The 72,089-nt window shown below is 35.7% G+C and overlaps 2 protein-coding genes across 2 annotated transcripts; both read right to left on the bottom strand.

Annotated features, from left to right (window-relative positions):
• Positions 1-16,160: 16,160 nt before the first annotated feature.
• On the bottom strand, positions 16,161-21,918 carry LOC142354333 (uncharacterized). Its single transcript, XM_075406605.1, has 2 exons — positions 21,398-21,918; positions 16,161-16,916 (listed from the first exon to the last, which is right to left on the bottom strand). Exons 1-2 carry the CDS (start codon positions 21,812-21,814, stop codon positions 16,659-16,661), a joined length of 675 nt encoding a protein of 224 aa, XP_075262720.1. The 5' UTR covers positions 21,815-21,918; the 3' UTR covers positions 16,161-16,658.
• A 3,514-nt stretch (positions 21,919-25,432) lies between these two features.
• Positions 25,433-40,554, bottom strand: LOC142353965 (threonylcarbamoyladenosine tRNA methylthiotransferase-like). Its single transcript, XM_075406203.1, has 4 exons — positions 40,149-40,554; positions 35,169-35,325; positions 27,425-27,654; positions 25,433-26,381 (listed from the first exon to the last, which is right to left on the bottom strand). Exons 1-4 carry the CDS (start codon positions 40,512-40,514, stop codon positions 25,452-25,454), a joined length of 1,683 nt encoding a protein of 560 aa, XP_075262318.1. The 5' UTR covers positions 40,515-40,554; the 3' UTR covers positions 25,433-25,451.
• Positions 40,555-72,089: the final 31,535 nt, after the last annotated feature.

The raw sequence follows: 72,089 nt of genomic DNA, 5'->3' as shown, positions 1-72,089 counted from the left end.
GTATCTTGGCGTTTTTCTTGAAGCAAAATTATCCTTCATCACACATCGATTTTAAACTATTCAAAATAGGTAAGCAATGCGGCTTCGTCGCAATATTTAGATCTTATGTTCCCTGTTAACAACTTCCAAACTATTATCGAAGCAAGATCAATCCGATCATACAGAACGCAATTTTAGTATATGGATGTTGTAGTTAATCATCTTTAACGCCAATACAAATTTCCCAGACAAAAATTGGAAACTGATTTATTTCAGAAAAATAGGAGATCATTCTGATGATAATTTCCGCCAAAAACCTCTTAACTGTGTACGAATTTCACATCTATGAATTACTCAAAATTTTGCCAAGATCAATCAACGACCATCAGTGCAAAACTTTAAATAATTTACTTCTCTCTGAAGAAGAAAAGCCGACAAGACGGTCAGTCAGATCTTCTTCAAGAACCTCTGTTAAAGAGAAATTGAAAGGAAAACAGTTTCCTACCGCAAACTGTACAACATACTTGGGATAAGCGACATTCTCACAAGTGTTCTTAATAAGGCAAATATCCTGAAAATAAAAAAGTTCTCTCAGATCTTAAAAGCCTTTTCGATACGAAGTGAGGAATTGGTTTCTCACATCTTTAAGGAAGCCTGTTTGAAACAAAATGAGGAATCGGTAAAACATATTTGATCTGTAGCATTTCCTTTTTAGTCCTTGCTTGCACGCTAATGTAACCCCATAAGCCCTGATTCGAGCCAGAAATTGAACCCTCTAGCTTTTCTTGTTTCAAAAAGGACGGTTTTTCTAAATTTATGATAAATGAATTCCGTAAAAGAAATTCGAAAAATTTTCTCATCACCGGGTTGAAACTAAATGAAATGTTACGATATCAAATTATGACATCGGAATGGAAAAGGGGAGAAAGGGGGTTTTTATTTTCTTTATTATTTTATTTCAGAATCAAGTTAAAAATATGTTCATCTTTAACACGGGACAGATACTAGGAGGATCTATACGGCCGTTTGTCTATCCTCTCCCTAATTGTAGTACTTGTATTAAAATTCAAATTGATGCTATTTTTGGAAGCGGAGAACTTAATTCTTTCTTTCTTTCCTATTTACTAAAAAAAAGGTTAAGATCAATGAAAAAAGCGATAGCCTGCTTTTTGTTATACATTTGACGATAGGTATGAAAAGAGCAAAAAACCACAACAAATAAAACTTTTCTCATCATAAAATTCCACCGACTCCTCAAACTTCTATGGCTACCACAGGAAAACGTTTTAGCCGAAACTCTTGCTTAACCTAACCTATTCAGATACTTTTTTATTTAAACTTCAGGTAAAATACTCTGTGATAAAATATTCACGTTGATAAAGTAGTTAGAAATCATAAGATTTCATACAAATAAAACCTTATGGTCATTTTCTCTTTACATTTTGTAACGCACTAAATTTTAGAGTGCTTCTTATGGACTTGGAGTGCTAATGTTAAGAGTAATTACCGAACAAAATCCTTATTTTCAAGGAATTATAATGGCTGTCGCATTATGTGACTTTATTCGATACAATAGCAATACATTTAGCTAGTAAAAGCCTTCATTTGAGCTGTTCGAACGCGTGTTTTATCAACTAGTTGCCTGTTAATTAAGTTATTAACTGCTTTTTTGCAATTATTAATTGCAATTTCCAGTTTTCGTACGTTTCTTGAGGTCGTTCGAGTTTACATACATTTCCGTATTAGCACCTACTTTATCAGTATAATTACTTCACCAAGTACATGACTTCTCTTTACAGTATTTACCAAGTTCATTTATTAAAAATTCATTTTATACAAACTCATTTTCATCGAAGTTGACAATACAGACCAAATATGGCATTGAGAACTATTTAAATATGAACCAATTTATAGTAAAAATTTAGGGATATTCAGAGCATTATTTAAGGAAAACATAACGTAACTATGAGGCACGAAATAGGGGCGTGACACATTCCACTTTAAAACTTTCGAGGACACAGAATTTTCAAGATTAGGAACTCTGCATTGGACAATAGCGTGAATTGAATTCTTGGAAACTTGAAAAATGACGTTTCTTAAGAATAATTGTAGGCCTGCAAAACTGCACATTGCACTTCATGAGGCTTGGCTCAACATTTTTTATGAAGTGGGGTGAAAAGATAATCCACTGTCCATATTTATTCCCAGATACTGAAGTTTTCACCTGTCTGACCGATAAGTTTCATTTCTTCACTTTAATTGCCTAACTTAAATTTTCCAAATTCGTTGTTACACGTCTCCGACAGAAGTTTCAATCACAGTATCATCAATGTATAGGGCTATATTGCTTCCGTGATCTAAAGAGGTTCCGTCTATTTGCATTTTGATTGTCACAGAAGAGTCGAAAATGAAGTTGAGGTTAAGCATTGAATAAAGAACGCGTTGAAATTAAAAGAAAGTAGGGTAAGAGATCGCTTTTGTGAGTTTTGAGCAGAAAGAGGAAAAAACGATGCAAAAACTTACATAAACCGAGCCTTGAAGAACAAATATATCAAAAAGACCACTGCTGTACTTATTGATAACTTTTACAGTTGGAACCAAATGCCTAGAACTATTTAGGTGGAAATTATATAGATTCAGAATAGACATCAGCGCCCGTAATTCACACATATCTTTAAAAACACTCTATGATCTACTGTATCTAATGCCTTTTTAAACTCCACAAAACCAAAAATTGATGGAATTAATCTATCAGAAGATTTAGCAATAATTTCTAATCAAATAAAACAACAGAGTGCTCCGATCACTTCTGAAACCAAACTATGTTTTGACAGAAGATGGAACAAGTTTTTCTGTAGAAACTTTTCAACTCTTATTCGAATGCTGGTTAGTAATGAAATGCCTGGTAAACGGACGGATATTTCTTTTTGATTAACCAAAGGTCACATTTCAATTGAGAAGGTTAGAGAATATACCTTTTGTCAATGTTCTTTACAACAAATGAGGCTTTTTCATTACCCTATTAACTTTAGTCATAACAGCCCTAACTGTATTAACTGGCAGCGGCAACTATTAAATCAAAAGCTTATTCCTCATTAGTTTTTATGAGAGCCTTTGGCATTCTCAGCGTTCGTTCTCATGAAAAACTTTCGCTAAAATTTGCATAGTTTCTTTAAAACAGCTGTAAAAGAGTTGTTGAATTCAGTGACTTTGCGTAAAGCTAAAGTGAGACTCTCTGCCTTTCAGATGGAAACTTCAAAAAGTCTGCTTGGTTATACATGCTCCTGTAACCAATTTGTCTCGAGAGGAAACTTTTGTTTTTTCTGCGTGAGCTGATGGTTGCAGCATTTCGGTCTCGTCATCAACCTTCCTGCACATGCGTCTATAGAAGCATACAATATATGCAAAAAATCCAATAGACACATTTTATTACAATGAAAAATTACTTCAACATAAGGAAAAAAACTTCGGAACAGTCCTCGTACGGATTCTTGAGTCATATCGCAAAAGACATATTTAACCACCTCGGTACGAAAACGCACAAGCTTTCCACGAATACTGTTCTATAACAGTTGCCCAGCTAAGTAAAGACCTGAACATGACAAACCATCTAAAATTTGCAAGAGCTGAACAAATACTGGCTTTTTGAAACAATGGTTAACGAATTAACGGAAACCTTTGAGAAAATAGACAACAAATATTCTACTGACGAGAAACTGTTAAATGTTTTGAATACTGATTCTGCAAGTGTTACTTTTCCTATTTGTGCCGTCTTTTCAATCATTCCATTCAACTTTGTGTCTGCCTTGAATCATTATCACAAGCAATTCTTATCCCAGATTACAAAGAACGCTCCAAAATAGAAGAGAGTAACTGCCGCCCAATATCACTGTTAAAATTATGTAGCAAACGCTATGAGCGAATAATGTACAGGATATTTTTATTTTGAAAATTTCAATTGGATTTCAAAACAGTACGGAATTAAAAGTAAACATAATACGATTGAGACTCTTTTAGAATTGACAAAGAATAAAATTAAACACGCATTCCAGTAGCTTCAATTTTTTCATGGATCACAAACAGGCTTTTAATACAAATAATCAATCTCTGTTAATGGAAAAGCTCAAAAGATACGGCAAAAACGGGAACACTCATCATTTGAATGTAAAAGATTTAAAGAACTATTGAGAAACGAATTTCTTCAAGCTGTAAACGTATCAATTGTGGTGTTCCACAGGGATCAACTTGAGGAACTCTGATCTTCTTCATCTATATAAATGATGTTCCATTATGCCGCAAAAGTTTTGTATCACCGTTTGCTGATGATACAAATAATTGTGCCATTGGAAGCTCAAATGCAAAAATCACCAAGAAGCAAAATTTTTTTTGAGTGATTGGCGAAATGCCAAAAGAAACTAGTTTTTAACGACAACAAAACCTATCAGTTGAAATTCAAACCACAAATAGCAGCATAAACTTGCTTTAAATTACGCCCATAACAACCATTAACAAAGAAGTGTGTAAATACCTAGGGATCTTGGTAAGTTGTCATTTGAGTATCAAATTGCATTTGTAAGGTCCAAGCTAGGAAAGTAAAGTTAAACAATGTGAAAACCGAGACACCGTGCACCTAGAAACAACTGCTTCCATACTACTAACAAAGAGGCTCGTTAAGGTGCGTTTGCAAATGATGTTCCGACACGAGCTCATCTACATTGACTTAATTGTCAAACAAATGAAGAGATAGTCAAAATTAGATGTTTGAGTCTAAAGAAATTGCTACACACCCAAAAAACTAATTGCATTAAACAATGCCATGCCTCATTAGAGCAGTCAAAAGATCTACCATAAGAAAAATAGACTAACAAGAGAAAAGAAAAAACAAAACTTTTTACGACAAGAAGTCAACATCTAAATTTAAAAGCACCTAGTAAAAACGCCAAATTACTAACAGACAAACTGCTAACTACACAAATTCACTTTTCCTCCATTACAAAGCAGATGGGACTTTTCTTTAATGAGACTAGGTAACAAGTTGATAAAAAGAAATAATGAGGCGAACCAATCGAAACATTTTAAACCAAACAAATTCAAACGTCCTAAAAACCGGTAGCTTTTAACAAAACAATTCTAGACGAAAACGTCATTAGGAAACCAATAGGACCTGTCGTTGGTTAGATTAAGCCATTAAAACGGACTAAATGTGCCGAAAAACAAAAAAAATACAAACAATTTGCGAAAAAAATTAGGTAATTAAAACCATTAGCTTTTATGCGAATATGATCATTTCTTCGGTTGTTACACATACTAAATATGTTCAAATTAAATCAAAAGGTTAAATATGATCATCTGTGCCTGATTTGAAAATCATTGGGATATGTTATTACGCGATTTGCTAAAAGAAGACGAAAGAAACACAAATATAGACCACTCCCAAAATAATTATGGAAACGCATATTGTCCAACGAACAAAACAACAGTTACGAGATAACATCAAAAAACACGTAAAAGTTTGAATTACAAGGAAGCGGATGGGACCTCTCAATTATGAGAATGAGTTACAAGTTGACAAAAAGGACAAAATTTGAAATTTTCCAATAAAAAATTGATAACTACCAGAAATTTTAAGACCTTTAGCTATACATTGACCATTAGCTATACATTGACCTTTAGCTATACATTGACTGCATTGAATACATTGATTCAATCCTCAATTGGAAGCTTATGAGAATTCTCAGCTTTTAGAAAAATTTTACTACTACAAAGAATAAAAAACAGGCAAAAACAGCAAATTCAAAAAAAAAATGAGAGAAAAGAGTCGAAGCTATTAAAATGAAAGATTCAGTAAACACTTTTTTATTTTCAATTAAGTGTATAACAGCAATGGAATTTTTATTGTAAAAAAAACGACTTAAAAACAACAAATATGAACAAGTATAACAAAACCAGGAAATTTTTGAGAAAAATCGTAGTATCAAAGCCATTAAATTCAATAGCTTTCAACAGATTTCAATAAATACGAGTTGGGAAGGCAATAATATCTTTCAGTCATAAGACATAAGAATAAGTCTTATGACTATAAAAACCACATCAAATACAGGCAAAAACAAAAATTCACTACATAAGTGCGAGAAGTGTGGAATCCATTAAAACCATAAACTTTATTCTATAGTTTTTGTCTATGATCAATTGGACTCTTTCCCTAAGCCAATGGGAGCTGCCAATTTTAGGATAACATGATAAGATTTCAAAAGGAACCAAAAATATGAAAATCAAACAATTAAAAATTGTGAAAACTCATGGCATCGAAGTCATAAAACCAATAGTTGGAAGATAAAACCGCCAACCAATTTATTTTTGGTTACAGCAGAAAAAAGTGTTCCTGTCTTTATTGAGACTGACTTAAAAGTACACAGAAATAAGTTTACGATCGGTTGATGTTAAAAATTTCAGAAAAAGATTTTTGAAGTCTTAACAGCAATTAGCTCTGCACTCAAAGCACCAGATTCGTTTAGTTGATGCGCAAAAAGAAACCTGTTTCAATTTCAGTTAACGAGACTTCCACACGACTATAAAAAATTTTAAAATCTTAAAAAGTATATCAAAATTTTATTAAAAATTTTGGAAACTCAAGAGTCGAAGCCATAAAAAAAACTTCATCGGTTCCTTCAAAACGATTTATTTGTTCATTGCGCATCATTTGGCAGTAAATGAGGTTTGCCCTTAACGGAACCTTGATAAGAAAAGTGACTGGTCTGTAAATGACTTGAAAAAAATGAATAGGTTTTTAAAAAACAGCTCGCAAATAAAATTCATTTTTTAAAATATTAAAATTCCCTATCACACCATAACTAGCCTTTTTATTGCCTTTCGTCTAAAAGGAACGCATTGTTTGATTTTGTAGCTTAAAATGTAATTTTGACTGAATATTTTAATAGAAAAAATCTTAATTTGAACAAAAATTCCACAAAAAGTGAAAATCATGCCAAATATCACGTGTTCACACAAAAATTAAACCTCGACAACTCCTCGAAAAAACCGATATTCAAAAAAATCTTTTTAAGTTTGAAATTCACGCTGTAAGAGCTTTTTAATGATATCACTGACATTTCTCTACGATGAATATATCGGTCGGCCAAAACTTTCTGAACAAAAAAAAACCATTTGAGTATATAGTTCCTTCCCCACATGTGGGGTCGGAACAATCAATCATTGAGCCTATCATTCAATATGGTATAATTGTATGCGGCTGTTGTAACTATACCTCACTGCTTGCAATTTCAATTATGCAGAAAATCCTCAAGTATATTTATTTTCGCAAAAGACGTGATTCCTCTGATGACTTATTTATTGAAAATGGTATCCTCGATGTATTTGAACTTCACCTCTACGAGCTGTTTAACTTTTCAATGGAATCAGTAAATAATTTACATAGATTCTCTGATAATCTTTTAAAAAATCATTACATTTCTCTCACAAAATGAAAAGCTCCTCTGTTATTAGATTGCAACAATGAGTTCGTAAAGTATATTTTTGATTACTAATTTCTTCTTTCTTTCTTACTTTTTTTTCAGATTTCTCCATTATTTTAAGGGGTTGTAGCAAAAGAAAACTAAATTTTTATTTACAAATTTATCATAAAAGAAACTTTTTACATAAAACAAATTTATTACAAGAGGAAACAGGTTTTCGCGATTAACGCCATTCTTTGATTTACTATTTCGATTGTGTGGTTCTGTACTTGACTCAAATCAGTCGGATAAAGTGAATAATGTTCATTCACCTCTGCCTTATGAGCTGTGCTGTTTAGTCTTTTAATCTAAACTTGTAAAAAATGCATCTACTAACGTTCTTGATCTTCTGATTTCACGAGGATGATATCATTTGCTAATATTATACGAGAAACACAGAAAATTTTCTGATGTACGTAAAATGTACAAAAAACGTACGTTATTATAAGAAACTCACAAGACACAAAAAATTAACTTTTAGATTTCTCCAAACACAAATAGAAACACCTCCATTGCTTTTTTTCTTTGCTTCATCTAACTAATTGATGAACCTTCATTTGAGATCTTTGAAGCAAAATTTTTTTTCAACGAGGTTTCTTTCAGGCAAATTTCGGTAAAATTTCAGTCAAAATCGGTTTTGCTTTGAACAACTAAATTTAAATTGTTAGCTCATCGAATATTTTCCTCAGTGAACGAAAATTCGACAGCCTCAAAACCCCTTTAGCTATATCTGGACAAATTGTCAATCACAACCGTTCTAAGGAAAATTTAGAAATGAGTAATGTATGTCTATTCCTGAATTACATCAATTCAGGTACTTAACTTGCACGTTATCATAAAATACTCGTGAGAGACTAAAACATTTCAAACTATAAGATCGCTGCATACAAGAATAGCAACGAATCCACAACTTTTCTTTTCAAGTCCTCATCCTTAATTTGTTAGATTTTCGGAGCACACTTGATAGATATTTGAAAAAAAGCGTAACTCAGCAATAAAGAATCCAGCCTTGCATGAATTGCCTCTAACGTATTCTTTTCAGCAAATAAAAAAGAACACTGACGTGAACAAAAACGCATAAAATATTCGGAACCTTTGTTTCCCAATGTTCGAGTTCACAGAACTGCTTTTCTCATTGATTCTCTAGTTTTAAGCTTGAGAATATCACTCTTGGACTTTATTTGTGTCTCCGTAAGTCTGGAAGAAGAAAGTAAGTCTGGAACTTTTTCATTTCATCACCATGCTTGAACAAATTAAAGCATTTTTTGCAGTTACAATGGTTTGCATAACCTAATGAGAGGATGGGACTACTCATTGCTGTTTTTATATACTATTCTAAGGGTGAAAATAACAATTACCCTAGCCGAACTTCGACAATTATCTTACAAGATTCATGCTAATGACCTTTGTCTTGGAATATCTTTCAGACAGTTAACGTGCAAGAATCTTGCACAAAGACGGTTATCTTGTAAGATTCTGTTAAGAGGGCGGGGGAAGGGGGTACTACATTTACAATACCCCATGTTAAGAGTGTAAAATGTCAACTACAGAAGGTCATATAACTGGGTGAATTAGTAGTGGAGGAAACACTTCCCTAAATTAGTTCTTTGAATTGACTCTTGTCTGAATTCTGGTCCAAAATCAGGTTCCAAAATTTCTCTCCTTTGAAAGGCCCAAGCAACGTCCCTAAGTGAAAACAAACCCAACAAATAACACCTCTCAGCAATAAAAGGATGCACCTTGTAATCCGCAAGCAATAAAGAAGAAAATATTTCAAAATGAAAAGCAGGAGCCATAAATGATTCCAAACCAACATCGATAAATTTGGTCATATCGGAGAAAGATATTTCGTCGATATTGCGAAATCGAACAACTTCGACGCTTTTGTAAAAAATATTTGAATAATTTTTCAGAACTTTTAGAAGACATTCTATTTCATTGAAGTCAGCTATCTCGATCTGATAACATTTCCAATTCATCTGATTATTCAACAAGCACAGGAAATTTTCCGATAAACACCTAGGATCATCACAATAAAGCCAAGATCTAAGATCTCCACGTGTCGGCCATATTCGAACAAATTCATTTTTTCCATCAGATTCGACAATGATAGGAAACTTGAGCTTCGACCGGTTCGCGATATCCTGAAATCTAGAACACGTCGATCGAAAATTAGCAAAATTTTGAAAATTATCATTTACAGAAACATTTCCAAGCAGACATTGGCATATCCGTTCCAACGGGTAATCGGGCAAATCTAGAATATTTCGGGTCTTTCTAAGACGTCTCGACCTGCGGCTGAGCGAATATTCATTCAAGCGATGAAATAACCCGCTTAAAGCATTCATCTAAAAATGCTTTTCGCATTGATATCCAGCACATCAATTGATTTACAGTTCTGAAGCTGACTAAATGAATACTAGTATTGCAGAACCAGAAAATAACTGAAATAGAAATCATGCCAAGCTTATCGATTCTTCGTGAAAGTATGCAAACGATTCATTGATCATGCTTGCAGTTAAAAGGATTCAAACGATCATGCTTGCAGTTAACTTCTCAATGACACTTCAAGGAAAGCAAATCGAACAATGGAAAAACGAAGAAGCTTCATATGTTCTTCAATTCACAAGTAACACAATTATTAAATTAACATAGAGCCTACAAAAAACAGTGAGTATTATTGTTTGGATTTTAAGGTGTTTCTATTAATAAAAAGAATAAAAGAAAAAATCTAAGCATCTTACTTGATTTGCACAGAACACTACACTTGCGGACGACTGTCAATATAGTAATTACAGTTAAATATTTGTTATAACAACTCGAGAAAAGCATTTCGATTTTTTTAATTGTGCCAAAATGTATCCTCAAATGTGCATTTGAACAGTAACTTTACTTTTCAAGTTTATAAATAATTTACCTCAAGTACGTCAACATTTCAATAAAGTTCTATCTCTTCATACAAAAATTTTGCTGGCTACTAGGAGCTCAAGCGTGAACGTTATAAACTTAATCTAAGCTATTGCTTATCAAGTATTTTTGAGAGTTAAATATCCATCAACTGGTACACACCAGAATAGAATCCTCAGTGAACTCATCGGGTTTTTTGCCGAAACTGATGTATCGTTCTGTAGTCAGTCATATTGAATAGATAATTCAATAATTCAGTCAGAAACAAGGCATATTAACAAAGTTACGAGATTGCGTTCCACGTAAAAAACTAATTAACAAATACAGAACAATACAAGGAGGCCCGGTAATGTGCGTACGCACATAATGTTCCGACCCCGCTCATCCACATTCTTAACTTAATTGGCTACCAAATGACGAAGAGGTCAAAAACATAGATATCGTCCAATAAACAACCAATGGAACAATAATGCCACGCCAGAGGGCCGATGACAGTTTTTGATTATAGAACTACTAAAAAGGACCATTAAAAAACAAGAAACAAAAATTATTTACGACCACAACTCGATGTCTACAATAAAAAAAAATTATAACAAAATCAAATTCGCGTCAGATAAAATCTAAACAAAACAGTTTAATCTATACTTTATTAGAAAAAATATGGGACCGGTTCTCAATGCAACTGGTTAACAGGTCGACAAAAAGTGAAAAAATAGCAAAGAGGTGCAAAACTAAAAAAAATACGTTTCTATTTTTGAAACAATTAACTTCACAGTTATTATGTCATTAGATATCACCTGAAATCACTGAAATTTTCATTTATATCTCCATAGGAAGCAATTGAGGCATACCAGAATCCAATCTTCAATTGCGCAAAATTTTAAAGCCAATGGGACTTACGAATTTTTTTATAAACCGAAAAGAAGACAAAAAAAACTCTAAAATGTACAAATATATAAAAATCTCAAACATTTTATGAAGTCTTGTAGTAAAAGTAGTAAAAAGCCAACTAACGAAAGTTTGAAGCTATAACTGTTAGCAGGGTTAATTAATAGCTCAATGCAAACGAGTTGAGATCTGTGTTTACAAAGAATCAACTACAATTTGACCAAAAAACTATTTTAAAAAATGACAAAGCTCAAAAACCCAAATATGTTTTGGAAACAATTATTTCCAAAAGTCATAACAGATTTAAGATTTCAACAAAAAGCTATGGATTAGGTTGCAACACCTCAGAAAGCCAATTGGGCCTATTAATAACGAGACCACGCCACGACCCCACAAAATAACAAATACATAACAAACACACACAGAAGCCAAAACTTCAATCAATTTTACGACACCACACTATTCAAGGCACTATACTTATAAGATGTTACCCGCAAGAACTGTAAATTATCCCTTTCTCCTCATCCTAACATCAACCAGCCTTCCCTATATAAGAACAACGTAGACACAACAAAAAGAAACCCGAAAATGGAACAGTATAAATCTTGAAAACTTTTTTTTTGAAAACAAATGGTCGAAGCAATCAGTCACAACGTATAACAAAGCGCAATAAGTGGATGAATCATCAAACGTAATTCAGACTAATAATCAGTGAGATTGAGTTACATGGTGACCAAATTGAAGGCAAAAAAAGACAGTTGAAAAAAAAATGTTTTAAAAAATTTAATTTGAAAGTCATTAAAACAAACAGCTATAAACTGAAATCTTTATCTAGGTGGAGTTATAGCTCCTGGGGAAGCAATTGAGACCTATAGTTATTGGTTATATGGCGGAAAACAACAAAAGGAAAAACAAACAGAAAAAACATCAAAAAATCCACAAAATTTTGAGAGACAACTTGGTCTCAGCCCAAGAAGCATAAACTTTTCAACAAAAACAAATAATATTTACAAATACGCATTTTTCAACGCTGTTCAAAATTTCCTACCATGCTTTCTTTCAGTTAGATTTGCCAACAACGTGATAATTCGAGAAGGAAATGAAATGGACTCATAAAATGCAATTATGCTCAAAAATGAAAAAAAAATTTTGAAAACGCGTAGTATCGAAACAAGGTTAACATAAATTGAAAAAAAACCGTTTCCAACAATAATGTATTACTCAAACGGAATTTTGTATTTGCCTGTTTTTACTAAGGCTGCTCCCGAAATTGAGAGAAATGAGATAAAGTAATGGCAAAGTTCAAAAATTCACCGATCTCTTCTTAAAAAAAATAAATTCCAAGTCATAAGAGACTTTAGATAACAACTAAAAGAATTCTCTAGGTTCATCTATACCTCTTAAAAAATTAACTGCATCTTTGAGTGGGGAAACTAAGTCATTGGGCTACAAAAAGTATAACAAACGAAAGCAAAACTCAAGCAGTCTGTAAAATTTTTACGAAAACAATTGGTCAAAGCCATGAAAACCATGAGCTTAACTCATAAACCATATTATAATTTCGTTGGACATCTTTTTTGCAAATAATATGTGTCATTAAATGAGCCCTGATTTGAGATTCTTGTCAGTAATTTACGTAAAAACATTTACATAGCGGAAATGCTTTGAAAAAAAGGTCGCGCCCCATTTAAATCTAAAAAATTTTTTATCGTAAGGATCCACGGTGAGATCAAGATCAGCCCAGATAATGCTGCACGTCTAACAAAACAATCAATTGTTCAAATAATTGCGAAATAGATCAATTTTTAAACAAAATTTTCAGTTTGTCAAAAAATAATGCTTTTTTGTAATTATCGAGTATAAATTTGCAAAAAACTTGCAAAACTATGATCAAGAAGACTCATAAAGCCAGCGGAATTACAACTAGCTCCTTTCTGAGCTGAAGAAGATTACGACCGCAGTCTTAAGGTGTCTACTTCCAGCAAATTTAAAGCATGTGGGCTAAAAAATAAATGTGGTCCTATTTTTTCTCAAAAAAAGTCGATTTTTGAAAAATTTAGCATAAATTGTAGCCAAAAAACTCGGATCGAACTATTCGACAACTCTCCTATTTCCTAGGAGATAAAATTGATAACACTACGATTAATTTTTTAACATAATTTAGCAAAATTAACAAAAATATGGTAAAAATACCGAAAATGTGAATAAAAACAGTTGAATTTCGTCTAGTATTCACAAAATTTAAAACTCGATAACTCCCTATAAACGGCGAAAATTGAAAAAATCTTTTTAATTCCACGTTCTACGCTGGACGGGCTGTCTAATGATACCACTCACAACTCTGCGATAATTATATCAATCGGCCAAAATTGTCTGAAGAAAAAAAAACCCATTTGAGTATATAGTTCCTCTCTCCCCACTAAAATGGGGGTCGGAACAACAACCAAAAAAACTGGCTTAAATTTTTGTCCCTCGTTTCACTAAACGCTCGTCATGGACATCAGTGTCAAGCTAACAAAACATCTTAAAAACAATCTTCTTCAAAAAAAGCAGACGCCTATCAAGACTTTAGTTGTGCAAAAGGGTAATTTGAATTCAATTATGAGCTTTTAAAACTTGTGTTTAGAATTCAAACAACATAGAAATTATTCAGAACTCAATCTTACCTCACAACTTACCTAACTCACTTTTTAACTCACAACACAGTGAAAGTTTTCTTAGTCCACTCTCTAAGTTTTAAATGACAGGGCAGTGCAGAAAAAGTTTTCAGTGTCATCTACATGAGAAACCGAGATAAAAATATCATATAAACGTAAACTCTTATTTAACGATCTTTCCATCAAACAAATACAGGCACTTAATATTCAAAATAATTGAATAAAACTCATCAGCAACATCTATCAGCAATTCAATGATAATTACTTAGTAATACAGATCACTCAAACAGTGAGTTTACTTAAGATCACTTTATGACAAAAATAATCCAGAAAACCGGATAGATAATTGAACTCATTTTTTGGGTGACATCCTGTTGACGGAACCTCCAACATCACAATACTAATACTGTTCAAGCATTACGCAGTTTTAAGGCATTAACTGTTGGAATTTTCAAACGCATATGGCAGTTTTAATATCTGTGCGAAATTTTGAATCCAGCAAAAAAATAGATTGGAAATAATTCCCAATAGTCGGGTAATTTTCCTTACCAAAAATCCAACGAAGAGGAACTTAGTTTTTCATTGCCAATAGTGCACATGTAGAATTTTTACACCTATGGGGAGCAGGAGCAGTTCCCAACCAACTATGTAAGACAAAGCGAATATCTCAAATCCTTTTTACATAAACAAGCATACAAAAACATAACACTTAAACATAAATATCAGCCAATTGCTCAGCAATCCTCCAAACAACCAGAAAAATTGATAAATTCATGCACCACAACCTTGAAACAAACGCAAAACTCCTGCATTTTCTTCAAATCAAAAATATCGAAGGTGGGAACTGAAGGTCCAGAGTAAAAAGGAGAAACAAAAAGGAGAAAGTCCAGGAGAAACAAATTACTTGTTTGTCTTTCTCTCATAAAATTCTATGTTTGCTTGTTATTTCGTAAGTTGCATACACCTACAATCCTTGCTATTTCTATTTTTAAAGGTCAATTAAAAGAAAGCCCCTTTCCTAAAGTGGTTGTCGGTCAACTCAGGGGCGGCAATTCGACTCCTATATACATTTCAACTGTCTCAGACGCCTATTAAAAAAGAAAAAATACCTTTTAGAAAAAAAATCAAAACAAAACATTTGTAAATAGTTGTTTTTCAAAAATTCGTGCCTTCTGTTTTCATTATTAACATTCTCACTACCCAATTTGAACTTCAATTTTGGAATGATAAGAGAAATTTATGAGGCATCTAAAGCTTAGAACTCTAGATGCGTCCAAAAACGCCAGATCTATAACAATATTACTCCATTTAAAAACAAACTCCATCAAGCAGGAAAAAACGCAACGCAGCGTTCAAAATATATTATTAAAAATACGTTTTCTAAAATATCAAAACTTTCAACCAATTCCAAAAGAAGCCAATTCCAAAAGAAGCGCTGCAAAAGGACAGTTTGAAAAATTTAATACAAACATTTAATCATGGTCAATGGGGATTAATAACTATTTGGCAAAAAAAATCCTAAATCAAGCCGAAAGACAAAACATACCCGGCAGATTGCCGGAAAATAGCCGCCGTTTATTCCCATAACTCTATTGGGATTGAAAGAAAAGAAAATATCAACAAAAATTGATTTTTGTATAAAAACATTTTTAAGTGCGATTTATTTTGATGTCATTTCCGTACTTAATTGAGCATACTCCTGTCTCTCAGTGATAGACTACAGGGTCTAGTATCAATACCAATAAGCATTCTAGATAGTAACTAAAACTTATGAGAACAAAGTTCAAGTACCGGGCATCTAAAAATGGGCTTTATGGGTTTATCCCGTTTCTATTTCTGACTTTGATTTTTTTATACTGACTCTCTTAATTTTGAATTGCTTTGCTGAGCAGCTGCTGTTTAAAAGGACTGAGCAGAATGACAGAAGAGTGAAACTAGCCTAGAGAAGTCAAAAATATTTCACGCAAAATGTCGAAAAAGCGGCAAAATGGGTAAAGCGAAAAAAAGTTCGACGAAGTAAAAAAAATAGGAGCGCTATAATAGCCGGCTGAGAAGATGAGGGCGGCTATTAAAAACTGAACCAACACAAAATTTAACACAGTTCTTTGACATCTTGTTTACAAAGTGTTATCTGCCAAATGATAAAATTTACCCACCATGCAATTTGGGGGATCACTGCTTGCTTAAACGAACTTGTTTGAGCTGACGCAGGCTGATATTTTGTCAATGCAGTTTCCCATTTTAAAATTTCACAATTCAAGTGGTGATAGTAAAACCTCTCTTACACTATTATTAGTTATGATTATAATTCATTATCAGAAATTCGAAGTACGTGCTTAACTATAGCACTAATATATCATAAATTGTACCTTTTATATATCTTAAATATTAATAAGTGTATTACTTAAGAAAACTTTGGTTTCACTATATTCCCAGATGTACGAACTCAAACAAAAGTTTAGCAAAAACTCCCTATTGAACAGGACAACCGAACTTGACACGACAGCGAAACTGAATACATTTATAAGTCGACATATGATTATGCTCTGCTTTCAACAATTTCAACAGATGATTTTGAACATTAAACCAAACACTTTGGTACAAAACTGGCTGCCAAATTCCAGTTCTTATAATTTAATGACCAAATAAGTCAGTTTTGCATAGTATTTTTAATTTGCAAAGAGCAAATAAGGTAAGAGAACGATTTTTTTTTATTTCACAATCCCAAATGATTGTTTATTAAATTAATGTCAGCTTCCATTCTAGCAATCTTCAGGTTCATTGTTTCTACATTTCCTCGGTTGCCTTCGACATCAGCAATGAGATCAGGCATTTCTTTAGCTGAGCAGTTGCTCTCAATTTCTCGGAACTCCTCAACTGCATCCTCTATAGCATCTGACGCAGCGACAACTGTGATATTCGTTGACTCAATATTCGATGCTATTTCGAGCAGACGTTTATTTGATAGGTCAAGCTTAAAACATACAAAATTTGAAAACCTTTAAATTTTTAATTTTTCTGATCTTTGATGACAATTTATCAGCTGAACAGCCTATTCAAGAGTCAAAATTTCAGTTGCTAATCTCAGTTGCTATCAGGCAAATATTGAGCAAATTTTCAATAACCGCTTCATAAATTGTTGCTCAATGATTATCAGTTGAACTAGCCGTAGTTTGGCCTTAAAGATCTTCATTAAACTTGAATAGACTATCGATCGTGTAAGACAAGAATTCATTTAAATGATAGACTTAAAAATAAGTAATTTTCTCCCTAAAACTGTCACTGGAGTCCGTGAACAAGAGAAATCATCATTTATAACAAAAATTTACTTATCAGGAATAAATTATTATATATTAAAATCAAAAATCCAATTGAGGCTCTTCGTATGCGCTCTCAAAAAATATGATTTAAACGTTTCAATGAGGTATTTTACCCCTTTGATTAATAAGAAGTTCACACAATCAGCTAAAAGCTATGTTTGCTGTTCAACATTCTGAACAAAGCAGAAAGGGCAACTTATGCTAACTCTCAACAATTTAATTCAGATGTCAAAGTTCTGCTCAAAATTCAGGCTAGCAGCAAAATACGTGAACTTTGCACGTTCCCAAAGAACTTGTATTTGTTTTTTAAGCTCCATTAAACCATTCAACTTTCGGGATGGGCAATTCCGCAGGAAAGGTCCGATTTTTACAAGAAGACCATAAGAGCTTCGCAGGTGAACAACAAACCCTTATTCCATTTTAATTTTGAATGGTAATATAGGTCTACGATAGTTTGAGGAAACTTCCACCTGAAAAAATGATGGCAATATTGACTAAAAGCGACAAATCTAATCTGCAAAGGGTATTCAAATCATAACAAACTCGGCAGATTGCCGGAAAAGAGCAACCAATGGTTAACATTACCTCGATTGGAATTAAAAGAGGAAAAATGAAAATTGAATTGTACAAAATACTTTTAAAGTGCAAACTAATTTGATGTCATTCCGTAATTTTCTAAAAGATACTCGCTTTTCTTAATGAGGAGATACAGGGGCTAGTAGCAAAACCAATAGGTATTAGAGATGGAACCTAAGACCTATAAGGACAAAGTTCAAGTACCGGACGTCTAAAGTTGGTCTTCATGGGTTTCTAAGAAATTTTGTTTAATTTAGATTGCTTCGCCGAGCAAGTGCTGTTGAAAAGCACTTTAAGTAGAATGGTTGAAGAACAAAACTAGCCTAGAGAAGTCAAAGAGATTTTACGTGAAATGTTGAGCAAGTTCTGACTTACAGTAAAGCGAACTTTTATTCGACGAAGTGAAAACATAGCAGGACAAGTTCTGACACAACAAAGAGGATTTCTTAACTAAACGAAAGGCTAGACCTAGAATAGACATTGAACGGATTGACGACAATTCGATCACAAAATTGAAAAAAAAAAGAATTGTTGAAAATTGCCGCATGTGGACAAAAATCTCAATCAAAAGAGCGAAAATTTTTCTTCAAACACCGTTTTCTCACTTTACTTTGCAATTGGAGTGAAAATCACGGCTCAAAAAACCACTGGCTTTTTCACTCCACTTCCTTTAGTGACGTCACCACAGTCATTTCTCCACTTTCGATTCAAAAATCATCGTCTGTACAAATTTTTTACTAAAAGACAGCGCCCACAATAAAATTGAAATTCTTTGAACTGCAAAAAGGTAGCAGGACAAGTTCTGACCAATTATTCCGAGGACATTCAATGACTTGACCTAGAATGTACATTGAATGGATTGCAAAAACCACTTAGAAACCAAAGCCGATAAAAAATAGAGAAAACAAATCAAAATCAAATTGCCGCATATGTGAAAACAAAATTCAATAAATTGAAAAAAGCAACTCATATTCAAATTGCACACATTCACGCCGCAAACCACTCGCTCTCTCGCTCCACTTAAAAAACCTGACCCGACTTAAAGTAGATTTTCATTTTCAACCCCCGCCAAGCACTCAATAGATAAAAGAAGGGTACTTATTCATTTACAAATAATTTTCGAACACTAATAGAGGGTAAATGACATGAGACAGGCCAAAAATGATATCTGGAAAGATATCTGACAAAAATTTCTTTACAAAATGCGCCATCGAGACCACTATTGGCAAAAACAAATATAGATGAAGACAACAGAACGGGTACGGCAAGAAAAATAAAATAAGAAACCCGTCAAAAACAGTTAAATGCTACCTCCCGGAAACGTTTCGCCCAACCCTAGATAAATTCGTTTGCTCGATTAGTAAACTACCGAATGCCAGTCAGAAAAACGATAATCAACCATCAAAGAGGCAAAAACGAAAAACAGGAAAGATAACAAATTTATAACATAGCTGGCAGATTGCCAGAAAATAGCCGCAATAGATTCGTAGATCGGCAGTCTAAAAAAACAGTAAAAAAGACAGACCGAGAAAATTCGTCTTTTCATTGAAGGCTGATCTGTTATATTTTGATTTAAGATCTGTATAAGTTATTGCTGCCTATTGGCTGATCTCAAATAACCTTCATTTAGAGTGACACACACCCATTTGACCTTATCTCTTTGAATTAAAGTAAATAAAAGTCAATTACAAAGTGAGGAAGTCATTTTTGAGAGTGAGGTAAGTCAAATGTGGCCAAAAATTTAATCACGCGCATGAACAAAAAAACTCGCTCCACTAAGAGCGAAAAATGACGTCACACATGCAATTCAGTTGAAAATTCATGAACGAATGAACAAAAAGTGGCTGTGACGTCATATGGTCGTAACAAAAATCATGACAACGAAATAAAAAAAACCAAGAGAAGGCCAATAATAGCCCCAGCTATCGCTGTGCGGCTATTAATAACTTATTTTTGTTTAAAAATTGTCATTCGTAACCCTGAATCGCTATCCCTAACAGCAGTACCAATAGTATAGCTCTAGATTAAATACTAAACAAGAACAGCTAATGCGAAAAGCTTAAATTCGGAGAAAATGGCAAAATACGTAAACTAAGACGAACATGGGTCAAAATTTGATTAAAATTATTCAATTTTCTTGAACAAACACAAATCAAAATTATAATCTCTTTATTCAAAAGATCGCATAAACCACTAAAGCGACTGTGTTCAACCAATAAAACCCAACAGATGGCACAACAAATGAAGTTTACAAGATTTTACAATAAAAAATAAGAAGAAAGCGTCCAAGTGCAAAATGGCAAAAATAGCGCCTAAGTCAATTATTTTTGTCAGATGTCCAAAAATTCTTAAAAAAAACACTAATACTATTATGGGCAACGAACAGAGACAAACACCTTTATCCCACAAATTGACTAAAGACTAAAAACTGCTTAGAAAAAAAACAAACCTGATTTTAAAAATCATCTCTCCCATAGCTCAGAACTTCTGCGCACCTAATTATCTCGCACTCTCAGATGCTTGAACAAAAACCACTCTAAACTCTCCCTGCTTGACTCTCGTTCAGCAGATAAACGTAAAAACTTCAGAACTTCTTTTCACGTGCTGCATTTGACTTCTAAAACCTATCTTCTAAAAACAGAAGTCACCGATTAAAGAAAATCGCCATTCCTGCTCTTCGAGTCTGAAAACAGCGCCCCAAAAAAATTCTTTGATTTGTAGAAAAAAGACTGCTAAAATAGCCGTCTTAGAAAATGAGGGCGACTATTAACATGAAACAAAATGCAGAAGTCAAAATTGAAATGATTTTCAAATGTTAAATTGAGTCATTTATATCAGACAGTCTGTCTCAAACTGCCTCAAATTGATATCAAAAAGTTATATACAAACGGAATGCTGTCAATTAACCCAAATTATCGGAAAAGTTATTGACATCTCCAGGAAAAGTAGAGGTCCTAGAGGAACACCAAGGTCAACAATGAAGTTAACTTTCAGTACCTCAAACCCCACCCAATCATGTAATCAAAAGCTAAGTGTTTTGTTGCCCCAACTGTCAATGGTTTTACTATTAATATCTATCAATGTGAAAAAATTTCCGATCTTTTAAATTTTTAGAAGTTTAAAGGGAACCTCGTTGAACGTGAAAACCACGAGCCCAAAGTATAATCTCTAAACATTTTTGCAACAGTATTTTCCTATCAAGGAATAACTTTGATATCGTAACAAAAAAATAAACTGCAACCTTTTTTTTCCTTGTCTCTCATCAGTTAAAAATAAAAGCCGCGGGAAAAGTCAAAAGGTACTCATTTGTTATGGTTACACCCAATGCTGAAGATCTGATGGGAACTTATAGTTGCATCTGAATATCAAAATTTTTAAAGGTTTTTGACAGGATTGACGATGAGGTTCAATCTCAGTATTTCGAACCATTTTTAGCATTTTTCTATGCAGAAATGAAAGTCTTCAAAATCCAAATATCCAAAACCAGAATTATTGAATATTATTGAAAAACTGATTAATATTATTGATATTTGACCATGACAAAATGAACTGCACTCACTTGAGAGAAAAGACGTGAGTTCTCACAGTCTTTCAATTGAGATCCCTGTTCACTAATTTCGATTCTCAGCTGTTCGATTTCTTTCCTTAACGAGTGGATATCTGAATTTCGAAAGGTAACAATCACGCCAAAGACAACTGACTGAATTACAAACCCCGTAAGGCAAACCACCGACAATCCAACCATTACAGAAAAATTCCAAGATATCAATAACTTCCCATTATTCGTAGAGCTTTTTCCATCCAGAACCTTCTCTTCTGTAAGAGACCGGTCCTCTAATTGGGTCATGTACTGAACAGTTTGATTCGCAACAGTGATTTCATCGGGGCTGTTAACATTAGTGTTGATCGGATTAATATTTACATCATACTTGTGCGTTGAATAATAATTGTTCACATCGTCTGAATTACCAGCCATGTTAAAAAACTGTCAATTGTGTAGAAAACAACAAAGGTAATGTAAGAAGCAAACTTTCAAGTTCTGTTTTCTATTTGAAAACCGAATTTAAAGCCAAAATTTTACAATAGTTATTCTTCAAAGCATGCAAGTTTTTTCTGCAACTTTATAAATTGTTCATTCTGAACGAAATACCGCAAAGCGAAAGCTCAAACAGCATAAAATCTTCAACAAACATACCCGGCAGATTGCCGGAAAATAGCCACCGCTGATTCACATAACTAAGATTGGGATTGAAAGAAGAGAAAAAAAACTAGTGAAAAAAGGTTTTTTGTACAAACAATTTTTAAGTCCGAACTATTTTGATGTCATTTTGGAGCTGAACATACTCCTGTTGCATAGTGAGACAACACAGGGCTAGCATCATTACTAATAAGCATTAGAGATGGTAACTAAGACTTATAAGAACCAAGTTCGAGAAACGGGCATCTAAATCTGGGCTCTATGGGTTTCTATTTCTGATTTCGTTTTTTGATACTGACTGTGTTCATTTTGAATTGCTTTGCTGAAATCTTCAACGGTAACTGAAATACTGCACCATCACAGGCCTCTAAATGCATGACTAGGGAAATCAGTACGTATCTTTAAGCAAATACTTCAAAATATTATTATTGCTGTTCTAAAGAATTGCGGTGGCTCAATAAAATAGCTATTAGGTATCGGACAATAGGTTCAAAACTGTTCTTTTGATTCTTCATTACTCATCCTGATCAATTTACTACGGACAGCGAAATTGACTAGAAATCTGACAGCAAGCAGAAACAGCTGAATTAATTCAATTTAAATTTTTTAACATACATAAACAGCAATGGCGCCGATATTGAAATCACGGAGCCTGTTACAAATATCATTTGATAAAGACTTCTCCAATTGTGCATTTTGGCAGAAAAATTATATATCAATTGCGAAATTTTCGCACGCATCATAGACAAGTCTTTACCCACTACTTCACAGGTGAAATTTGAGTCCATAATTTTTCCATGCATGCTGAATTTGGAGCTGTCGATAATTTTCACAGTAACCCATTTACCCATAACTCCATCAACCATAGGAATTAAAACTTGTTCGTAATTTTTATTGTGTCCGATATAATGTTTCTTGTCAAATGAAACGTCGGTTACTAAAATATCGTAAATTTTACCCTTTCGACCTTTATAAGGATGGTAGGATTTAAACATTGCACTCATAGCTGCCGTTCTTTTCTTGATAGATTGGCCGGGAATTTGCCTCATAAAAGCCGCCGGCGTTCCTGGTCGAGGAAAAAACTGGTTGATAAAAACTGTCGGAAATTGATACGTCTTCAGCAAATCGAGCGATTCCTGGAAATCTTCATCGGTTTCCGTTGGAAAACCACAAATAAAATCCGTTGCTATGGTAACACCGGGAACTTTTTCATTGAGAAAATCAACAATTTCACAGAAATCTTCCCGACAATATTCGCGTTTCATGTCAGTCAAAACAGCATCGCTTCCACTTTGGACCGGAACATGCAGGAATCCGTACACGTTCTTGTGATTCAGAATCTGGGCTATTTCGTCCAGGTACCTACGCATGTAGGGTGGGTTAGTCATTCCAACTCTGATCATGCAATCAGAAGGAGTGACGTCAATTAGTCTCCAAAGAAGCTCGGGTAAATTTGACCCAGTGTCCAATCCATAAGCACCTGTGTCTTCACTTGTGATCCAGAGCTCTTTACATCCCTAAAATTGCGCGAAATTGTCTTTAAAAAATCACATTCAGGATACTTCCTCAGCACTTGAATTAATATGTGGACGCATTTCTTTAGACTGACCAGCTTGGTAAAAGTTAGACTCTTTCACCATAACTTGTAAGAGGGGACCATCCAATAATCAATTCACCGATTATTTCATAATTTAAAGCACTGATAAATTATTTTTCAAGTTTTTCATGAAAAAATAGCTTATCACCCTACTCTTAAAAACCATATACATTCACGTAAATACAACCAAATAAAAATTGTGCATACAGTAACCTTACCAGCAATCAGAATTGAAGCTCGAAATGGAGCTAGAGAGAAGCTCAAAAAATTGGCTAAAGATAAAACCTTGAAAATAACAACGCAAAAAATTCATCAAACCTTTCTTCAAAAATTTTACTTCAGAGGAATAAAATACAAATGCTGAAGATCTGATGGGAACTTATAGTTGCATCTGAATATCAAAATTTTTAAAGGTTTTTGACAGGATTGACGATGAGGTTCAATCTCAGTATTTCGAACCATTTTTAGCATTTTTCTATGCAGAAATGAAAGTCTTCAAAATCCAAATATCCAAAACCAGAATTATTGAATATTATTGAAAAACTGATTAATATTATTGATATTTGACCATGACAAAATGAACTGCACTCACTTGAGAGAAAAGACGTGAGTTCTCACAGTCTTTCAATTGAGATCCCTGTTCACTAATTTCGATTCTCAGCTGTTCGATTTCTTTCCTTAACGAGTGGATATCTGAATTTCGAAAGGTAACAATCACGCCAAAGACAACTGACTGAATTACAAACCCCGTAAGGCAAACCACCGACAATCCAACCATTACAGAAAAATTCCAAGATATCAATAACTTCCCATTATTCGTAGAGCTTTTTCCATCCAGAACCTTCTCTTCTGTAAGAGACCGGTCCTCTAATTGGGTCATGTACTGAACAGTTTGATTCGCAACAGTGATTTCATCGGGGCTGTTAACATTAGTGTTGATCGGATTAATATTTACATCATACTTGTGCGTTGAATAATAATTGTTCACATCGTCTGAATTACCAGCCATTGTAAAAAACTGTCAATTGTGTAGAAAACAACAAAGGTAATGTAAGAAGCAAACTTTCAAGTTCTGTTTTCTATTTGAAAACCGAATTTAAAGCCAAAATTTTACAATAGTTATTCTTCAAAGCATGCAAGTTTTTTCTGCAACTTTATAAATTGTTCATTCTGAACGAAATACCGCAAAGCGAAAGCTCAAACAGCATAAAATCTTCAACAAACATACCCGGCAGATTGCCGGAAAATAGCCACCGCTGATTCACATAACTAAGATTGGGATTGAAAGAAGAGAAAAAAAACTAGTGAAAAAAGGTTTTTTGTACAAACAATTTTTAAGTCCGAACTATTTTGATGTCATTTTGGAGCTGAACATACTCCTGTTGCATAGTGAGACAACACAGGGCTAGCATCATTACTAATAAGCATTAGAGATGGTAACTAAGACTTATAAGAACCAAGTTCGAGAAACGGGCATCTAAATCTGGGCTCTATGGGTTTCTATTTCTGATTTCGTTTTTTGATACTGACTGTGTTCATTTTGAATTGCTTTGCTGAAATCTTCAACGGTAACTGAAATACTGCACCATCACAGGCCTCTAAATGCATGACTAGGGAAATCAGTACGTATCTTTAAGCAAATACTTCAAAATATTATTATTGCTGTTCTAAAGAATTGCGGTGGCTCAATAAAATAGCTATTAGGTATCGGACAATAGGTTCAAAACTGTTCTTTTGATTCTTCATTACTCATCCTGATCAATTTACTACGGACAGCGAAATTGACTAGAAATCTGACAGCAAGCAGAAACAGCTGAATTAATTCAATTTAAATTTTTTAACATACATAAACAGCAATGGCGCCGATATTGAAATCACGGAGCCTGTTACAAATATCATTTGATAAAGACTTCTCCAATTGTGCATTTTGGCAGAAAAATTATATATCAATTGCGAAATTTTCGCACGCATCATAGACAAGTCTTTACCCACTACTTCACAGGTGAAATTTGAGTCCATAATTTTTCCATGCATGCTGAATTTGGAGCTGTCGATAATTTTCACAGTAACCCATTTACCCATAACTCCATCAACCATAGGAATTAAAACTTGTTCGTAATTTTTATTGTGTCCGATATAATGTTTCTTGTCAAATGAAACGTCGGTTACTAAAATATCGTAAATTTTACCCTTTCGACCTTTATAAGGATGGTAGGATTTAAACATTGCACTCATAGCTGCCGTTCTTTTCTTGATAGATTGGCCGGGAATTTGCCTCATAAAAGCCGCCGGCGTTCCTGGTCGAGGAAAAAACTGGTTGATAAAAACTGTCGGAAATTGATACGTCTTCAGCAAATCGAGCGATTCCTGGAAATCTTCATCGGTTTCCGTTGGAAAACCACAAATAAAATCCGTTGCTATGGTAACACCGGGAACTTTTTCATTGAGAAAATCAACAATTTCACAGAAATCTTCCCGACAATATTCGCGTTTCATGTCAGTCAAAACAGCATCGCTTCCACTTTGGACCGGAACATGCAGGAATCCGTACACGTTCTTGTGATTCAGAATCTGGGCTATTTCGTCCAGGTACCTACGCATGTAGGGTGGGTTAGTCATTCCAACTCTGATCATGCAATCAGAAGGAGTGACGTCAATTAGTCTCCAAAGAAGCTCGGGTAAATTTGACCCAGTGTCCAATCCATAAGCACCTGTGTCTTCACTTGTGATCCAGAGCTCTTTACATCCCTAAAATTGCGCGAAATTGTCTTTAAAAAATCACATTCAGGATACTTCCTCAGCACTTGAATTAATATGTGGACGCATTTCTTTAGACTGACCAGCTTGGTAAAAGTTAGACTCTTTCACCATAACTTGTAAGAGGGGACCATCCAATAATCAATTCACCGATTATTTCATAATTTAAAGCACTGATAAATTATTTTTCAAGTTTTTCATGAAAAAATAGCTTATCACCCTACTCTTAAAAACCATATACATTCACGTAAATACAACCAAATAAAAATTGTGCATACAGTAACCTTACCAGCAATCAGAATTGAAGCTCGAAATGGAGCTAGAGAGAAGCTCAAAAAATTGGCTAAAGATAAAACCTTGAAAATAACAACGCAAAAAATTCATCAAACCTTTCTTCAAAAATTTTACTTCAGAGGAATAAAATACAACTGTCAATCAATTTATACATAAAACATAGACGCTCCTCTATAATCTCCTCAATACTCTCCTTACTTAGATCATGACCAACTCATTAACAACCACCTCCCACTTTGAGAAAACCAGACCTAACATATTTAGTTGTCATAATATTGTGAACTTGAATTAGCATTAACTTTAAATATTTGAAATCTTGGGTCGAATTAGGGTAAAACGACGTATGCATTGCTCGCAAACGATAGGCGGGGGAAACTTATTTTTATAGGGGTCTAGCTTAGAAATGTTTGTGCAAAAATAAAGCACCACTAGGGGTCCGAGCCACTGACCTCCCAGTCGGCAGTCTGACATCTTAACCACGCGGCTACAATGGCTTCGCATTCCTTTCGCTCACAATCGCTTTTAACAACAAACATTAATTGCGAACGAGAGCAACTTAGATTACTCAAAAATAACAAAAGTGTGAAAAGGTCACACAAGAAGTCTAAGAATGTTCGAAAACAAAGGGCAAAAGTGGTCAAGCAAAAATTTTGCATAAAAAAACACACCTTTACAAAAATTGCCTCAAACTTCATTCGATCGCAATTAATAAAACAGTACTTAAACTTCTATATTTCTACCTGGTCAACAAAACTGCTTCTGGCTCTCTCTACTAACTCTTCCACAGGATAACTTCCCAGATCTCCCCTCGCATGTTTGGTTTTGCAGTACGTGCAACGATTCAAGCAGCCAGTGTTGATGGCCAGAATTTCAACCAAGGGATTCTTTCTGATCTTCGGCAGATCCAATCTAGCACCACCTTGTTTCTTTCCATTCGTCTTTTTGGTACCCAACAATTGCACAGTATGACCTAAGATTACATAGTGTATTGTCACCACAGAAAATGGGAAAATACGGGAACTATAGGCGGGGATTTGGGAAGTAAACAGCTTATGCATAGAGGCGTGCCTTCGGTGTTTACAAAATAAATACTTTCTCATCAGTTTCGGCGCATGACCGAACATAGTTTTCAGAGAATATACTGAAAACTTCAATTTAGTCAATTACTTTGAAATCATTTCATAGAAAAGCACGTGGAAAAACACTTGCTCAATGCAAACTATGTTATTACCGCGCATTTGTCTAAGTTTTTTGCTCTCACTCAAAAAATCACGATTCTCGTTTAACTGATATTTGTTTTGGTAGGGAAATAATAAATAGTTTTGTTACGTCACCTGTTACTGAAAAAGAAGTCTCAGCTTCTATTAGATCACTGAAAAACAAAACATCGTCTGGTCATGATGGCATTAGTAACAAAATTGTAAAAATTTCCATCTCAGTCATTTCACATCTACTAACAAAATTGTTTAATCAAAGTAATAACCTTGGTAACTCTCCTTCGGAATGGAAATTGGTAAAAATAAAACCGTTGTTCAAAAATGGCTCAAAGACTGACCCGAGTTGTTACCGACCCATCAGTCTCTTAAGCTCGTTGTCGAAAGTGTTTGAAAAAATTTTTATTTAATAGGGATGATGCATTTCAATAAAAAGTTAAAAAATAATCAATGAAAACCAATTTGGATTTCAACAAGGAAAACCGTGCAAAAACGCTTTGATCTCTTTTACTGAATTTTTAGGGTAGACCAAAGTTTAAAAAGTTTAGCATGTTTCGTTGATCTAAAAAATCATTTGATATCATATGCCATAAAACAATGAGTAAAAAACACGAAAGTACGGTTTCCGAGGGAAATTTTGAACTTAATGAAGAGTTTTCTAGAGAATCGCCACCAGTACCTTGAATACAATAATTCTGTCTCACAAAAATTGAAATTAAACTAGGGCGTTCCGCAAGGGTCAGTCTTGGGTCCACTATTTTTCCGGTTATACATTAATGATCCCCCGAAAGTTTGTAAGTCAAACAAAACTAGTCTGTTTGCAGATGATACTACAATTTACTCTGCTGGAAAGTAGAAAACTAGTTTTTTCTATAATGAAGTTAAGGAAACAGAGATGGTTTGAAAAGCATAGGTTGACAATTAAAGACAAAAAATGCAGCCTAATAGATTTCGGAAAACGTGAATACTCGAACAAAGATTTTCTAGGTAAAAATGTACAAAATGTAAACGAAGTTACGTACTTAGGCATCATTATTGACCACAAACTGAATTATAAATCTCATGTCGGAAAAATAGGGAATCAGATGAGCAAGTTTTGCGGAGTTTTGTACAAAGCAAGATGCTACTTTACAAAAAATCAATAACTACTTTTCTATGAGAGCTATGCCAAGTCTGTAATATCTTATGGTCTTATTGTTTATGGTTGTACAACTAAAAAAAACCTGAAGGAAATTTTCAATCTGCAAAAAAAAAGAATTTTTCGAGCAATTTTTTTAAAACGGAAAATTGATTCCGTTCAATCAATAATGAGCAAACTTAAGTTGCTCAACATATTTGAACTGTATGTATAAGAAATTTTTCTTACAGAGAACTTTTTTGCAACTGGCAGACAAATCTGTTCATAAATTTCTTAATAAGAAAGAACTTCTTGCTAGACGAGTAACTCGGAATACAACTAAAGGAATTTTACCAAGCATACGATATCATAAAGAAACGGGAAAAAACTCTGTACAACGACAGCTCAGATTGGCTCATAATTATGCCGCTGAAAACAATCTAATCCCAGAAAATATAGCTAAAATGAACCGCCATCAGTTGAATTTTTTGACAAAAAAATTCACTTCCATATACGTTTTTGAAAATCAAAACTTAACAGATATGTTTTTTGACATGCGTTAGGTCTCCTCCAATATACTTCTGGGCTACCCACTCAATGAGATATAAGTCTCTTTGGGTTGCCCGCCAGGCAGTAACATCTATTATTTTACATATTTAAATTGTTGTTCTGGTTAAATTCAAATTCAAACAAAAACTGCGTGTGTGCGTGCATGCATCAGCGCCATATTAAACTTTATGGACCTTTAAATAAGATGGAACACTAGATTCTAGTCCAACTCGGGTCTTGCATTCATCGCCCCGGCGCAAGTTACCTCATGTCAGGGCACTAAATCCCTCGGTCGACTAAGATTTATGCTTTAACTAAAAATAGTGAGCAAAATAATAAGTACATGAAGTGGATCTATGAGAATACACATTCAAAATAATAATGTTCATATAATAAACATCACCAAATAATGCCGGAAGAACTGCTCTCAAACGACTAGCGAACGTACACGCTAGCTTAAGCTTAAAGCCTACCTTCAATGGGCTAGGAGGGCAAAGAACTGCCATTCACTACATGAATTTATGTTTCTTCAGCAGATTCGGTGAATCGTATACTTAGAGACTAATAAGGGTTTTAGAGATGTGTTCAGCGAACTAATGCGCTAGGGCTTTAGCCGTTTATTCCGTTTCTAAAGACCAGAAGTGACAAAAATTGTTGATCAGAGAACAAATTAGTAATTTTACTTGAGAGCAATTAATTTTCGACCTGCATAATGAGATAAAAAATTTGAGTCCTCACTGACTAGTAGTAGCCACAGATTGTAATTTGGTCCATAACTCCCCTAATTTCACTTTTGGTCCCAGAATTAGCCGTACCCAAATTTAGATGACCAAACAAGGAGGCTCGGTAATGTGCGTTCGCACATAAAGTTCCGACCCAGCTCATCCACATTTTTGGGATAATTGTCTACCAAATGAGGAACAGAATGGAAAGCCCCAAAAATTCATGTAGTTTTTCAAAAAAAAATGTTGAGGTAAGTCAGAACTCAAGCGTGAAAATCGTGATTTATGTAAAACGAAAAACGCGAAATAAAAAACATTGCAGGACAATTCCTGACGTACAATTCAAAGAATTCTCATTGACTAAACAAAAAACTAGACCTAGAATGGACTATGAGTGAATTGGGAAAACAATTTCTAAAAAAATCAGAACAAAAATAACAAACATGAACCGACTAATGTCGGAAGAACTGCTCTTGAACGACAGGCGAGTGGGACAAAATTTGATTCGAACCACTGAACTCCCGATCCATAACCAGATGCACTGCCCACTCGGCTATCAAGCCCAACTTTTTGTTTTGCTGCAACCGATTTCATATTAGCAACAAGCTTTAATTCGGATTGAGAGCAACAGAGATAACTCAAAAATGAAGAACGAAAGCGTGAAAAAGTCACTTGAGAAGTCAAAGAATGTTCTAGAAGAAAAACACAAAATGGTCGAGCAAAAAATTTGCATAAAAAAGACCAACACTTTTACAATAATTGCTATCAACTTCGTTCAAGAGCAATTAAAAACAGAAAATCAATTTCAAAATGCCGCATGTGAACAAAAAAGAACTACCGAGCAATGAACCTTTGGTTCAAACGAAAAAACTAGGCCTAGAATGAACTATGAATGGATTGGGAAACCATTTAGAAAAAAATCCAATCCAAAAAATCGGAAAAAAATAGTGAAAATCTAAGTGAAATTACCGCATGTGAACAAAAAAACACCAGCGAGAAAGCAAATGTTGGTTTAAACAACGTTTTCTCACTCTACTTTAGAATTAGAGCCAAAACATTTCACCCCGCAAAACCACTCGCTTTTTCGCTCCACTTCCTGTTTCGGCGTGACCAAAATCACCACTCCAATTTGACTTTAAAAATCATGAAAATGTGTGAACAGATCTTAAAAAAAGACAGCGCCCCAATACAATTCAAATTCCTTGAATTGTAAAAAACAGCGGGACAAGTCCTGACCTACAATTCAAAAAATTTTCACTGAATAAACAAAAAAATAGATCTAGAGTGGACTATGAATGGATTGGGAAACCATTTGGAAAAAATTCGATCAAAAAATCGACAAAAGAGTAAAAATCAAAGTCCAAATGCAGCATGTGAACAAAACAAACCACTAGCGAGAAAATACTCTCTTTCCCCTCCAGTTCCTGTTTCGGTGTGACCAAAATCATCACTCCAATTTGACTACAAAAATCATGAAAATGTGTGAACAGATCTTTTAAAAATGACAGCGCCCCATTACAATTCAAATTCTTTTAATTGTAAAAAAGAGAGCGCCTAAATAGTAGCCGTTGAGAGGATGACGGCGGCTATTAACAACTACTCATTCAGTTTTAGCGCCATTTAGGTGTAAGTTCGGCCATCAAAACTGACGAAGCAATAAACTGACGAAGTGTTTTCAGAACGCATACCATAACTACACGCGGCTGTACTAGTAGAAGCGGCAAAATCTTCGCTTCACATTTTGATGCTCCTTTTGTGCTAAGTTAGGTCAGGTAAAACAACAATTGATCAGGCTGCTGAAAACGTGTGGCAGATCATTCTCGCTTCCGAGAATAATTCTCTACAATTTAACATAATTTAGCTCAAATGGAGCACCAAAAATACGCAGAGTCAATTCTCGTCGTTTTGGTCCCACCGAAGGTTCATTTCATTGGAATATTTTGCCGGAAGAAACAGCTTCAGGAATTTAACTAAATTCTACCAGTCAAAGACAGGAGGTCCCTTTAGCTCCTGCTTAAATCTAACAAACAACAGCACCAACATTTCCGGATTAATGTCCAGATTAATCAACTTGACTGTTCAGAAGAAATAACTAACCACTATACCTAATCAACAAATAACGAATGTCATTTATCCAGAAATGAGATTAGTGCCCCCATAGTGTCCCGCAGTTCCAGAGACTTCCAGAGAGAGAGAGAGAGAGAGAGAGAGAGAGAGAGAGAGAGAGAGAGAGAGAGATAGTTAATTTATCCCGGCCTATAAATCAAATGTACAAAGAAGGATAATCAAAACACGACATAAATCACAATCAAACATCGAAAAATTAATGCCTTTAATATATCCAACAATCAAATTAAAAATTTATTCAAGATTATTTTAGGCTGGGAAAGGACGCGCAATGAGGTCCTTAGACCTACTTTCCAGCGTGCCCTGTAATATAAACGTCAGAATGGATAAACTTATAATTTTTTTTTCAATTTAATATTCTTGCCATTTTGTAAATGATTTCTTTTTTAGCAACCTTTTAACTGCTCGAACTTATTGCTCCACCAGAGCCCGGAGATAAGTACTTAAAATACATCGAATTGAAACTTGTTTACAGCAGAGAGCAACGTTGCAAGTTAAAAATTGTCGTGTTTTGTCAAACGGTCCTATGAAGGCGGAAAAAGTGACAAAAACTGTCTCTAGAAATTGAAAAAAGTGATTTTTGACAGCAGAAATCGAATCGCAGTGCCTTCTGTGAAGGCACCGCACAAATTTTTGCGTATACTTTTCAATTATTTTCATACAATTACCAGGAGTTGCAGTGATGTGACAAATTATCCAAAAAAAAGCATTTCGAACGAGATCATAATTCCCTTGTATATATGAGTCCTTCAAGTTATGATAGATATCGGAGACTTGCTTAATGGTCGCTTTTCCTACATAGTCAGGTATGAGAAAATTTATTTTCACATGTTAAACAATTTGGAAGCTCGGTGACAAATCGAGTTTCGCTTCATTTATGTTCTGCATAATGGAACTTTCAGTAGCATAAAATCAGCGCGTCTAGTTGAATGAGTGCAATTTTCGAACTGAAAAATAGTATTAAGATAAACCTCTGAATGCATATGATTTAATGACTTTCAAAACGAAATTTAGTAGTTCATAGATGTGCAATTCGAAAACAGTTAGCATCTTATTAGCCGTAAACAAGTCTTCATTATCATCATGACTTTTTCTGAAGTATATTACTTTGATTATTTTCTTTTGCAATTGATAAATCGGAGAAAGGGATGAGAAGCTACAACACCCGTAAACAAGAACACCATATTGGATAGTTGGGCATACCACATTCCTATAGCATTCAATCAATTGGTAACGCGGAACAAGGTGTCTTAGTTTCGATATTACACCGCATTGTCGTCCAAGACGTTCAGTAACAGAGTTTATATGAGCGTGGTAGGAGAGCTTTGAATCAATTTTCAATCCTAGATACTTACATTCACGGTCGATAATTATAAGGCTAGACGCAATGTTAAACCTGAGACTGGAAGCACTTGATTTTGTACTTATTTGAAACGTTTTACTTAAATTCAGCTTAAGTTTATTTGCATTTAACCATCTTGCTACATTGCCAAGGTCTGTTAGTATTCGCTGATAACTTCTTGTTTCTTAAAATATCAGTCTTCACAACTCTACGGGCAAACCGAGCGATTATTGTACGCTCACCCACTTTGACTCCTGGCAGTCTGTGGGCAGTCGAAATATCCTTAATTGCCGCTCCCAACGATGACGCGACTTCAATAACCTTCTTAATTGTAACAGTGTCTTTTTCAGGTATAATACCCCCATTGTCAATCTGTTCGACGTCTTCCTTCAAACCAATGATTCTTATATTTTTTTCTCCTATTGTAATTTTCTATAATTTCAGCTTGAGACATCGCTGCAGCATTGCAACGTTCTTCTTGGTAGTATAATTCGCCCTCAACTTGTCGAAGATTTTCGGTCTTTAGTTCTTACTTGATTTGCTCACCAACCTGTTTAACAGCGCTTGGAATAGCCACCTGAATTCACTTCTTACTGGAGAGATTAATTCATTTCGCATTTGGCTGATACAGGTAGGAATGAGGATGTTGATCCGACTTTCAAACATCTTGTCAATTTTCGAGAGGAAATTTTCTTCATCAAAGCTTTCTGCTATTGGATTGGAGTTTGGTTTGGATCGTTTACCGTCTTGCGTGATGAAAATAGGCGTTTGATCCAAAATCCTCAAGTTAGGCAATTCGCTGGCATTAGTATCATCTGCCATCTCTGAAACTATTTAATAAGTTTAACACAACAATTAGGCTAATCTGAAATCTGCTCGACTCGATCTTACAGCCGTTTGATCAGAGAGCTTGCTGGCAATGATGAAGGCATGGTCAAATTGAACTATAGCCAAATTACTGCCTTTACAGAAAACTTGCAATCTTGTATCTGGATTTTCTCTGTACGTACTATCAAATTTTTTTACAGAATTAAGAGTCATTAAAATCTAATTAATTCTCTGCCGATTCGTATAAAATTGAAGTAAATCGGCGATAGGAATGTTGCTGAAATCCTGTTTAAAAATAAAGAAAATTTGAAGCATGTACAGTTACAATTTGAGCATTTACTTGTGTCAATGTGTGCTACCACTGTTAGCTCAACCTTTTCTTCACTTCAATGTGGCTGGCCACCAAAGTATAGTTCAGAATCGATGTATATACGAAGATATCTACAAAGATTCCTTTTTAAGGCGGTTGAACCCTTAAAGCAGTGGATGAATGAATTCGGTTCGAAGATGCTGTTTTGATGTTCATCTAAAACTGTTCTATTTAGTTGAAAATATTTGATGATAAAATCTGCTTTTATATCTAACCTTTCATCGTTTCCTCTACAACTTCAACCACTCTGTCAATTTGTTGAACACCCACAATGCTGATGCCCTCCAAATAGGGAGAGTTGGGCTCACTTTGGGCGACACAGCCACTGACTATGACCTTTTTATCCTCTTTGAGACCCTCATTGATGAAATTCTAAATATAATATATTATTAACGTTGAACTTAAAGCGATTAATCTCAAAAACTGTTTCATGGTTGGCATTTTTCGCACTTCATCAAATCGCACCAACTATTCACTGATAAATATATTTCTGAACTTATTAGGGTGTCATTTACTAATGATATTTTTGTGTCTTTCCCTATTATAGTCTCCCAGCTGAGTAAAAAAGGTAAATGAAAAGAAAGCCCCTTGCCAAAAAGGGGTAGTCAAGCAATTCGAGATAGACAGGTCAACTCCTATGTTAAACTACATATTTTAACAAAACTCAGCTGCAGAAAAACTCAAAATCGATCAATTAATAGGAATTAGAAATTCTGTCCTGCAATTCGTTCAATGTATTTGAAAAGACATCAATCTCCTTTAGAAACAAGACTAATCCTTTTCAAATCACTTATTTTATCGCGGTTGACGTTTACTGTTTTTTCTAGGCCTGTCAGAAAAAAAGACGCCAAATTTCTTAAATTTTCATATATGAACACGTGGAGTGTCAAACACAAACACGAGGAAATCTCAATTTCTTTTACACCAACAAGACAGCCAAACGTGCCTCATAGTTATTGAAGCGTGGAAAAAAGACAAACAGTATAAACCAATGAATTTTTTAAGCAATAAGCATTATTTCATTAATCAAAGTAGGTCAAAATTAACGCAAATGTCAAGGGGGTGGAGTAGGAATATGGATACCAATTACTTTCAAATACAATATCAGGGAAGATTTAAACTCAACTAATAGAAACTTTTTCGAGTCGTTATGGGTTGAAATACTTGAATAAATTAAAGAAAAACTTCTTAAACATTTCATATTGTTCTAACAAAAACCTGGGAGAATTTTTTCCGGATGAATTGACATCAGAAATCTCAGGAGCATATTCACTGACAGACAGCATTATTTTGTTCGGAGATTACAATAAAAATTACTTTCACCCAAAGGAAAAACGGCTTTTAACACAGTTGGCTTCAAAAAAGGGTTAGTCATTGTCAACAGAAGCCAGCCAACTTGGACAAATGGAAACAGTGAAACTTTAATTGATCATTTCTCAACGATTTAAAATAACCAAATTTTCGATACACTAACATTAGAACAAATGTTTGGAAGTAATCATTTTTCTCAGGTATTTGTTTCATCTTTGGATTTTGATAACGAAAAAAGGGATTGCGCAATACCTTTACAGAGAAACCAAAAATTTTTCAAGAGCTTTACTGAATAAAAGAATTGCCTCAACAGATTGGAGAGCAATGTATCAGCAAAAAGATGCCAATTCCAAATTTCAAATGTTTTCAGATTAATTTGAAAATATGTTCAATAATTTAGCTCCAGTAAAAATTGGAGAGCCAATGAAGAGTACAAACAAAAAAATAGTGGATATCTGAAGAACTATAGACACTTATTAACGAAAAACATCGACTCTTTAATATTTGGAAGCAGAAAGCGGTATTTCCGCTTACAAAACATGCAAAATAATCAGAAACGCCACTTATCGACCATTAAGAAAAGCAAGTAATGAGTATACAAAGAAAATGTTAGAGTTCCGATTTAAGACAGCAATGAAAATTTATAAACACAAAACAAACAAAAGGTAAACCATAACGACAATTCCCAAATTGAGAAAAAGAGTACCATTTTAAAAGATCAAAAAACAGGTGGCTAATACTTTAGAGAATTGTTTCTCCAGGTTAGGTGAATACGAGCGGCTAGAAGAAAAGACTTTAGTAACCAAATTTTGTGTTGAGAAAAGAATTTTTTTCCTTCAGGTTTAAGGATTGTATGATGTAATTGACAAAGTACCACAGAACAAAGCATCGGGTCCCGGATTCCTCCCAGCATGGTCAATCAAACGTAGTAAAAATTCGATTGGAACACATTTAGTCTGCAATTAACAAATGTATCTCGAACAATATTTCTCCAGATGTCTTTAAAAAAGCATATGTAACTCCAATTTACAAAGGTGATCCACTTGAATCAATGAACTACAGGCCAATTCCAGTGACACCAACTCTTGCTAAAATAACTGAAAGGCCTCTACTCCAACAAATGTTAGAACATGTTGAAGAACATAAGATAATAAATAAAAATCAATTCGGATTTCTTAAAAATAAATCGTCGAATGACACTGTCATTTCATTAACGGTAGCCATAAACCAACTTGTAGAACAAAATGAAACTCTTATTGGTATTTTTTTAGATTTAGCGAAAGCGTTCAGCTCAATTTCTCACAAAAATTTCAAAGTATGAGTTTGGTACGGGATCTAAAACTATGCTGAAATCATTTCTATCTAACCGAAAACAATGCGTTAAAAACGGAATCATTTACTCACACTGGACAACCATTAACAACGGAGTTCCTAGAGGAACACTCCTCAGGCCATTGATTTTTGTATTGTATATTAATCATTTCTAGGAAAAAATGAAAAGCGAAGAATTTTTACAATTTGCAGATGATAAATATATAATATCTTACTCAAAACAATCAATGCCTTCATACAAAAACCTAAAGTATTTTCCGAAAACTGATAAATATATGAAACAGACGATGTTTACAAAGAACAGAGATTAAATCGAAATACTTGTTTCTAAAAAAGATCAGCTGCCTTCTGAGGAATGCCTTTATTATAATGGAAGATCAAAGCCGAAAGTCTGTTGCCGTTATCTGGGCGTAATGATTGACAATAAATTGAAATTTGACTTAGGAACTTAGAACTAAACAAAATGTTGATGAAAATGGCAACTGCTAATATATCAATTTACTTGGTGAGACATCTAATAACGTTAAAAGCAAGAATTGTACTTTAAATCACTTGTCTTGTCACATTTCAATTTCAGAGCAATTTTTCTCCAATCTCTGCCAGCCTCATCACTTTTGAGAATGAACAGACAAATAAATTGGGGTATAAAAGTTTGCCATATGCGTAAAAAGTCTGACAGCGAAAGGATCTTCTTCTAATGAGAGATAAAATTTTACCTGCTGAGCTTTCCATTAAAAAAAAACTAAGTTCTTTGATTTAATTAAGCGTTACAAGGAAAGCAGACAAATATCCAAAAAATTCTTTCAAAAATTTGGGAAAATATGAGAGAAAATTCTCGCAATGTGCAGTTTGTTCCAAAAAATATTCGTCAATCTAAATGGAGTGAGCGATCAATAGTCAGAAAATTCTCGAGAAAGTGGAACATCTTGCCAACAGACACCCGGAAAGAAAAAACAAGAAACATGCTTAAGGAGAAAAAACTAGAGAAAGGATCAAATTATACGAACGTGTTCTAATAGATATACAAGTACAAGGTTTTTGAAATTATTTTTTACTACTATTTCAAGGACCAAAATTTTAAAATAGTTTGAAGTGATTGTTAAATCTAAATGTTTAACCAAACTTTTGTTATGCTTATAAAAATTTCAATTTACATTTTACAGATTTAAAACACAACCGTAAATTAATTGGGGGACACGGTTGCGTTTCCTTCGTCAGAAATACGATCAAGCTAGAGATCTTCTAATAAAGGCGAACTTACTCCCAGATGATCTGGAGATAGCGAAAGTGTAATTGATGAAATTCAGTTATTACATAAATCAATACTGGCAGTTTGCAAGAAATTATAGGCGATACCTTCGTAGACCACCGGCAGTTTCATAAAGATTTTGAAAAGAAGTCGAAAAAGACATCTCTTCAATTTTACTAATATCTGAGATGTCTAATTCGATTATGAATACGTATAACTTAATTGCTCCTTCTATTAGCTGTTATGAAAAACCTTGAATTCGAGTGACATTCACTCAATTGACCTTATCTCTTTGATTTAAACGTCATTTTGAAAGTGCGGAACGTCATTTTTGAGAGAAAAGGTCACGTGCGATCAAAAACTTAATCACGCAAATGAACAAAAAAACTCCCTGCACTTAGAGTGAAAAATGACGTCACGCCCGCAACTCAGTCGAAATTGCATGAACGAATGAACAGAAAGCATATTTGAAGTGTTCGTGACGTCATATGGTCTAACAAAAAATTTGGTGACGAAATACAAAACAACCAAAAGAGGGCCAATAATAGTCCAAGCTATCGCTTTTCTCCACGAATTTTCGACACAAGAGCAGAATCCTCGAACAAAACAGTTCATAATCAGTAATATGTGCATAAATGTAATGAATTACCGGCATATCTTAGTCCAGCAAGAGGTGAAGAAGAGTATAAAATTAAGCCGAATGATTTTTTTTTGTTTCTCGACACGAGCGCAACTCACGCAGGTGCATCCAAAAGTTACTTTTATTACTAAAGAACAACAGATTTAAATTTTTGATTTGATTTCAGACTTAAAATAAAATTAGTGAAAGTTTGGATGCTTTGTAGATGATATTTTTTGGTTTAAGTATCTTTTGGTTATAGTCTTTTGGTTCCTTTTGGTTATAATCTAATTTACTAGTTTCGAGAAACGAACATCTTAAGCGCCAAGGCAGCTTATCTTATCCTAATCATATAGTTGCAGTCGTATCTTTTCCGTTTGTGCCACCCCCCCCCCCCATTCAGCGCACGTGCCATTACAAAGTAAATCATAATATATGTTAATTATTATGTAATAATACTTCACATATGTCTGGAGGTGCAAATAAAGGGACCACAAACGGAAAAGATCCTTGTGGTCTCCCCCTCTTCGACGACCCCCAAGCTCAGTGCTCATGTAACGTATACCACCGTTAAGGTAAATATACTATAAGGGGGACTATAGTTTACTGACCTATCTATTTTTAGACCTGTTATAAATTGAGTTGGGGTACGGGTTTCAGATCATTTATTAAAAAAACAGTTACCCGAAAATGCATCTCGGCAGGGCTTTTGACTGTGCAGCTGTTCAAAAGCCATAAATCTGCCTCCAATTTGTTTTCTGTGATCTCATACCCATATTCTGAGACTAAGCCAGCCATGTATTCACTATCGGAATTATTATGAGCACAGCCCCACGTCTTGACATAAACCTTTCCAATTCCAGGGGCATTACACGTTACCTCGCAGTTTTTATTTATTTCAATCAACTGAGCCGGAGATACATCTACTTCCTGTTTTTTCACACCTTTCCTAACCACTCCGGCTTTTCTAGAAGCACCCCGATCATAGTCTTCATCTATGTCTAGTCCAGCCCCGTTGTCCTCAATATCATGGAGAGAGGGATTAGTCATGGACTTCAAATCATTCAACAGATCTGAAAAATGATTGAAATTGTTTGTTTGTTTTGAGGATTTTCAGTTATCACTGGGGGACTATTTCCCTAGAGTCACATTACTGACACTCCGGGAACATTCCTTCCCTTGGGTGCTGACTCTAAATTCTGTTATTATTATTAACATTAAAATTTTATCCAATTCTCTCTACACGTTATCCAATTCTCTCTACACGTTATCCAATTCTCTCTATCCGACTCATGCCTAGCCTGCAAAATTCAACTACAGATCTGAAGTGATAATCTTTTTTTTGCAACAAGTAAATTAAAATTATAACCATACGGTTAAATATACCTGAAACAAAAAATATTTCAAATCATTCAAACATTTTAATAAACATCAACAAATTTCTTACAGAATCACATTATAAAAATTTCTTTCGATTGTTTTCTTCCTAAAAATAAAAATAACTTTTAAAAGCTCCTACGTTAAAATTCAAAAGAATTTTTTCATGTTGTGAGAGCAAGAAATCATTCAACGTTTTCATAAAAACGTTTTCATTTTTTTGCCAACCGAAGCCAATGCGGTAACTTATACCATATTTGTACGCATTGACGAACAATCGAATTCATTCCAAAGCTGGTTTTGGCATTTTGTCTAATTTTTGTTCGAGTATTTTGATGAAGACTCAGATACCCGTGAAAATTTTCTGAATTTTCTGGCCTAGCGATATCATAATGAAATTTGATTAGCGACATTTTTGCTATTATTAGCTCTGCTGGTAGGATCTTTGTCTGGATTAGCAGATCTCTCGCTTTGTCATACTTTTTGCGTAGAAAGCACACCCCAGTTATTTTGTCTGTTAAGGCGTTTTAGGTTTTTTGCAGATAAATTTTGAAAAAAGATTGCCGTAAATGATAATTGTGAAAGCACAAGTGATTTTAGAAGAAGAATGCGCGCGTTCAGGGGAACTTGATGTCTTATAAGGTAAATTGATCTTATAGCATGAGCCATCTTTTTCAAGGTTTTATTCAGCTGCTCCTCGAAACAAAGATTCCTGTCAATTTGAATACCAAGATATCTGCAACTTTTGTCTGCACTGATCTCTACGTTCTACAACCCACCAAAAGGCAGTAAATACCGATATAATATCAACGATTTCCAAAAAAACTCCTTAAAACCATTCCAAAGTCAAAACCGGTCCTATTCAGTGGCGACCTGAATGCAAACTGGGAAACAGCAAGCAGCTCTAACGAAGAAGAAACCAAATCATCGAAATCTTTGACAAAGCTCTGTTCAGACAAGCCATTGACTTTCCGAACTGTTCAAATAACACCCTTGACGTGGCCTTCTATCGCAACTGTTTTCTCTTTGCCGGAAATGATCAGTCTTTCCCCAGGACATACGACTGCACTGATCACGATGCGATCCATTTTTCAATCGAATGCCCATTAACTGAACCGAAACCCGTACTCCAATCATTCAGGAGTTTTGGAAACAGTGACTATGATGGAATGAATCAATTTCTTAAAAACAACCCGTTCCAATTTATTTGCCATACAAACGTCAACACAATGTGTGAAAAAAATTATCAATATATCGACCAAGTGGTTGAGACATATGTACCTCGACGAACCAGACATCACCAAAGCTTCGCTCCATGGATCTCTGCATTCACGTCAAACTTTATGAAATAACTGAAACACAGAAAAGGCTCCTTAAAATGAAACCAACGAGTTATCGGAAAGCAGCAGTCACGAAGCTGGAGAACTTGGTAACCGAGTCAAACGAGGCAGACAGGAAAGACTACCGAAGCAAATCGTGAGCGTTGATAAAGTTGTCCACGAACAGCATCATTGTCCACGAAGAAGTCGACATCATGAACGAGTTCTTCCATTCAGTTTTCTCTCTAAAACAACCAATCAGCGTTTCTGACATCGAAACGAAAAATCCTACATTGACAAACTTTAACATATCGGTTAAAACCATACATTCCTTCGTGTCCGAATTGGACGTTACTAATTCCAGGGGCCCAAATGGACTCCCTCTGGCCTTCTTCAAGAAAACGTTACGACAAATCTCGGTCGTCCTGAATAAGTTCTGAAGGTGATAAAGAGGCAAAGAAGGATACCTGCCACATGGAAGACAGCTGCTGTGACGACAAGAAGGGAGACAGACGCTACGCACAAAACTACGGTCCAGTGTCCATACTGGACTTAGAAAGTAAAATCCAGCAAAAGTTCATCTCCGTGGCTCTTTACGACCACTTTGCCACTTTCTTGACATAGCACCAGCATGGATTTGTTAAAAATCGGTCTGTTTTCACAAACATGGTTAATTTCCTGAAAAAGATCCACGACGCACTCGATAACGGTCCAAACTCAGAAGTTATTGCGTTCTACACGGACTTCTCGAAAACCTTCGATAAAGTACCTCATTTTGAGCTATCAAAAAGGTCGCAAATATTGGGGTAGGAGGATGCCTCCTGCAAGTTCTCATGGAATACCTAAGCAACCGGAAACAGTTCGTAAGAATCGATAACACATGTTCCGGTGTTCGAGACGTTACTTGTGGAGTGCCTCAGGGCTCACTACTAGGCCCGCTCCTGTTTTGTATCTTCATCAACGACTTGCCCAACGCGCTGAAGTTCACAGATCCATTCATCTTTGCAGATGGCCTGACAATCCTCGCGATTGGAAAAGATCATTAGACCATCCAGGAAGACCTAGGATTAGCAACGTGGATCAGATAAAACAAGATGGAGCTGGCACTGGACAAATGTGCTCAGATAACATTTCGGGGAAAAGTCGAAATTTCGATAATGTGGGTGAAGATTTGGCAAATGCAGATTCGGTAAAAGACTTGGGAATTCACATCAGAGATGACCTGATCTGGAGTAAACATATAGAAGAGCGACTAAGGAAAGGTAACAAATTACTGTACCTCCTCAGACGAAACGTCGCAGTACAAGTTGAACCACGCATCAAACTTGGGCTTTATAAATCACTAATCCTACCCGTTTTGCTGTACGGCTTCACCTGCATAAACCCATCACGAAGCGAACTACAAAACCTCGAACACGTTCAAAAGAAAGCAGTGAAATGGATCACGAGAAACAAAGGAGTGAATTACATCAGTCAGCTTCGGCTACTCAACATTCTCCCCTTGCCTATAATTCACCAAGTGAACTACCTATTTCTACTTGCAAAAGTCATGCATGAAAGCTCGCACTGCATCGAACTACCTGACCTCACAGGCGCCAATGGACGCACAAAAGAAGTCTTTCGGCTACAAAAAACAAGAACGGAAAAAGCTGGAAGCGAATTCACCTTCTGAAACTGCAGACTCGTAAACCGATTAGAGAAATATGTTGAATTCAGTAGACCTTACGGACTCAAGAAGTGACTGATCAACCTAATGTGGGAGCTTGTCAATACACGATTTTGTGATAAGAACGTCTGCACTTGTCAAACCTTTAGCGACTGCCATGTATGCAGAAATAATTGGACTCTATTTTAACAACTGACAACTGGGCATAAATCAGCTCTGCATCAAACCCGCTGCGAATCACCACCACCACCACCACCAACAACAACAACAACAACAACAACAACAACAACAACAACAACAACAACAACAACAACAACAACAACATGTTCTGCAGTCGCAATGAAGCTGCCATGTGCAGATATTTTGATCGCTATAACTTTCATTATCAAATTTTATTTCCTTTAAAACACGTTTTTTCAATCCCTTCGGGCTGAGAAAATCTTTAGTTTTGTTCAATCGATTAACTATTTTGCATGTCTTTATAACGGACGTTGGCTCTCAGCTCTTCAGTTCCGATTATTCGTAAATTAAGCACTTCTTTGTTTCTTCCCGGACGCTCGTTTATTTCTGGGAAGAAGATGTGTTTGCTTCTGTCGTTCTTAAGTTGAGAAAGTGTCTATCATTCAACTGGATATATATAGGAAGTGGTGAGATATTTAGAATCCTGAGTTGGTTGATACATCGTTCATTGCGTGAACCCAAGATCCAAGTTACGGCTTTTTGAAGTTTTTCCAGCTTTACCATATCTGTTCTTCTGATCTCCGCACATTTAAGACCATGCATTAGGATTGGTAGCCATAGCGACTTGTACAAACCGAGTTTAGTGAATAATTTTACATCATTCGCAACATTTCATCGTAGACTACATAACAATTTGTACGCTTCTATCAACCTGTTTTCAATATGACATGACCAGTTCAGGTTTCCACATACATTTACACCCAAGCCTTTCACTTCTGTTTTTTATTTCAATTTTTTTGTCAATACATGGTATATTTCATTCTTTCCTCTGAAGGTTAAATTCGTACATTTGTCTAGGGCCAAGGCCATTTGGTTTTCAACTACAAAATGGATACAAAACACTCCCCACAATAGCTTTCCACTCGTTTCATTAAATTAAGTTCCACAATAATGCTCTCGGAACCATTTCTCAGTAGAAAAGACGCTTGAATTTGATTATATATAAAAAGATAAGAAAGCATTGGCATATAGTATTAGTTATTTTTTTTAGAAAAATAATACTAAATTAAGAAATGGACCACCCCAACAATGGGTGATTATTGGCTGTTACGGGGCCCTCATCAGCTGAGAAAATTGATTTTAAAAACAATAGACAGACTGCACTACAACACAAACATCTAATGGTGAAATTAAAGAAGAAGCGAAGATCTTTTAGTCCTGAGCCAAAAAAGTTAAAAATCGATATAAATTTGCTCGAACGCATTCGAATATTTGGCATTGTCAGGAGTTAAAAAATTGGTCAGTTAAAATTTTACAAAGTTAGATTTTCTTTGCGGAAAAACACCACTGAATGCTAAAGGCTCAAGGCAAAGCAATGTTGCATTGACGAACTTTCCTGATTTTGTTTATAACATGACATTAGATCAATGGTTGAACCAGGTGTTCAAGACAGACCATCTGTCAAATTTAACCAAGCTTATCATGTCAATTTCACCTTTGAGCTACAGAAGCAGTGTAAAAAAATCAAAGAGCGATCTTTCTGTTTTTTGCTTGAAAAATGAGACTTGAAGGCATTAGAAGAAAGCATTATTGAATGTCAATTTCATTCGTACTGCTTCACTGATGTCAATGTTGTCCTAGAACTTCGGTATAAATGGTTATCTAAGAGGGTTGTTTAAAAGAAACTTTAGCGAACGGAACTTGCAACGACTGCACGAAGTTGACTTTTGTGATGATTATATCAAAGATGTACTTGAGCAACTAGACACAACGAACGCTAAGTGAGCAGATGGGTTAGGCGACAAGTCTTTGAAGGAAATGAAAAAAGTTCTTTGCAAGTCGTTGAAAATTTATTTCAATACTATTGCAAAAACATGTGTTTTGAGATTTTGGAAAACAGCAGAGGTTGTGCCCATCTACAAAAATGGAGATAAACACGGCATCTTCAACTATAGAGGAACCAGTCTTCTCTTTTGTACCTCCAGAGTTCTTGAAAAGCTCTTGTTTGGAAAGTTTGATGCTGTTGCAAAAGATGTCCGGTCTAGCGATCAAAACGGATTCTGTCGAAAGCGGTCCACTACAACCCAGTTGATATTTTGTCTAAATGAAATCGATTCTGGGTTGAAGAGAGAAATTTTCTACAATCTACGCACACTTTCAGAGGGCTTCTGATGTAATGTGTCATGAGAGACTCTTAGAAAAAATTTTATACTACGGTTTCTCCGGGGATGTTAACGCTCTAATTAAAGGCTATTTGACTAGTTACTAGAAAACTGAGAGTCACAATGTAAAGTTTTTAATCTGAAAAAGTCACTGTTTATAGTGGTGTTGTCCAACGGTCCATGCTTGGTCATCTCTTATTCAACCTTTTTATAAACGATCTGTCTAATTGCCTTATGTCCAAAAGCTTTGGCTATGCTGACGACTTTAAGGTTGTATCTGAGAGTTGATTAAAACATCAAACTTACGCGGCTAACTGAAACTTGTGGAAGCAGAATAACCAAAACTTTATGCAACTCAATTTCTCCAAATATAGACTTTCCAACTGTACAATTAATGGTGTTCAAGGGTGACGCGTTTTTTCGCATGGGGGGCGTTGAAGTAGAAGAGTGTGCGATTCAAAAAGATTTAGGTCTCATGGTTAACATTTCTTAAACATGGACTTCATAGGACAAATTTTTTTGTGGTAAAGCCCTCAAAGCCTTCCAATTGATTAGGCGGATTATCTTAACCTCAGCAGATAATGACACATGCTTGTTTCTCACCAACGGCTACATCGTACCAATTTTCTTTTCTATGGAGCATTTTTGTGGAAAGCTACGAAAAACGACCTAAAAATTATTGAGAGTGTACAAAAGAAAGCCTCAAAAAGGATTTTAAGATACTGTTCCATTGGCTATAAAAAAGTCCCCGAAATTGAAGTTAACATTTGTGTCGGTCTATCATGAGTTACATGTTCTACTAAAATTTATTCCATTTGTCAATGACAAGTTTCAGCCACCCAAAAAGTCCAAGATGGAAAATATAAAGAATGATAAAAAGAAGGTTACCAGTATAATGCAAGCGGACAGGAATGAAAAATAAGAGGGACAAGCAAGAAGACGACTGCCCAATGATCAAAAACTTTGGCTATGCCGACAACTTTAAGGTTGTATCTGAGAGCTGATTAGCGCTTCATACTTACGCGGCTAACTGAAACTTGTGGAAGCAGAGTAACCAAAATTTTATGCAACTCAATTTCTCCAAATATAGACTTTCCAATTGTACAATTAATGGTGTTCAAGGGTGACGCGTTTTTTTTGCATAGGGGCGTTGAAGTAGAAGATTGTGAGATTCAGAAAGATTTAGGCCTTATGGTTAACATTTTTTTAACATGGACTTCATAGGCCAATTTTTTTTGCGGTATTGCCATCAAAGCTTTCCATTTGATCAGGCGCAATACCTGAACATCAGCAGATAATGATATATGCCTGTATCTCAACAAGGGCTACATCGTACCAGTTTTTGTAGAACCGGTTTTTACATTTTACACGAAATGGAAAATGTAAGAAATGATAAGAGAAGGTTACCAGTACAAAGCAAGTGCGCAGAAAAACAATTAGGAGGCACAAGCAAGAAGACGACTGTTGGCTAAACTCTTTGGACAATGTTTTAGTGTGGATATAACCAAGCTTTATAAATAAAAGACCAAACTCTCGAAGGCACATCTGTGCTATTTCAACAGCACTTAATGGATGCGTGTTCCTGCTGATTGACCTGCGACTGCGCTAATTGTAAAAACAACAAAAACCACAATCTGAGCAGACCGTAAAATTTGAAATTGATTTGGGAAGTTAAAAACTTCCCTTGTGTATTCCCAAAAACTTGATCTATTGTTAGTTTTAGTATTATAACGTGTACATTATCTCAGTGCATCATCACTCTGGGCAAGCATACTTTTGAAGCCCTTAAAGCCTCGTGATAACTGCAGCTGACAAACAGTTTTTTGTCCCAGGTTCGGTTCTCATAAAACTACTTTGAGCTTTTTAGGACATTGACCTCTCTCGATATTTTTGACTAAGCATGCTGCTCAACCCATTTCTTAATCATGTGTATTGAGATGCCACTTGGACATGAAATAATTTGAACTCTTGAATGCCTACTTCCAGTCTGCATTTTCTAAGAGTCGTTATAAGAGAAACTTTATCCAACGGAACTTGCCACGACTGCGCGAACTTCACGTTTCTCTGCTTTATATCAAAGATTGACTTCATAAACTAGACACCACGAAGGCTCTTAGCAACTAGACAAAAGGAAGTATATGTGTTGAGATGGATTTGGCAAAAAGTTTCTGAATCAAATCTTAAATGTTCTTTGCAAGTCACTGAAAATTGCTTTCAATACTATTGCAAAGACATATGTTTCGAGATTTTTGGAAAACAGCAGAGGTTGTGCCCATCAACAAAAGGGGAGATAAACAAGTCATCTTAAACTATAGAGGAACCAGTTTTCTCTCTTGAATCTCCAGAGTCCTTGAAAAGTTCTTGTTCGAAAAGTTTGATGCTGTTACAAAAGATGTCCGGTCCAGCAATCAAAACGGATTCCTTCAAAAGCGCTCTACAACAACCCAGATGATAATTTGCTTGAATAATATCCATTCCGGGTTGAACAGAGACATTTTCTACAATCTACATAGACTTTCAGAGGGATTTTGGAGTAGTTTGTCATGGGAAACTCCAAAAAAGACTTTTTACTACGGTTTCTCCGGGGATGGGTAGGTTTACGCTCTAATTAAAGGCTATTTGACTAATTAATAGAAAGCTGAGAGTCAGAATGTAAAAGTTTTTACCCAAAAAAGGGTCCTGTTTTTAGTGGTGTCGCGCAAGGGTCCGTGCTTGATCCTCTCTTTTTCAACCTTTTTATAAACTATCGGTCTAATTGCCCAATGTTCAAAAGTTTTGGCTATGCCGACAACTTTAAGGTTGTATCTGAGAGCTGATTAGCGCTTCAAACTTACGCGGCTAACTGAAACTTGTGGAAGCAGAATAACCAAAACTTTATGCAACTCAATTTCTCCAAATATAGACTTTCCAATTGTACAATTAATGGTGTTCAAGGGTGACGCGTTTTTTTTTGCATAGGGGCTTTGAAGTAGAAGATTGTGAGGTTCAGAAAGATTTAGGCCTTATGGTTCACATTTCTTTAACATGGACTTCATAGGCCAATTTTTTTTGCGGTATTGCCATCAAAGCTTTCCATTTGATCATGCGCAATACCTGAACATCAGCAGATAATGATATATGCCTGTATCTCAACAAGGGCTACATCGTACCAGTTTTTGTAGAACCGGTTTTTACATTTTACACGAAATGGAAAATGTAAGAAATGATAAGAGAAGGTTACCAGTACAAAGCAAGTGCGTAGAAAAACAATTAGGAGGCACAAGCAAGAAGACGACTGTTGGCTAAACTCTTTGGACAATGTTTTAGTGTGGATATAACCAAGCTTTATAAATAAAAGACCAAACTCTCGAAGGCACATCTGTGCTATTTCAACAGCACTTAATGGATGCGTGTTCCTGCTGATTGACCTGCGACTGCGCTAATTGTAAAAACAACAAAAACCACAATCTGAGCAGACCGTAAAATTTGAAATTGATTTGGGAAGTTAAAAACTTCCCTTGTGTATTCCCAAAAACTTGATCTATTGTTAGTTTTAGTATTATAACGTGTACATTATCTCAGTGCATCATCACTCTGGGCAAGCATACTTTTGAAGCCCTTAAAGCCTCGTGATAACTGCAGCTGACAAACAGTTTTTTGTCCCAGGTTCGGTTCTCATAAAACTACTTTGAGCTTTTTAGGACATTGACCTCTCTCGATATTTTTGACTAAGCATGCTGCTCAACCCATTTCTTAATCATGTGTATTGAGATGCCACTTGGACATGCAATAATTTGAACTCTTGAATGCCTACTTCCAGTCTGCATTTTCTAAGAGTCGTTATAAGAGAAACTTTATCCAACGGAACTTGCCACGACTGCGCGAACTTCACGTTTCTCTGCTTTATATCAAAGATTGACTTCATAAACTAGACACCACGAAGGCTCTTAGCAACTAGACAAAAGGAAGTATATGTGTTGAGATGGATTTGGCAAAAAGTTTCTGAATCAAATCTTAAATGTTCTTTGCAAGTCACTGAAAATTGCTTTCAATACTATTGCAAAGACATATGTTTCGAGATTTTTGGAAAACAGCAGAGGTTGTGCCCATCAACAAAAGGGGAGAAAAACAAGTCATCTTAAACTATAGAGGAACCAGTTTTCTCTCTTGAATCTCCAGAGTCCTTGAAAAGTTCTTGTTCGAAAAGTTTGATGCTGTTACAAAAGATGTCCGGTCCAGCAATCAAAACGGATTCCTTCAAAAGCGCTCTACAACAACCCAGATGATAATTTGCTTGAATAATATCCATTCCGGGTTGAACAGAGACATTTTCTACAATCTACATAGACTTTCAGAGGGATTTTGGAGTAGTTTGTCATGGGAAACTCCAAAAAAGACTTTTTACTACGGTTTCTCCGGGGATGGGTAGGTTTACGCTCTAATTAAAGGCTATTTGACTAATTAATAGAAAGCTGAGAGTCAGAATGTAAAAGTTTTTACCCAAAAAAGGGTCCTGTTTTTAGTGGTGTCGCGCAAGGGTCCGTGCTTGATCCTCTCTTTTTCAACCTTTTTATAAACTATCGGTCTAATTGCCCAATGTTCAAAAGTTTTGGCTATGCCGACAACTTTAAGGTTGTATCTGAGAGCTGATTAGCGCTTCAAATTTACGCGGCTAACTGAAACTTGTGGAAGCAGAATAACCAAAACTTTATGCAACTCAATTTCTCCAAATATAGACTTTCCAATTGTACAATTAATGGTGTTCAAGGGTGACGCGTTTTTTTTTGCATAGGGGCTTTGAAGTAGAAGATTGTGAGGTTCAGAAAGATTTAGGCCTTATGGTTCACATTTCTTTAACATGGACTTCATAGGCCAATTTTTTTTGCGGTATTGCCATCAAAGCTTTCCATTTGATCATGCGCAATACCTGAACATCAGCAGATAATGATATATGCCTGTATCTCAACAAGGGCTACATCGTACCAGTTTTTGTAGAACCGGTTTTTACATTTTACACGAAATGGAAAATGTAAGAAATGATAAGAGAAGGTTACCAGTACAAAGCAAGTGCGCAGAAAAACAATTAGGAGGCACAAGCAAGAAGACGACTGTTGGCTAAACTCTTTGCACAATGTTTTAGTGTGGATATAACCAAGCTTTATAAATAAAAGACCGAACTCTCGAAGGCACATCTGTGCTATTTCAACAGCACTTAATGGATGCGTGTTCCTGCTGATTGACCTGCGACTGCGCTAATTGTAAAAACAACAAAAACCACAATCTGAGCAGACCGTAAAATTTGAAATTGATTTGGGAAGTTAAAAACTTCCCTTGTGTATTCCCAAAAACTTGATCTATTGTTAGTTTTAGTATTATAACGTGTACATTATCTCAGTGCACCATCACTCTGGGCAAGCATACTTTTGAAGCCCTTAAAGCCTCGTGATAACTGCAGCTGACAAACAGTTTTTTGTCCCAGGTTCGGTTCTCATAAAACTAGTTTGAGCTTTTTAGGACGTTGACCTCTCTCGATATTTTTGACTAAGCATGCTGCTCAACCCATTTCTTAATCATGTGTATTGAGATGCCACTTGGACATGCAATAATTTCAACTCTTGAATAGCTACTTCTAGTCTGCTTTCTCTAAGAGTCATTAATAGAGAAATTTTCGCGAACGGAACTTGCAACGACTGCACAATGTTCACGTTTCTGAGCTTTATATCAAAGATGCTCTTCATCAATTAGACACCACGAAGGCTTTAGAGGAGGCTTTAGAGGAACCAGTCTCCTCTCCTGTATCTCCAGGGTCCTTGAAAAACTATTTATCGAAAAGGTTGATGCTGTTACAATAAATGTCAGGTCTAACGATCGACACGGATTCTGTCAAAAGAGGTCTGCAACAACCAGATGATAATATGTTTGAATAAAAATCATTCCCTGTTGAACAGAGAAACTTTTTCTACAATCTACAAAGACTTCCAGTAGGTTTTTGATGTAGTGTGTAATGACAAACTCCTAGAAAATCTTTCTTACTACGGTTTCTCCGGGGAGGTTTACGCTCTAATTAAAGGCTACTTGACTAATTAATAGAAAACTCAGAGTCAGAGTAAAAAGTTTTTTATCCGGAAAAACTACTGTTTTTTAGTGACGTTGCCTAAAAGTCCGTGCTTGCTCCTCTCTTTTTCAACCTTTTTTTATAATCTATCTGTGTATTTGCCCAATGTCCAAAAACTTTGGCTATGCCGACAACTTTCTGATTGCTGATTAACGCTCCAAATTTTTGCCGCTAACTGAAACTTGTATAAGTGGAGTAACCAAAATTTATGCAACTCTTTATGTAATCTTTCCAATTATAGACTTTCCAAATATAAACTTAATGGTGTTCAAGTGTGACGCGTGTTTTTGCATAGGCGGCGTTGAAGTAGAAGAGCGTCCGATTCAGAAAGATTAAGGTCTCATGGTTCACATTTCTTAAACATGGACTTCATGGGACAAATTTTTTTGCGGTAAAGCCCTCAAAGCCTTCCAATAGATTAGGCGGATTATCTTAACCTCAGCAGATAATGACACATGCTTTTTTCTCACCAAGGTCTACATCGTACCAATTTTGTTTTCTATGGAGCATTTTTGTGGAAAGCTACAAAAAACGACCTAAAAGTTATTGCGAGTGTACAAAAGAAAGCCTCAAAAAGGATTTTAAGATACTGTTCCATTGGTTATAAAAAAAGTCCCCGAAATTGAAGTTAATACTTGTGTCGGTCTATCATGAGTTACATGTTCTACTAAAACTTATTCCATTTGTCAATGACAAGTTTCAGCCACCCTGAAAATCCAAGATGGAAAATATCAAGAATGATAAAAATAAGGTTACCAGTATAATGCAAGCGGACAGGAATGAAAATTAGGAGGGACAAGCAAGAAGACGACTGTTGGCTAAACTCTTTGGACAATATTTTAGTGTGGATATGACCAGGCTTTATAAATAAAAGACCAAACTCTGGAAGGCACATCTGGGGGCGTTGCAGTAGAAGAGAGTGCGACTCAAAATATTAAAGTCTGATTGTTCACGTTTCTTTAACATGGACTTCATAGGTCAAACTGCTTTGCGGTTGTGCCATCAAAAGTTTCCATTTGATCAGGCGCAATATCTGAACCTCAGCAGATAATGATATATGCTTGTTTCTCTATAAGGGCTACATTGTACCGATTTTTTTCTATGGAGTATTTTTCAATCGTACCTGTTTCTGTAGAAAGTTTCAATTTTCCTCATCGTACCCATTAATGTAAAAGGCTTCAAAAAAACCTGAATATTATTGCGATTGTACAATAGAAAACATCGAAATGGATCAAAGGATACTGTCCCTTTGGCTATAAAAAAGTCTTCAGAAAATGAAGCTGATTTTTAACTCGCTCTATCATGTGTTACATGTTCTACTAAGCTTTATTCCAATTATCAACGACGAGGTTCAGCTCGTCTAGAAATCCAAATTTGAAAAACTGAAGAATGATAAAAGAAAGTTACCAGTACAATGCAAGTGTAAAGAAAAAAAAATTTAAGAGGAACAAGCAGGAAGAAGACTTTTGACTGCAAATCACAACTTTGGCTAAACTCTTTGGACATTGTTTTGGTGTGGTTGTGGCCAAATTTTGTAATTTTCAGACCAAATTCTCGAACACGTATCTGAGCTCTTTCAACCGCAAATTGGATGGATACGTGTTCTTGCTGATTGACATTTCCCTTGCGTATACCCAAAATCTTGTTTTTGCTAATATTATTATTATATGTTCTCACCCATATAGTTTGTGCTTTTTAGGATATTGACATCTCTCGATATGTTCGCCTAACCGAGCTGCTCAAGACGGCTATAAAACATGTGCTTTGAGAAGTCACTTAAACATGCGAAAATTAAAATTACAACTGTTTAATACGAACTTGCAGTCTGTTTATCTATGAGAGCTTATAACGGAAACTTTACCAAACGGAACTTGCAACGACTGCACGAAGTTCAGTTTTCTGAGAATTATATCAAAATTTGAACTTGAGCAATAAACAACACAAAGGCTAAGTGTGCAGATGGATTAAGAAACAATTTTTGAATCGAAAGGCAAGTGTTCTTTGCAAGTTACTGAAAATTGTTTTCAATTCTATTGAAAAAATATGCGTTTAGGGATGTTTGAAAAACAGTTGAGTTTGTGCCTATCTACAAAAGTGGACACAAACAAAACATCTTCAACAATAGAAGAACCAGTCTCTTCTCCTGTACCTCCAAGTGCTTTAAAAGCTATTGTTCGAAAAGGTTGATGCTGTTACAAAAGATCTCCGGTCTAACAATCAACACCGATTCTGTCAAAGGCGGTAGACAACAATTAGAGGATAATATGTTTGAATGAAATTCATTTCGGGTTGAATATAAAGTTTTTTTTCTAAATTCTATATAGACTGCCAGAAGGCTTTCGATGTAGTGTGTCATGAGAAACTCCTAGGAAAAATTTTCTACTACGGTTTCTCCACGGATGTTCATGTTCGAATTGAAAACTATCTGACTAATTAAAATAAATCAGAGAGTCATAATGAAAGGATTTTTTATCCAAAAAAGGCACTCTTCATAGTGGTGTTGCCCAAAGGTACGTGCTCGAACCTCTCTTTCTGAACATTTAACCTTTTTATAATCGATCTGTCTAATTGACTAATGTGCAAATGTATTTGCTATGCCGACGACTTTAAAGTTGTATCTGAGAGCTCATTAACTCTTCAAACTGACGCTGCTAAATGACACTTGTGGAATTGGAGTCATGAGAATTTTGTGCAACTCAACATTTCCAAATATTGTTTTTCCAAATGTTAACCTAATGGCGTTCAAGAGGTGACGTGTCAGTTCGAATGGGGGCGTTGAAGTAGAAGAGCGTGTGACTCAAAATATTAGGGTCTGATGGTTCACGTTTCTGTAACATGGACTTCATAAGTCAAACTTCTTTGCGGTTGTGCCATCAAAGGTTTCCATTTGATCAAGCGCAATATCTGAACCTCAGCAGATAATGATATATGCTTGTTTCTCTATAAGGGCTACATTGTACCGATTTTTTTCTATGGAGTATTTTTCAATTGTACCTGTTTCTGTAGAAAGTTTCAATTTTCCTCATCGTACCCATTAATGTAAAAGGCTTCAAAAAAACCTGAATATTATTGCGATTGTACAATAGAAAACATCGAAATGGATCAAAGGATACTGTCCCTTTGGCTATAAAAAAGTCTTCAGAAAATGAAGCTGATTTTTAACTCGCTCTATCATGTGTTACATGTTCTACTAAGCTTTATTCCAATTATCAACGACGAGGTTCAGCTCGTCTAGAAATCCAAATTTGAAAAACTGAAGAATGATAAAAGAAAGTTACCAGTACAATGCAAGTGTAAAGAAAAAAATTTAAGAGGAACAAGCAGGAAGAAGACTTTTGACTGCAAATCACAACTTTGGCTAAACTCTTTGGACATTGTTTTGGTGTGGTTGTGGCCAAATTTTGTAATTTTCAGACCAAATTCTCGAACACGTATCTGAGCTCTTTCAACCGCAAATTGGATGGATACGTGTTCTTGCTGATTGACATTTCCCTTGCGTATACCCAAAATCTTGTTTTTGCTAATATTATTATTATATGTTCTCACCCATATAGTTTGTGCTTTTTAGGATATTGACATCTCTCGATATGTTCGCCTAACCGAGCTGCTCAAGACGGCTATAAAACATGTGCTTTGAGAAGTCACTTAAACATGCGAAAATTAAAATTACAACTGTTTAATACGAACTTGCAGTCTGTTTATCTATGAGAGCTTATAACGGAAACTTTACCAAACGGAACTTGCAACGACTGCACGAAGTTCAGTTTTCTGAGAATTATATCAAAATTTGAACTTGAGCAATAAACAACACAAAGGCTAAGTGTGCAGATGGATTAAGAAACAATTTTTGAATCGAAAGGCAAGTGTTCTTTGCAAGTTACTGAAAATTGTTTTCAATTCTATTGAAAAAATATGCGTTTAGGGATGTTTGAAAAACAGTTGAGTTTGTGCCTATCTACAAAAGTGGACACAAACAAAACATCTTCAACAATAGAAGAACCAGTCTCTTCTCCTGTACCTCCAAGTGCTTTAAAAGCTATTGTTCGAAAAGGTTGATGCTGTTACAAAAGATCTCCGGTCTAACAATCAACACCGATTCTGTCAAAGGCGGTAGACAACAATTAGAGGATAATATGTTTGAATGAAATTCATTTCGGGTTGAATATAAAGTTTTTTTTCTAAATTCTATATAGACTGCCAGAAGGCTTTCGATGTAGTGTGTCACGAGAAACTCCTAGGAAAAATTTTCTACTACGGTTTCTCCACGGATGCTCATGTTCGAATTGAAAACTATCTGACTAATTAAAATAAATCAGAGAGTCATAATGAAAGGATTTTTTATCCAAAAAAGGCACTCTTCATAGTGGTGTTGCCCAAAGGTACGTGCTCGAACCTCTCTTTCTGAACATTTAACCTTTTTATAATCGATCTGTCTAATTGACTAATGTGCAAATGTATTTGCTATGCCGACGACTTTAAAGTTGTATCTGAGAGCTCATTAACTCTTCAAACTGACGCTGCTAAATGACACTTGTGGAATTGGAGTCATGAGAATTTTGTGCAACTCAACATTTCCAAATATTGTTTTTCCAAATGTTAACCTAATGGTGTTCAAGAGGTGACGTGTCAGTTCGAATGGTGGCGTTGAAGTAGAAGAGCGTGTGACTCAAAATATTAGGGTCTGATGGTTCACGTTTCTGTAACATGGACTTCATAAGTCAAAAGAAAGCCTCAAAAAGGATTTTAAGATACTGTTCCATTGGTTATAAAAAAAGTCCCCGAAATTGAAGTTAATACTTGTGTCGGTCTATCATGAGTTACATGTTCTACTAAAACTTATTCAATTTGTCAATGACAAGTTTCAGCCACACTGAAAATCCAAGATGGAAAATATCAAGAATGATAAAAATAAGGTTACCAGTATAATGCAAGCGGACAGGAATGAAAATTAGGAGGGACAAGCAAGAAGACGACTGTTGGCTAAACTCTTTGGACAATATTTTAGTGTGGATATGACCAGGCTTTATAAATAAAAGACCAAACTCTGGAAGGCACATCTGGGGGCGTTGCAGTAGAAGAGAGTGCGACTCAAAATATTAAAGTCTGATTGTTCACGTTTCTTTAACATGGACTTCATAGGTCAAACTGCTTTGCGGTTGTGCCATCAAAAGTTTCCATTTGATCAGGCGCAATATCTGAACCTCAGCAGATAATGATATATGCTTGTTTCTCTATAAGGGCTACATTGTACCGATTTTTTTCTATGGAGTATTTTTCAATCGTACCTGTTTCTGTAGAAAGTTTCAATTTTCCTCATCGTACCCATTAATGTAAAAGGCTTCAAAAAAACCTGAATATTATTGCGATTGTACAATAGAAAACATCGAAATGGATCAAAGGATACTGTCCCTTTGGCTATAAAAAAGTCTTCAGAAAATGAAGCTGATTTTTAACTCGCTCTATCATGTGTTACATGTTCTACTAAGCTTTATTCCAATTATCAACGACGAGGTTCAGCTCGTCTAGAAATCCAAATTTGAAAAACTGAAGAATGATAAAAGAAAGTTACCAGTACAATGCAAGTGTAAAGAAAAAAAATTTAAGAGGAACAAGCAGGAAGAAGACTTTTGACTGCAAATCACAACTTTGGCTAAACTCTTTGGACATTGTTTTGGTGTGGTTGTGGCCAAATTTTGTAATTTTCAGACCAAATTCTCGAACACGTATCTGAGCTCTTTCAACCGCAAATTGGATGGATACGTGTTCTTGCTGATTGACATTTCCCTTGCGTATACCCAAAATCTTGTTTTTGCTAATATTATTATTATATGTTCTCACCCATATAGTTTGTGCTTTTTAGGATATTGACATCTCTCGATATGTTCGCCTAACCGAGCTGCTCAAGACGGCTATAAAACATGTGCTTTGAGAAGTCACTTAAACATGCGAAACTTAAAATTACAACTGTTTAATACGAACTTGCAGTCTGTTTATCTATGAGAGCTTATAACGGAAACTTTACCAAACGGAACTTGCAACGACTGCACGAAGTTCAGTTTTCTGAGAATTATATCAAAATTTGAACTTGAGCAATAAACAACACAAAGGCTAAGTGTGCAGATGGATTAAGAAACAATTTTTGAATCGAAAGGCAAGTGTTCTTTGCAAGTTACTGAAAATTGTTTTCAATTCTATTGAAAAAATATGCGTTTAGGGATGTTTGAAAAACAGTTGAGTTTGTGCCTATCTACAAAAGTGGACACAAACAAAACATCTTCAACAATAGAAGAACCAGTCTCTTCTCCTGTACCTCCAAGTGCTTTAAAAGCTATTGTTCGAAAAGGTTGATGCTGTTACAAAAGATCTCCGGTCTAACAATCAACACCGATTCTGTCAAAGGCGTTAGACAACAATTAGAGGATAATATGTTTGAATGAAATTCATTTCGGGTTGAATATAAAATTTTTTTTCTAAATTCTATATAGACTGCCAGAAGGCTTTCGATGTAGTGTGTCATGAGAAACTCCTAGGAAAAATTTTCTACTACGGTTTCTCCACGGATGCTCATGTTCGAATTGAAAACTATCTGACTAATTAAAATAAATCAGAGAGTCATAATGAAAGGATTTTTTATCCAAAAAAGGAACTCTTCATAGTGGTGTTGCCCAAAGGTACGTGCTCGAACCTCTCTTTCTGAACATTTAACCTTTTTATAATCGATCTGTCTGATTGACTAATGTGCAAATGTATTTGCTATGCCGACGACTTTAAAGTTGTATCTGAGAGCTCATTAACTCTTCAAACTGACGCTGCTAAATGACACTTGTGGAATTGGAGTCATGAGAATTTTGTGCAACTCAACATTTCCAAATATTGTTTTTCCAAATGTTAACCTAATGGCGTTCAAGAGTTGACGTGTCAGTTCGAATGGGGGCGTTGAAGTAGAAGAGCGTGTGACTCAAAATATTAGGGTCTGATGGTTCACGTTTCTGTAACATGGACTTCATAAGTCAAACTTCTTTGCGGTTGTGCCATCAAAGGTTTCCATTTGATCAAGCGCAATATCTGAACCTCAGCAGATAATGATATATGCTTGTTTCTCTATAAGGGCTACATTGTACCGATTTTTTTCTATGGAGTATTTTTCAATCGTACCTGTTTCTGTAGAAAGTTTCAATTTTCCTCATCGTACCCATTAATGTAAAAGGCTTCAAAAAAACCTGAATATTATTGCGATTGTACAATAGAAAACATCGAAATGGATCAAAGGATACTGTCCCTTTGGCTATAAAAAAGTCTTCAGAAAATGAAGCTGATTTTTAACTCGCTCTATCATGTGTTACATGTTCTACTAAGCTTTATTCCAATTATCAACGACGAGGTTCAGCTCGTCTAGAAATCCAAATTTGAAAAACTGAAGAATGATAAAAGAAAGTTACCAGTACAATGCAAGTGTAAAGAAAAAAAATTTAAGAGGAACAAGCAGGAAGAAGACTTTTGACTGCAAATCACAACTTTGGCTAAACTCTTTGGACATTGTTTTGGTGTGGTTGTGGCCAAATTTTGTAATTTTCAGACCAAATTCTCGAACACGTATCTGAGCTCTTTCAACCGCAAATTGGATGGATACGTGTTCTTGCTGATTGACATTTCCCTTGCGTATACCCAAAATCTTGTTTTTGCTAATATTATTATTATATGTTCTCACCCATATAGTTTGTGCTTTTTAGGATATTGACATCTCTCGATATGTTCGCCTAACCGAGCTGATCAAGACGGCTATAAAACATGTGCTTTGAGAAGTCACTTAAACATGCGAAACTTAAAATTACAACTGTTTAATACGAACTTGCAGTCTGTTTATCTATGAGAGCTTATAAGGGAAACTTTACCAAACGGAACTTGCAACGACTGCACGAAGTTCAGTTTTCTGAGAATTATATCAAAATTTGAACTTGAGCAATAAACAACACAAAGGCTAAGTGTGCAGATGGATTAAGAAACAATTTTTGAATCGAAAGGCAAGTGTTCTTTGCAAGTTACTGAAAATTGTTTTCAATTCTATTGAAAAAATATGCGTTTAGGGATGTTTGAAAAACAGTTGAGTTTGTGCCTATCTACAAAAGTGGACACAAACAAAACATCTTCAACAATAGAAGAACCAGTCTCTTCTCCTGTACCTCCAAGTGCTTTAAAAGCTATTGTTCGAAAAGGTTGATGCTGTTACAAAAGATCTCCGGTCTAACAATCAACACCGATTCTGTCAAAGGCGGTAGACAACAATTAGAGGATAATATGTTTGAATGAAATTCATTTCGGGTTGAATATAAAGTTTTTTTTCGAAATTCTATATAGACTGCCAGAAGGCTTTCGATGTAGTGTGTCATGAGAAACTCCTAGGAAAAATTTTCTACTACGGTTTCTCCACGGATGCTCATGTTCGAATTGAAAACTATCTGACTAATTAAAATAAATCAGAGAGTCATAATGAAAGGATTTTTTATCCAAAAAAGGCACTCTTCATAGTGGTGTTGCCCAAAGGTACGTGCTCGAACCTCTCTTTCTGAACATTTAACCTTTTTATAATCGATCTGTCTAATTGACTAATATGCAAATGTATTTGCTATGCCGACGACTTTAAAGTTGTATCTGAGAGCTCATTAACTCTTCAAACTGACGCTGCTAAATGACACTTGTGGAATTGGAGTCATGAGAATTTTGTGCAACTCAACATTTCCAAATATTGTTTTTCCAAATGTTAACCTAATGGTGTTCAAGAGGTGACATGTCAGTTCGAATGGGGGCGTTGAAGTAGAAGAGCGTGTGACTCAAAATATTAGGGTCTGATGGTTCACGTTTCTGTAACATGGACTTCATAAGTCAAACTTCTTTGCGGTTGTGCCATCAAAGGTTTCCATTTGATCAAGCGCAATATCTGAACCTCAGCAGATAATGATATATGCTTGTTTCTCTATAAGAGCTACATTGTACCAATTTTTTTCTATGGAGTACTTTCCAATCGTACCCACTTTTTAGAATGCTTCATTTTTTCCCATCGTACCCGTTTTTGTAAAAGGCTTCGAAAAGCGACCTGAAAATTTTGGGATTGTACAATAGAAAGCATCCAAATGGATTTAAGGATACTGTCTCATTGGCTTTAAAAAAATCCAGGAAAAAAGCTGATTTTTGTGTCACTCTATCATGTGTTACATGTTCTACTAAGCTTTATTCCAACTATCAACGACGAGGTTCAGCTTGTCCAGAAATCCAAATTGGAAAATCTGAAGAATGATAAAAAGAAAATGCAAAAAAAAAATAAAATTTAGGAGGAACAAGGAGGAAGACAACTTTTGACTGCAAACTACGACTTTGGCTAAACTCTTTGGACAGTATTTCGTTGTGGATGTGACCAAGCTTTGTAATTATCTGAAAAAATTCTTGGACACGCATCTGAGCGTTTTCAACCGCATCATAGATAGATACGTGTTCTTGCTAATTGAAATGCAACTGGGCTGATTGTAGAAACTTCAAAAACCTCAATCTGATGAGAATGTGAAAATTGAATTTGACTTGGGAAGATAAAAACTTCCCTTGAGTTTTCCCAAAAACTTGTTTTATTGCTAAGTAAATCCTCTTTCTGTGCGAGCCTTCTTTTGAAGCCCTTATAGCCTCGTGATAACGGCAGCTGACAAACAGTCTTTTGTCCCAGGTTCGCCTCTCACCCAACTAATTTGAGCTTTTTGGGACATTGAACTCTATCGATATGTTCACTTAACCATGCTGCTCAACACGGCTATAAAACATGTGCTTCGAGAAGTCACTTAAACATGCAAAAATTAAAATAAAAACTGTTTAATTTGAACTTGCAGTCTGTTTATCTATGAGAGCTTATAACAGAAACTTTACAGAACGGAACTTGCAACGACTGCACGAAGTTCAGCTTTCTGAGAATTCAATCAAAATATGAATTTGAGCAATAAACAACACAAAGGCTAAGTGTGAAGATGGATTAGGGAACAATTTTTGAAGCAAATGGCAAATGTTCTTTGCAAGTTACTGAAATTTGTTTTCAATTCTATAGCAAAAATATGCGTTTCGAGATGTTTGCAAAACAGCTGAATTTGTGCCTGTCGACAAAAGTGGACGTAAACAAAACATATTCAATAATACAAGAACCAGTCTCCTCTCCTGCACCTCCAAGTGCTTGAAAAGCTTTTTTTCGAAAAGGTTGATGCTGTTACAAAAGATCTCCGTGTTACAAACAACACCGATTCTGTTAAAGGAGATCGACAACAACTAGATGATAATATGTCTGAATGAAGCTCATTCCGGGTTGAACATAAATTTTTTTTCTAAACTCTACATAGACTGCCAGAAGGCTTTCGATGTAGTGTGTCATGGGAAACTCCTAGGAAAACTTTTTTACTACGGTCTCTCAAGGGATGTTCATGTTCGAATTGAAAACTATCTGACTAATTAAAATAAATCAGAGAGTCATAATGGAAGGATTTTTATGCGAAAAAGTCACTGTTTATAATGGTTTTGCCCAAAGGTACGTGCTCGAACCTCTCTTTCTAAACCTTTAACATTTTTATAAACGATTTGCCTAATTGACTAAAGTACAAATGTTTTGGCCATGCCGATGACTTTAAAATTGTATCTGAGAGCTCATTAACGCTTCAAACTGACGCCGCTAAAAAACACTTTTGGAATTGGAGTCATGAGAACTTTCTGCAACTCAACATTTCCAAATGTTGAGTTTCCAAATGTTAAGTTAATGGTGTTCAAGAGGTGACGTGTCAGTTTGAATGGGGGAGTTGAAGTAGAATAGCGTGCAATTCATTATATTAAGGTCTGATGGTTCACGTTTCTGTAACATGGACCTCATAGGTCAAACTTCTCTGCGGTTGTGCCATCAAAGGTTTCAATTTGATCAAGCGCAATATCTGAACGTCAGCAGATAATGATATATGCTTGTTTCTCTATAAGAGCTACACTGTACCGATTTTTTTCTATGGAGTATTTTACAATCGTACCCACTTTGTAGAAAGCTTCATTTTTTCCCATCGTACCCATTTTTGTAAAAGGCTTCGAAAAGCGACCTGAAAATTTTGGGATTGTACAATAGAAAGCATCCAAATGGATTTAAGGATACCGTTCCATTGGCATTAAAAAAAGACTCCACAAAAAGAAGCTGATTTTTGTGTCACTCTATCGTGTGTTACATGTTCTACTAAGCTTTATTCCAACTATCAACGACGAGGTTCATCTAGTCTAGAAATCCAAATTGGAAAATCTGAAGAACGATAAAAAGAAAATGCAAAAGAAATAAAATTTAAGAGGAACAAGCAGGAAGACAACTTTTGACTGCAAACCACGACTTCGGCTAACCTCTTTGGACAGTATTTTGGTGTGGATATGACCAAGCTTTGTAATTATCTGAAAAAAATTCTTGGACACGTATCTGAGCGTTTTCAACCGCAACTTAGATATATACGTGTTCTTGCTAATTGACATGCAACGGGGCTGATTGTAGAAACTTCAAAACCCTCAATCTGATGAGAAGGTGAAAATTGAGTTTGACATGGGAGCTAAAAACTTCTCTTGAGTCTTCCCAAAAACTTGTTTTATTGCTAGGTACATCCTCTTTCTGGGCAAGCCTACCTTTGAAGCCCTTATAGCCTCGTGATAACGGCAGCTGACAAACAGTCTTTTCTCCCAGGTTCGCCTCTCACCCAACTAATTTGAGCTTTTTGGGACATTGAACTCAATCGATATGTTCACTTAGCCATGCTGCTCAACACGGCTATTAAACATGTGCTTCGAGAAGTCACTTAAACAAGCAAAAATTAAAACTACAACTGTTTAATACGAACTTGCAGTCTGTTTATCTATGAGAGCTCATAACAAAATATTTACAGAACGGAACTTGCAACGACTGCGCGAAGTTCAGCTTTCTGAGAATTTTATCAAAATATGAAATTGAGCAATAAACAACACAAAGGCTAAGTGTGCAGATGGATTAGGGAACAATTTTTGAAGCAAATGGCAAATGTTCTTTGCAATTGACTGAAAATTGTTTTCAATTCTATAGCAAAAATATGCGTTTCGAGATGTTTGCAAAACAGCTGAATTTGTGCCTGTCGACAAAAGTGGACGTAAACAAAACATATTCAATAATACAAGAACCAGTCTCCTCTCCTGCACCTCCAAGTGCTTGAAAAGCTTTTTTTCGAAAAGGTTGATGCTGTTACAAAAGATCTCCGTGTTACAAACAACACCGATTCTGTTAAAGGAGATCGACAACAACTAGATGATAATATCTCTGAATGAAGCTCATTCCGGGTTGAACATAAATTTTTTTTCTAAACTCGACATAGACTGCCAGAAGGCTTTCGATGTAGTGTGTCATGGGAAACTCCTAGGAAAACTTTTTTACTACGGTCTCTCCAGGGGTGTTCATGTTCGAATTGAAAACTATCTGACTAATTAAAATAAATCAGAGAGTCATAATGGAAGGATTTTTATCCAAAAAAGTCACTGTTTATAATGGTTTTGCCCAAAGGTACGTGCTCGAACCTCTCTTTCTAAACCTTTAACATTTTTATAAACGATTTGCCTAATTGACTAAAGTACAAATGTTTTGGCCATGCCGATGACTTTAAAATTGTATCTGAGAGCTCATTAACGCTTCAAACTGACGCTGCTAAATAGCACTTGTGGAACTGGAGTCATGAGAATTTTCTGCAACTCAGCATTTCCATATGTTAAGTTTTCAAATGTTAACTTAATGGTGTGTTCAAGAGGTGACGTGGCAGTTCGAATGGGGGCGTTGAGGTAGAAGAGCGTGCGACTCAAAATATTGAGGTCTGATGGTTCACGTTTCTGTAACATGGACTTCATAGGTCAAACTTCTCTGCGGTTGTGCCATCAAAGGTTTCCATTTGATCAAGCGCAATATCTGAACCTCAGCAGATAAAGATATATGCTTGTTTCTCCAGAATAGCTACACTGTACCAATTTTTTTCTATGGAGTATTTTCCAATCGTACCCACTTTGTAGAAAGCTTCATTTTTTCCCATCGTACCCATTTTTGTAAAAGGCTTCGAAAAGCGACCTGAAAATTTTGGGATTGTACAATAGAAAGCATTCAAATGGATTTAAGGATACTGTCCCATTGGCTTTTAAAAAAAAATCCAGAAAAAAAGCTGATTTTTGTGTCACTCTATCATTGTTACATGTTCTACTAAGCCTTATTCCAACTATTAACGACGAGGTTCAGCTAGTCTAGAAATCCAAATTGGAAAATCTGAAGAATGATAAAAGAAAATGCAAAAGAAATAAAATTTAAGAGGAACAAGCAGGAAGACAACTTTTGACTGCAAATCACAACTTCGGCTAACCTCTTTGGACAGTATTTTGGTGTGGATGTGGCCAAGCTTTGTAATTATCTGACAAAAATCTCCAACAAGTATCTAAGTGTTTTCAACCGCAACTTAGATGGATACGTGTTCTTGCTAATTGACATGCAGCTGGGCTGATTGTAGAAACTTCAAAACCCTCAATCTGATGAGAATGTGAAAATTGAATTTGACTTGGGAAGCTAAAAATTTCTCTTGAGTTTTCCCAAAAACTTGTTTTATTTCTAAATACATCCTCTTTCTGGGCGAGCCTTCCTTTGAAGCCCTTTTAGCCTCGTCATATCTGACAAACAGTCTTTTGTCGCAGGTTCGCTTCTCACCCAACTAATTTGAGCTTTTTGGGCCATTGAACTCTATCGATATGTTCACTTAACCATGCTGCTGAACGAGGATCTAAAACAAGCACCAATTTTAGCGCTCACGCGTTGAATGTATACGATTACCATTCTTATCACCGAAACATAAACAAGAACATAAAACGACTCGAATTGCAAGAATTGCTCTCTAAAAACAGGCCGCATGGTGTTAAACAAAAGTTTTCAAGTCTGCAAAAGAAAGTGTACCCGACACGGGTTTGAGCCCTTACCCCTCAGAACAGCAGAACTCCATCCTACCAACAGCGGTGTAATAACTATATACCACTGTTTCTCACAATCGCGTTGATCGTATCAAAAAACATTTTTCAATTTGAAAGCATTTCAGATCACCCAAAAAAACGTGAAAGACTTTGCTGCAAACTAAAAAAAAATTTTAGCGCAGGATCTGTACAACTAACTCTTTGCAGAAAAACACACCATTACATTAAGAACTTCAAACTTAGTTCGTAAGCATTTGAAATCACGTAGTACCCAGGATATTATATACTCCCTCGGGGCGAGCATACCTCCAAGCCTTCTTAGCGTCGTGATAACTGCGCCTGACGAACAGAGTCTTTTGTCCCCGTTTCTGTTTCACCGATCTACCTTGAGCTTCTTAGGTCATTGATTTCTCTCGATATGTTCACCTAACCAAGCTGCTCAACGCAGGTTATAATAATGTTTTTCCGGAGGCCACTTGAACATGCAAGAATTTTGTCCCATTTTAGAGCTCAAGTTTTTAACATATAGTAAGAGCACTCTTTATCCCCCAATAACACACAGGATCATCAAACTTTGTCTAAAAAGTGCTCTCATACAAGAGGCAGCTTGATGTTGCTTAGAACTTTTTATGTCTACAAAAAGCAGAGTACCCGACACGGGTTTGAACCCTCGACCTTCAATATAGCAGTCCTCCATCTTATCAACTGCGCTAAAACGACTGCATACCACCGTTTCTCATAATCGTATTTATCGTATTTAAAAACATATTTCAGACTGAGAGCATTTGAGATCACGCAAAAATTAAAAAATAGAGCGTTAAAATTCTGTAGAAAGCTAACAGTGTTCTAGAAAAAAGCACGATCCGTACAACTAAAATTTTGCAGAAAAACCACGTTTTCATTAAGCAATTCAAATTTAGTTCGGGAGCAATTGAAAAAACGTAGTACCCAGGACAGTAAATCCTAACTCTGGTCGAGCATACTTTCGAGCCCTATTAGCCTCATGGTAACTGCATCCGATCAACAGTATTTTGTCTCAGGTTCGGTTCTCAACCATCTACATTGAGACATTTATATCATTAATCTCTTTCGACGTGTTTGCTTAACCATGCTGCTCAATGCGGCTTTTATACACGCGCCTCAAGATGCTACTTAAACATAAAAAATTTTTGTCCAATTTTAGAACTCAGCGGTTTAATACATAGGATGGTTTTAGAAAATTTTTAACCTATAGGAGAAATATTTAAACACACAACATCTTTTTTAATTCAGACAAAATGCCATTATCACTGTTGTTTAGTTTGTGAGATCGACTTCAACGTTGTTATTATCTACCGGAGAAACAATGGAATTTTAAATTATCTGAACGAAACTTCTGGTTTTACTTTTTGACCTTTACTTTTGGATTTTTGTGTGATTTCAAATGCTCTCAATCTGAAATATGTTTATCGATAAGATAAAAGGATTATGAGAAACGATGTTAAGTAGTCGTATTAGCGCACTTGATATGATGAAGGAATGCTATCCTGAGAGTCGAGAGTTCGAACACGTGTCGGGTACCCTCCATTTTGTAGACATAAAGAGTGCTAAGCAACACCATGCCGCCTGTTGGTCGAGAACACCTCTTCCGATCCTGAGTTGTTTTATTATCCTTTGTGTGTTTCGGGGATGAAAACTACTATTCCTCTATGTTAAACGCGTGGGCTTTAAAATGGGTCAAAATTTTTGCATGTTCAAGTTGCTTCTCGAAGCTCATGATTCAGATTTGCGTTGAGCAGCATGGTTGACCGAAGATATGGAGAGAGGTCAATGACCTAAAAAGCTCAAGGTAGATGGTTGAAAAAGAACATGGGACAAGAGACTGTTGGTCAGGTGCAGTCACTACGAGGCTGTGAGGGGTTGAAAATTATGCTGGCTTGAAAATTAGAGGGAGGATTTACTGTCCTGTGTACTTGTGTACGCGTGTTTTTTCTGCGAATGTTTAGCTTTAAAGATTCTGCGCTATTCTTATCTCTCAACTAAGTTTTTCACGCTTTACAATTTGATTTCTGAGTGCCCTCAAAAACTCATGATCTGAAATCTGTTTATTGATACGATAAAAGCGGTTGTGAGAAACGGTGGTTTGTAGTTGCTATAGTGCAGTTGGTAAGAAGGAAGACTGCTATTCTGAGGTTCGAGGGTTCAAACACGTATCGGGTACCCTCCCTTTCGTAGACATGAAAATTTCTAAACAGCAACATGCGGCCTGTTGTTAGAGAGCAACTCTTGCGACGCAAGTTTTTAGATGTTCTTTTGTTGATTTTGTTGATGAAAAAAGGTAATCCTATAAATTGAACGCGTGAATTCTAAAAGAGGACAATATTTTTTGAATGTTTAAGGGGCCTGTGGAAGCTCGTGTATAAGAGCCGCATTGAACAGCATGGTTAATCGAATCTATTGAGAGAGGTCAATGCTCTAAAAGGCTCAACATAGATGGATGAGAACCGAACTTGGGACAAGAGACTGTTAGTCAGGTGCAGCTATCATGAGACTTAGAAAGCCGGAAAGTATGCAAGAGCCAGAGGGAGGGTTTACTGTCCTGGTTACTACGTGTTTTCAATTGCTCCCGAACTAAGTTTGAAGTATTTATTGCAAAAGTTGTTTATTCTGCAAAGGTTTAGCTACAGAGATTCTGCGCCATTCTAAAACACTCTCAGCTTTCAACTACGATTTTCACGTTTTTTTAATTTTTTGCCTTACCTCAAAAATTCTCGATCTGAAATTTGTTTATTGACACGATAAAAGCGACTGTGAGAAACGGTGTTTTGTAGTGGTTATAGCGCATTTGGTAAGAAGGACAACTGCTATTCTGAAGGTGGAGAATACACGTGTCGGGTACCCTCCCTTTCGTAGACATGAAAATTTCTAATCAACAACATGCGGCCTGTTGTTAGAGAGCAGTTCCTGCGAGGCGAGTCGTTTTATGTTCCAGTACGTGTTTGGGTGATGAAAAGTGTTCATCTTATATATTCAGCGCGTTAGCATTCAAAAGGGACAAAGTTATATTCACGTTTAGAGGGCCTCTTGAAGCGACTGTTTAGGAACCGCATTGAACAGCATGGTTACGCAAACATATCGAGATAGGTCAATGACCTGAAGGCTCAACGTAGATGGGTGTGAACCGAAACTGAAACAAAAGACTCTTAGTCAGGTGCAATTACCGCAAGGATACGAGGGCATCAAAAGTCTGCTCACTCAGAGGGAGGATGTACTGTCTTGGACACTACGTGTATTGTAATTGCTCCCGAACAATGTTTGATGTACTTATTCTAAACGTGGGTTTTTCTGCAATATTTTAGCTCTACATATTCTGCGCTATTATAGAACACTTGCAGTTAAACGAAGTTATTCAGGCTGTCAAATGAAGTTATTCAGTTTTTTTATACTCTGATTATTGTGTGATCTCAAATGCTCTCAATCTGATATATATTTAATGAAACAATAAAAGCGTTTGTGAGAAACAGCACTCTGTAGCTATTATGGCGCAGTTTGGAAGATGGCGGACTGCTATTCTGGAGGTCGAGAGTTCGAACCTGTGTCAGGTAACCTTCGTTTTGGAGACATGAAAATTTTTAATCAAGACCCGACGGCCTGTTGTTTGAGAGCAATTCTTGGGACGCAAGCGATTTTATAATCTTGTAAGAGTTTGGGTGAATAAAAATGGAAATCCGATTAAACACGTGAAGTCTAAAAATGGACAAATTTTTTGCATGTTTAAGGGTCTCTAGAAGCCCATGTCTAAAAGAAGCATTGAACAGCATGTTTAGGCGAATATATCGAGAGGGTTCAATGACCTAAAATGCACAAAGTGGTTGGGTGAGAACCGAACCTGAGACAAAATTCTGTTGTTCAGGTACAGTTAACAGGACGCTAAGAACGCTTAAACGTATGCTCGACCAGAGGGACGATTTACTGTCCTGGGTACTACGTGTTTTCAATTGCTCCCGAAATAAGTTTGAAGTTCTTAATGTAAACGTGGGACTTTCTGCAGAATGTAAGCTGTACAGATTCTGCGCTATTCTAGAAAACACTGAGCTTTCAACAAGGTTTTTCACGCCTTTCATTTTTTTGCGTGACCTTAAAAGTTGTCAATCTGAAAGGTGTTTATTGATACGATAGAAGCGTTTGTGAGAAGGATGGCCTGTAGTCATTATAACGCAGGTGGTAATATGGAGGACTGCTATTCTGAAGGTCGAGAGCTCGAACACGTGACCGGTACCTTCCTTTTTTGTAGATATGAAATTTTCTAATCAAGAACATGCGGCCTAATGTTAGAGAGCAGTTCTTGCGACACCAGTTGTTATATGCTCTTGTGTGCGTTTGGTTGATGAGAAATGGTCATCCTATATGAACTGTCTTGGATAATACGTGTTTTGTAATTGCTCCCGACCGAAGTTTGAAGTGCTTAATCTAAACGTGTGTTTTTCTGCAAACTTTTAGCTTTACAGATTCTGCGTAATTACAGATCACTCTTTTTTTTTCAAACGAAGTTACTCAAGTTTTTTATATACGGATTTTTGCGTGATATCAAGTGATCTCAATCTGAAATATTTTTAATCAAACGATAAAAGCGTTTGTGAGAAACAGCGGTCTGTATCTAATATGGCGCAGTTGGAAAGATGTCGGACAGCTATTCTGAAGGTCGAGAGTTCAAACCTGTGTCGGTTAACCTTCGTTTTGAAGACATGAAAGTCTCTAATCAACACCCGGCGGCCTGTTGTTAGAGAGCAATTCTTGCGATGCAAGCGATTTTACGTTCCTGTAAGTGTTTGGGTGATAAAAAATGGTAATCCGATATACTAAAAGCGTGGAGTATAAAATGGGACAAAATTATGGCATGTTTAAAGAACTCTAGAAGCGCAAGTCTAAGAGAGGCATTTAGAAAAATGTTTAAGCGAACATATCGGGAGAGGTCAATGACCTAAAAGGCACAAAGTAGTTGGGTGAGAACCGAACCTGAGAAAAAAGTCTGTTCGTCAGGTGCAGTTACCACGACGCTCAGAACGCATGAACGTACGCTCGACCAGAGTTAGGATTTACTGTCCTGGGTACTACGTTTTTTCAACTGCTCCTGAACTAAGTTTGAAATTCTTAATGTTAACGTGGGGTTTTCTTTAAAGTTGTAGTTGTTCAGATTCTGCGTTTAGCTGGAATACTCTTAGCTTTCAACAATTTTTTTACACTTTACGTCTTGATTTTTTCGTGATCTCAAATGATCTCAATCTGAAATATTTTTAATGAAACGATAAAAGCGTTTGTGAGAAACAGCACTCTGTATCTATTATGGCGCAGTTGGAAAGATGTCGGACTGCTATTCTGAAGGTCGAGAGTTCAAACCTGTGTCGGGTAACCTTCGTTTTGAAGACATGAAAATCTCTAATCAACACCCGGCGGCCTGTTGTTAGAGAGCAATTCTTGCGATGCAAGCGATTTTATGCTCCTGTAAGTGTTTGGGTGATAAAAAATGGTAATCCGATATACTAAAAGCGTGAGGTATAAAATGGGACAAAAATTTGGCATGTTTAAAGAACTCTAGAAGCGCAAGTCTAAGAAAGGCATTTAGAAAAATATTTAAGCAAACATATCGGGAGAGGTCAATGACCTAAAAGGCACAAAGTAGTTGGGTGAGAACCGAACCTGAGAAAAAAGTCTGTTCGTCAGGTGCAGTTACCACGACGCTCAGAACGCTTGAACGTACGCTCGACCAGAGTTAGGATTTACTGTCCTGGGTACTACGTTTTTTCAATTGCTCCTGAACTAAGTTTGAAATTCTTAATGTTAACGTGGGGT

The sequence above is a fragment of the Convolutriloba macropyga genome, chromosome 15, assembly GCF_964194025.1.
Source record: "Convolutriloba macropyga chromosome 15, txConMacr16.3, whole genome shotgun sequence".
In the NCBI taxonomy this organism is placed as follows: domain Eukaryota; kingdom Metazoa; phylum Xenacoelomorpha; order Acoela; family Convolutidae; genus Convolutriloba; species Convolutriloba macropyga.
This window is presented reverse-complemented; position numbering and strand designations above follow the sequence as displayed.

What these genes read in the sequence shown, in the direction of transcription:
- LOC142354333 (XM_075406605.1), bottom strand. Translation starts at nt 21,814, where the DNA reads ATGGCTGGTAATTCAGACGATGTGAACAATTATTATTCAACGCACAAG. An exon ending in ACTCACGTCTTTTCTCTCAA is followed by an intron (nt 16,917 to 21,397) that starts GTGAGTGCAGTT and finishes GTATGTTTTAAG; the next exon opens with CTTGACCTATCAAATAAACG.
- LOC142353965 (XM_075406203.1), bottom strand. Translation starts at nt 40,514, where the DNA reads ATGACTAATCCCTCTCTCCATGATATTGAGGACAACGGGGCTGGACTA. An exon ending in TGTAGAGGAAACGATGAAAG is followed by an intron (nt 27,655 to 35,168) that starts GTTAGATATAAA and finishes ATGTAATCTTAG; the next exon opens with GTCATACTGTGCAATTGTTG. An exon ending in GAAGCAGTTTTGTTGACCAG is followed by an intron (nt 26,382 to 27,424) that starts GTAGAAATATAG and finishes GCGCAATTTTAG; the next exon opens with GGATGTAAAGAGCTCTGGAT.